This window comes from Hyperolius riggenbachi, chromosome 1 (assembly GCF_040937935.1).
Source record: "Hyperolius riggenbachi isolate aHypRig1 chromosome 1, aHypRig1.pri, whole genome shotgun sequence".
Lineage (NCBI taxonomy): Eukaryota > Metazoa > Chordata > Amphibia > Anura > Hyperoliidae > Hyperolius > Hyperolius riggenbachi.
The window spans coordinates 379,074,006-379,146,094 of record NC_090646.1 but is presented as its reverse complement, the minus strand read 5'-3'; the positions used below and the strand labels follow the sequence as shown (position 1 = coordinate 379,146,094).

The window sequence follows — 72,089 nt, the reverse complement described above, 5'->3', positions numbered from 1 at the left end:
CATGTAAGTCTGGGAGTTTTAACTCTTCTAGAAGGTAAGTGGATATCAATGCTGCATGGGTCAGTAGAAAGAGACGAGACAGAGCAAAATGGCGCACCATGTGCCACCATAGGCCATAATTTAAATTACGGCTTTAGCTGTGCTCAGACAGTAATTTGGGTGCCGTCAGAAGACGGCACCAAAATTGCTTTAAAAATAGCGTAATTCAGCCACCAGCAATAGCCGGCAGCCGAAATACATCTTTCCCCTGAGTCCAAGGTGGCCTGGAGGGGCAATTGCAATTAACACCGCCTGGACTTTTACAGGAGCAGGGTGAGCCATTTTTGTCTTCACCCTGCATCCAAATTTCCCAGTGTTGTTTTTGCATGTTTGCGGAAGAGATGCCATCTTCAGCAATATTTTATTTTAACCACAAAACCCACGAATCAAGAGATAGTGAGTGTAAAAGCCTTAATAGTGACGAAAAGGTAAGTTCACAGTTGTTTGGGGAGGATAAAATGGGAGACCCTTTCATTGCCCAATACATTTTTCCACATAAGGAAATCAATAACATATTAAAGAGAATCTGTATTGTTAAAATCACACAAAAGTAAACATACCAGTGCGTTAGGGGACATCTCCTATTACCCTCTGTCACAATTTCGCCACTCCTCGCCGCATTAAAAGTGGTTAAAAACAGTTTTTAAAAGTTTGTTTATAAACAAACAAAATGGCCACCAAAACAGGAAGTAGGTTGATGTACAGCATGTCCACACATAGAAAATACAACCATACACAAGCAGGCTGTATACAGCATTCCTTTTGTATCTCAAGAGATCATTGTGTGTTTCTTTCCCCCTGTTCTCATGCACTGAAGTTTCAGGCTGCTCTTTTCTTCCTGCAAACAGCTTTGCCCTTGTCTGAATTTCCTCAGTATGTGAAAGCCCAGCCAGCTCAGAGGACGATTTATCCAGCTTGTAAAAGAGAAGAGAGAAGCTGCCCTAATCTAAATAATACACAGGCAGTGTGCATAGAGGGGCCTGGAAGGGGGAGTTCATAGCAGAACCACAACACTGAAGAACTTGGCAGCCTTCCAGACACAGGCCGACAAGTCTGACAGGGAAAAGATACATTGATTTATTACAGAGACTGTGACAGTAGAAAGTGCTGCAGTAAGCCAGAACACATTAGAATAGCTTTTGGAAGTTGTAGGATGATAAAAAATAGGATGCAATTTTTGTTACGGAGTTAAAGATTGCCATAGGTGAAAAAATAAGCCATTGGTGAAAAATTCTATCGGGCAATGAAAGGAATGTGTTCTCCATGCAGATAAAAACACAGCAGTGAAGCACTGCATGCATGTTTTCACACATACATGGTGTGCAGAAAATACATACAGAAGGCCGACAGATGATGTGTCCTCCCAGCCTCAGCTTATTACACTCTCTCTGTCCATCTCTGATGGAGCAGAACTGGCTCTGCAAACTCCTCCAGCATCACTACAGTACACAGCACTCGGGAGGGGTAGAGAGGCTGGGGGCTGGGCGTTGTACAGAAGTGCCTGCTGCACACTGAATAGGGACTGTCTACAAATCCTTGTCTACAAAATGTTGTATGATTCGTTATCAGTGGCTGAGCAGACCCAGTCATTAGAACAATTGTGCAGAGAATGGAAAGCTTTTTCTCCCTGTGCCCAAACTCCTCAAGCATCATTACAGGACACAGCACTTGGGGAGGGGTAGAAAGGCTGGTGGTAGAACAGCGCTGTACACAAGACCCTGCTGAACACTGAACATGGACTATCTACAAATCTTTGCCTGAAAAACTTTGTATGATTCACTATCAGTGGCTGAGCAGATGCAGTCATTAGAACAATTGTGCAGAGAGCAGAACATTTTTTCTCTCCTTGCCCTTAGTTGTCAGTCCCTCAGGACAGGGCCCCCTGTGGCTTTAGGGCCCCCTGTGGCTGCATCCCTTACAGGGTTTATTGTTACACCCCTGTACTGTGAATTTTGGAATATGTATATACAGTGTTCCAATATAAATCTGAGCAGCTTGAGAACAAGAGAACTAATTCCATCTCTCCGAACCACTCCCCCGAAAATGCCATCCAAGAATGTAATTTCTGTTTCTGATATAAAATATATTGCAGTTATTTTATATCCGAAACAGAAATTACATTCTTGCATATCCATATACAACAAATAAAAGAAGGAGAATATGTAACTGATTCAAAATCCGAGTGACTGGAGGCAGCCATCCAAAAAAATGAATAACATATTTAATGAGGGCCCCACTGCCTGATATATCTGGGTGGTTTTGAGGATTTTCAATACGTTTGTAATGTGGGAAGGAGCAGCACTTACTAAGGACATAGTACAAGAAAATAAATATGACAGCTTCCATAGGTCTCTCACCTCGGCTTCCTTTTAAAGTACTTCTGTACTCAAAGTTTTAGACCAGTAAAAAAAATCACCACTGCACAACTCGCCTACTCCTGGATCCGATCACTGCCTTTTCCACCCTGTCAGCTCTCCTAAAGCAGAAAACCGAGAGCCCAATATAGTGCAGTATGTATTGGAACAGGGAGGTTTAATGAAACGTAAGTATTATACTTACAAACATAGGTTACCCCTTAGGCAACCACTGTATAGGCAGGTGGGGAGAACAGGCCTGTCCCCACTCAGGACTAAGATGTCGCTCTCTGTAGATAGAAGAAAAGAAGGTTTACCACCCTTCCACCAGGGGTGGAAAAACTTGATAACAAGATGTACAGAGGCGCCAAAAGGATAAAATACGCTAAAAAGTTTAAAACATTGAGGTGGCGGTGGTGGACCAGCCACACCAAAACAGACACGATGCTGTCACTTAAGATTGAGATAATCTATTCACATACTCCTAGATATGTCAGCTGTCAGCTCTCCTGTTCTTCAGCTGTGTCCCCTGTATCTACCGGCATCTTCACCACTATGGCACTGACTCAGAAGTAAACCGAAAGTACTTCTGGGTCAGCGTCATGGCAGTGAAGATGAAGGCAGATATGACAGGATACGGCAGCAGAATGGAAGAGCTGACAAGGCGCAAAAGGCAGCGATCGGATGCAGGAGTAGGTGAGTTGTGCGGTGGTCTTTTTTTCAGGTCTTAAAGAGAAACCGTGACCAAGAATTGAACTTCATCACAATCAGTAGCGGATATGGTAGCGTTTTTGCACATAAACACCTGTACTATACCACTCTTTTATTGTTTTTTTGGTTAGCTAGCTTGTGTAATTTAGTGATTTCAGTCAGGGACAGTCAGACTCTGTGCTGCAGCAGCTGCTAGTTAGGTCCTGTGTGTGTGCAGGAAAAGCCTGCTGCTGCCGGCCTGCTATTAGCCTTAGATACAGTATAGGTTAGGGAATAGGATTACTGCTGTGTTATTGTGACTAGTTAGTACTGCAGTGCTAGTTAGTTGTTAGAGTAGTACTGTGTTAGCTTACTACAGATTACTGCAGTGCTGCTGTGCTGAGTGTCCGTGTGACAGATAGACCAGTTAGTGTGTCTTCTACTCTGCTGTCTGTCACTCCATGCTGATTATCATTAAAGTCCAACCCCGATTTTAATAAAGTACAAGTACCCCACAACATCTGGTGACATCATCATCACATATAAGTTGTACTATGTCTGCTGGCACTGGCTGCCGGGGGAGAGGCAGCAAGGCCAAGAGGAGAGGGAGCAACATTGCTGCCACCGTCAGCAGTTCTGCTGTGTCAGTTTCCATTCCGCCACTAGCCACTGGCCGTCTAGTTGTTAATAGGTGTCAGGGCCGGCCCGCCCATGAAGCGGGGTGAAACTTTTGCCTCAGGCAGCACTTCTGGGGGGGCGGCACCCGCCCGTCCGTGGGTGTGGGAGGCCGCCCGAGCTGGAGGGGATAGCGGGCAGGAAGGAGGTATTGGGCCTAGAGGCGGGGAGGGTGGTCGGACCCCCCCTCCCTCGCCTGGGTCCCCCGCTCCCCTCCAGCTTTAAAAAGTTACGTTGCTGCAGCTATTGTAAGAGGCACGGGCGGGGATCACTCACCTCTTCCTCGTTCCAGCGTGCACTCCACTGACGTCACTTCCTGCTACGCCGCCCACTGTATTGTGAGTGGACGGCGTTACAGGAAGTGACGTCAGTGGAGCGCACGTTGGAACGCGGAAAAGGTGAGTGATCCCCGCCCGTGCCTCTTACAATAGCTGCAGCAACGTAACTTTTTAAAGCTGGAGGGGAGCAGAGGACAGGGGACCCAGGCGAGGGAGGGGGGGGGGGGGGTCCGACCCCCCTCCCCGCCGCTAGGCCCAATACCCCCTTCTTGCCCGCTATCCCCTCCAGCTCGGCGGCCCCTTACACCCAGTGGGGGGAGGGGGGGTCGCGATTTCTTTAAAGATTGCCTCAAGCGGCAAAAAGTCTAGGGCCGGGCCTGATAGGTGTAGTCACGCTGCAGAGGCGCTGCAGCGTGTAGCGGCCATTTTCCAGCTGATGGTGGATGAGCAGGCCACAACCAGCTCTACAACAGAGACCTCCACCCCCACCAGCACTCCTGTTCGCAGGAGCAGCAGCAGGCACCCAGCAGTTCCTGGGGACTCGGTCATCGCGTCGGCCCCAGCGCGCAGCCTACCCCCAGTGAGCACGCTTTTCACTCCAGGCACCACGATCACAATCAGCAGGGCTGTTACCAGCAAAGAGTTTGAGGGGGATATTCTGGGCGCATTGGGCTATGTGAAGGAGTCACAGATGCAGACAGTGGTTGTTGAAGGGGGGGGGGGGGCTTGCATGTGGTAGCAGAAGAGGAGTTTAGGGGGTCATTATCCCAGCAGCAGCTGTTTGAGGAGGGGGGGTATGATGTTGATGATGGGATGAAGGACCGTGACTACCATCCACAGGAGGGGGATGTCAGCTCTGACTCTTAGGAGGAGGATGCGTCGGTGGGTTTGGTACGGAGGATCAGCATTGCAGACAGTGGCAGGAGCAGCAGTGGGTGTGGAATGCGGGACCCACAGCCTGCTGCTTCATCTTCTGCCACTAGTACTACTAGCCACACCACTCAACCCCCAACCGCCACAGGGAGAAAAGCGGCAGCATCCCATTCAGGCCGCAGGGGAATCTTTAGGTCCCCAATCTGGCAGTTCTTCACTCTGCCCAGTGGACAGCAAGTTTGCCACATGCAATGTGTGCAAACCAAAGCTGAGCAGAGGTTGTGACCCATCCAAGTATGGCACCTCCAGCTTCATCACCCACCTGCCCAAAAAACATTTTGTTGAGCATGGGGAATTCAAGAGGCTGAAGCAAGCTGGCGCAGGCAGTGGTCAGACTCACAGCACCAGAACCCCCTCTGCCACTCCTGCTGACACTGAGGCCTGTTCAGACAGCCAGTCCTCAGTGGCCTCCTCTGCTCCCTCTTTTGCTTCCCGTGCAAGCAAGAAACGCCGCCAGACCCTGTTGGGCGAGTCTTTCCCTGTTGTTGGCAAGAGGGGGACATGAAGTGGCTGGGAATCACTATGCCAGCCTTACCACCCTTTACCACCACAACCTCCGTCCTGTCTCCTGACTGATTGTTAACTATTACTAACTAAGCCTGGTTCACAAATTTTTTTAAAGCAGTGGTACCAACGCTACGTGCCATGATGCAATCTCCGGCATGCGCCTGGCGCATTACACCTGCTGCTGCATTGCCCTGCTCCTGCTGCCTGTGCTGCTCCCACCATCAGGGTGCCACAGGCCACTGCTGCTGCTACCACCTATATTTAACCCAAAACACAATTGCTGTGTAATTTTTTTTTAGGTGTCTGAGCTGAAAACTGTCACGTCCCAGTTGTGCGTTGGACTTTGAACACAATGTGGGCTGCACGACCGCTGTCTGGAACCAGTCCTGAATGTTAATTTACAGCCTTTTTTTTTTTTCTATTATACCTCCCCACATAAACATTGCAAAGTTTTGTGCTCTGATTTCATGCTGGAAATGATAGCTATCCTTTAATGGATCTCGTATATCAGGTGAGAATGTATAATCATCTCATAGAAGGTGTGTGTGCTTCTAAAGTACTGTGTAGCTGATACAGGGGCTTATGGAACATCATTCAGAACACCTATGTCCTCTTTACCTTTTAGGTATCAGAATAGCCCAGGGTAAATATTCTCTCCATAAATTCTATAGATCACTCTGCACAGGAATTGTGTTGCTTTTGACTGAAGATGGCGTTGTATACCAAGTCTATCAAACAAGACCTAGTTCTAGCATAAAATGAAGCTGAAGTGTGAGATATGGCAAGCCTTAAACTTGTACATTGTGTATTACTATTTTTATAGGGGCGGTTTTTCAACTATGACACTGTGAATTTGTAACATGAATGAGTTTTGACAGATACTATAATTCTTACCTGCCTAAGGCCCAGTTCACATTAGCGTTCCAGGTCCAGCTTCCCCGGACCCGGAAAGCTCCGTACACAGCGGATGGTGAATGGATACATTGTTAATCAATGTATCCATTCACACTCGTGCGACCGTCCGGATGCGATCCGAGAACGCAGCTCCGGCACGATCCGGCTTTTTTCCAACATGCTCCATTTTTGCGTCCGTCCCGGTGCGGCTTCGGACCCGGGCCGGATCCTGACCTGAACATGTGGCCATGCTGTGCAATGAGAAATGGATGTTTCTCATCACACTGACAATAGGACCGGATGCTTCCAGCACCAGTCCTACGCCACTTGGAGGGCCCGGACTACACGCCGGTATCCCCCATGCTTGCGGTGCCTTTCTGGCACTGTAATGTATCTAGTTCCGGCTACTTTACTGTAGCCGGAACTGATACATTCTGGATCCGCAACTGGTGGCAACTTGTGGCCACCGCAGAGACCCGTACGGTCTCTTTGCGGCCCCCGGACCCCCGGACACTTGCGGACTCGGAGCACAAGTGTGAACGGGGCCTAATGGCTGTTTTTGCTCTTTGCATTGGCTTTCCAAGCGGTTCCAAGGAACTGTAACCAAAATCACACCATTTTTTTTTTTAAATATTCATGTATACATTATTTAGTCAGTGTTTGCCCATTGTAAAACATTTCATCCCCCTGATTTACTTTCTGAAATCTATCAGAGGTGAAAACATCTTTTGTACTTGCAAGTTATCTCTGTGAAATATTCATTATTGAGAGTTCTAAAGCCAGCACAGGTGATGCTGCTGGCCTGTTTCTGGGTACTGAGTGGCAGATAATGCTGCTGGCATGTGTTACTGGGTACTACAGTAGGTAGGAGGTGATACCACTGGCCTTTGTTTTTGGGCACTGGGTGGCAAATGCTGCTGCAGGCCTGTGTTTCTGGGTACTGGGTGTCAGGCGATACTGCTGGCCTGTTTCTGAATACTGGGTGGTATGAGTTGATGCTGGCCTATGATTTGGGTACTGGGTGTCAGAAGCCACTGCTAGCCTGTGTTAGTGGGTACTGCCCAATAGGTGAAGCTGCTGGCCCGTTTCTGGGTACAGGGTGGCGGGAGTATGATACCTTATGTAATCTTTGTGCAATGAATTTGTTAGGAAATGCAGTATGGTAACATCACTGACACTGCATAGTAGCGGACTAGGAGGGACAGTGACCCACCCATGCATAGGGGCTCCCAATGTTAGTAAGGTGTTGCTAACACAGGTGAGCAGTAGGAGGATCTGCTGTAAGGACAGTAGCACTTCATCAGCACACCCAAGTTGGGGATCCATCTTATTCAAACATTATTATTGTTGTCTATCTAATAATGGAGCGATCACTTGGTGCCTGACTGACAAAAGCCTGCACGGTGCTGATCGATGTGCCCAATTCATGGTGCAGCCACAACTATGTGCCAGCTAATGCTCAAGCCGACCGCCCACTCTCCCCTCATACAAGCAGTCAGCCAGCGAGAGCAGCTGGTGTGCACCGCTACACTCGCCTAAAACTTCTTGGCCTGGTAGATGTACAGAGCCCCTTGCTCCAGCATAGTAGGGAGCTGCAGTTAGAGCAATGGATAACACATCCACTGCAAAAAATGATAGTGCACTATCAGCAGATGAGCAACATTTTTTGAGCAGTCCCTTTAAAAGTTGCTATGCGTCTGTCCAGCATCTCTTTAGTTTGTCATATGCCAGTCATTAACCCGAGTGTTCACTGGTAGTTTTAAATGTTTTTTTTTTACAAGGTGCTAGAATATCACCTAGGAGAAAAAGTGAATTGCATATTGGCCCTGGTGTCTCTGTGAGAGAAGTAGATAGGGTAGACAGCTCTACCCCATCAGCAGCCACATTGACACAAACCAAGAAGTGCTTAGGACTGAACATTTCCATCTAGTGTGGCTGCAAAGACAGACAAGCGACAGTGTGTTAAATCATATCCACCTGACCTAGCCATCCTGACACTGGTATTCACCCTGGTGGTAAACTCTCCAGGAAAAAGGCAGACAGGAACAGTCATCACAAGCGTGGACCGAGAACAGCAGTAGTTGATATTGATCAGGAGGCTGTACAGCAACTCAAACCACCCATACAAACTTTGCAGCATAAGTTTAAAAAACACAGTTTGTTTAAACTGTGACAAAGCAGTTCTGGTCATAGGCTATCGGTGACAAGTACAGCCATGATAAGGAACCAACGTCCATTGCAGTTGGAGGAAAACTCCCTGAAGCGTCCATGGATTGGACATGAAATAGAAATAACTGTAATTGTAAACACATTTAAGAGTTTTGAATTAACCCTTTACAAATTATCAGTTGCACTCATGTCAGCTGGCCATCTTACCTGTTTGAGTAAAGGTGCAGCTGCATACATACGCAAAATTACGGTTGCCCATAGCGATCGAAACTTGATCCTTAGAACAATAGTCTAGGACTCAGTGTTGTACAGGGCATTGCTAAAATGTACCCCTTTATAAAAATGACGTCTACAAAGTACTCCCCTGCTGTGTCATTCAACATCATTAATACCCTAATGCCGGGCATACACTGTTCGTTTTATGCGCCAGATCGAGCCAGCGGCTCGATGCCGGTGCATCCCCGCTCGTCCGCGCGGATCGATTGCCGCTTGTCCCCGCCGGCGCTCCTGATCACCGCTCGATTCCCTGCCATTGTCCGCCAGCGGGAATCGAGCAGGCGCGGGTCGAGCGGCATGATCGGGCCAGCTGAATATTATCAGCTGGCCGGATCAGCTGGTCGATACATGGTACAGAAACGTACCGTGTATCCCCAGCATTAGACATACTTGTATCTAGAATTGTTAGAAGTGCCCCATAATTGCATACAAATGAACGCTTTCCAAATGTTCCTGTATGCTATAATAAAAACATGTACTATATTCAGGTTTGGTTATATAAGATTTATCATATTTAATCTAAAAACTTATAAAAATGAGCGGTATCTTCCAGTATCCATTAAACCCCCTGCATACCCTACAAGGTGCTTATGTTAAGCTCATAGGGTACCTGATCTTGCCAAAATCAATGTTACATTCCCTTGATATGAGATGTAAACATGATATATGAATGTGCCCAAAACCATATTTGGAAAGCATTCATACACAATTATGCAGTACTCAGGGCCAGAGCTACCATAGGAAAAAATGGCCAATTGCCCCAGAGCCTGTAGGGGCCCCCAAGGTGTCCCTCCCCCATCTTAACTGTTGCTCCCCAGGGACTCTGCATAGTCTGTTAAGTTGGGAGGTTATTGGGGGAAGGTCAGCAGCCAGCTCAGGGGCCCAGGAGGGAAATTTGGTTGCAACAAAGGGCCTCTGATGCTTTTTGGTTGAGGGGGTGTCTGTTGGGGGGCCCTCAGGCTAATTTTGCCCTAGGGTCCAATTGTTACTTGAACCGGCTAGGCAGTACTTCTTCCAAAAATATACAGCCATGGATAAAAATATTGTCACTCTTGAATTTAACTTACATCTGAACTGAGAGGGATATGGAAGACTGCGTAATATGTTGGCGCTTTATAAATACAATAAATAAATAAATAAATAAAATAAATATGGAGGTTATTTTTTTCTTTTAAACAATACCAGTTGCCTGGCTATCCTGCTAATCTCTTTGGCTGCAGTTGTGTCTAAATGACATACCTGGAACAAACATGGAGCTAATCCAGTTAGAAAAACATTATCTACATTCTTGTTCAGGGTATATGGCTAAGATAAGAATATTAGAAACAGAGGCTCAGGAGGACAGCCAGGCAATGTACATGGTCTAAAAGGAAGCAAATATGTCAGCCTCCATATCACTGTTTAGGTGTGTTTTAAAGGAAACATCAGGGAAAATAACATAAACCTGGGGCTTCCTTCAGCCCCTGGACGCTTATGTGCCTCTCATCGTAAGTCCGCTCTGCGCATGTTGCCCATGATCCCTTCCATAGCAGCCGCCCGACCCAGCGAAGTCGGCAGCTACTGCGCGAGGCCATGCCACTCACGCTCCAGTCACCAAAAACATTCTACGTCTGCGCAGAACGCTCCCATCGACAGTTGGCAGCTGCTAAAGAGGGGATGCCAGGCGCCCCACTGTGAGCAGATCTGTGGTGAGGGTCACATGAGCTTCCAGGGGCTTGTGGAAGCCCCAGGTAAGTAAATCTGGTTTACATTATTTTCCTGATGTTTCCTTTAAGAGAAATTAAACACAAACCAATAACAGTTGTCTGGGCAAAATGATTGGCACCCTCAATTTAATATTTTGTAACACAATCTTTGAAAGAACTAACTGTTAATTACTTTCTGTAACAGAGTCTTTTACAGCTCTCTACTGGAATTGTTGAATACTCTTCAGATTTGAATGGTTCCTTCTACCATCTGCCATTTTAAGACCTCTTCACAGGTGCTCTATGGAAATTAGTTCTGGACGCATCACTGGCCACTTCAGAACTCTCCAGCACTTTGTCTTAGGGCCGGTTTCCACTAACACGGCGTGCATCTTGTTTGCTGATGCGAGCATGCAGCTGAATCGGAATTCGGACATATGCTGCAGAAAACCGAAGTGCGATTCGAAGGCAAAACATCAGAGGAGTCGCCTGTGGGGAAACGCTGTAGATACAGGCAAAACAAGTTTCTGTACTGTGTTAGCCAAACAAATTATATAGGTAGAAAAAACAACGTTTTGTAAAAAATACCTTTTAATGGCTAACTGATAGAGTTAAATTATGCAAGCTTTCTGGGATCTAGAAGGGGACTAGATCCCAGAAAACGTGCATAATTTAACTCTATCAGTTAGCCATTAAAAGGTATTATTTTTTACAAAACGTTTTTTTCTACTTATATGCAGATACAGGCCAAATTCATCCCTAATTTAAACGGGTCCTAAAATCATTCATGTGCGAGTTTTGAAGTATGCTTGAGTTACTGTCCTGCCGTAAAGCTGGCCATACACTGGCCCGATTTGCCGCCGTTTCGACAGCAGATTCGATCACTGGGATCGAATCTGCTGCCAATCATTCGCGCTACACACCGAATTTTGATCCATTTTGTCCGATCCCGTCGATCGCTCCGTGCGGACAATTACCGTCGATCGCCTGCGGGTAGGGAGCGCGTCGCTAGCGGTGTTCGAGTGCCCGACGTCCGACGCAATAGAGCGGCAATACATTACCTGCTCCGCCGGCGCGACTACCCCCGGTCACCGCTGCTCCGTCTCCGGCATGCTTCAGTTCCTCCTGCCCGGCAGGAAGTTTAAACAGTAGAGGGCGCTCTACTGTTTAAACTTCCTGCCGGGCAGGAAGAAGTAAAGCATGCCGGGGCCGGAGACCAGAGCGGAGACGGAGCAGCGGTGACCTGGGGACTGGAGTCGCGCCGGCGGAGCAGGTAATGTATGCGGGCATAGGGAGCGGCGGCAGCACCATCACCACCACAACAGATTGTGAACGGTTTCAGGCTGAAATCGGTTCACAATCTGTTTGCAGTAAAGGTAGCCATACGATCCCTCTCTGATCAGATTCGATCAGAGAGGGATCTATCTGTTGGTCGAATCTGATGGCAAATCGACCAGTGTATGGCTACCTTAAGACCCATGACCTCTTAAGGTATGGCTACCTTAAAGAGAACCAGAGATGAAGCACCCTCATGTATTTTATTACATTTATCAGTGGGAACATGACAGTAAACACCTACCCTGCTTTTAGTTTCATTGTTATCTGCTTAATTAGTCTATTAGCAACTGTGATAAGAATCCATCGACTATTCAGTCGAGGTTTGACCTGGAATCATTATAGCTGAGTCACTCTTCTGTGGAGTCCTTTCAAGCCCAAGCCTTCCCCCTCCTGGCTTAGATCTTCTGCTTTGCATACTGAGAGCTGTGATGACTGGGAGGGGCTGCTGCTCCTGAGAGAGAAGCTCTGTGGCTGTAATATGATCCCTGTGTGCACTAGATTCTCATAGGAATGAAACTGCAGTTATTATCAGTGACACTTCCTACAGGCAGATCATACCAAAATGAAAGCACATAGATGAAAGGCTGCATTTAGCCTAGATAGCAGCATAGTCTCATATAGCCTAGACAGCACATCCAGAACAACTCATATAACCCGGAAGGAGAAGGGATATGAGCCGGCGGCCATATTTGATTTTTCCTGGAGCAATAATGGATAAAAAACACTAAAAAAGGCACACCAGAGCGGCGAAATTATCAGGTAGAGCATTTATTCTTTACAAGCTATCGACTGATATGTTTATTTTGTGTGAAACATTCATCTCTGGTTCCCTTTAAGACTCGAGACCTAGCCTTTTGGAACTGGGTCCTACATTGTGCCCCAGAATGCTTTGGTAGTCTTCAGATTTTATAATACCATGCAGAGTCAAGACAGCAATCCCTTAAAACATCTCCTCCTGTGTGATTGTAGGGACTGTGTGCTTTTCTTTAACTTCTGTACTTCCCGACCGCCCATATATGACGGGAAGTTTCTCTTCCTCATCTGTCAAAAGAACATTCTCCTGGAAGGACTGAGGCTTCAACAGGTAAGTTTTAGCAAACTTCAATCTGCCTTTTAATGTATCTGTGTCAACAGTGACGTCCTCCTGGGTGCCCTGCCATAGTGTCCCTTTACATTCAGATGGCAACAGATAGCATGAGCTGACATTGAGATTGTTTTTAACTGTAATCAATCTTTCTCTTTCCTCCATGTCCAGAGAACTATGTGTGGTAAACGTTTTTTTACAATGTGTACACACTGGACACAGAACTATTATGATCTCTGGAGATGGGATTGTCCATGCCTTTCTACAATTTTAGTTCTCAAATCCTCAGACAAGAGTCAACATTGCTCCATTTGAACTGATTGCAAATTGTAATTTTTATATTGCAGCACCTGTTAATTGCTACAGGCGAGTTGAATTACAGAGCACCACATGATTGACATTCAATTAATTTGTATGATTCTGATAAAGTGGCAATAATGTTGTATAGACCCCCCCCCCCCTTTTTTTTTTTAAATTGTGTGGACGGTTTTAGATTTTTTTTCTTTGCTTTTTTGTATTATTCCAGTGCCAACGAAATAAACAAACAGGACAATGCCAAAAGCATCTGTAATAGCAACAATTTTATGGGAAAAAGTGTTGTTTTCTGACATAATTGTTAGGGTACCAATAATTTTGGCCATGACCGTATGTGTCAAAAATGATGTTGAGGTCATTGTTAAAGATGCAAATGCTGTAATAATGGGAAAGCATACTATTTGTTGAGGACCTAGGCTTTAACCACCTCGGCGTTCTGATTCCCAAGGATTTCTGTGCAAAAAGCGGTACATTTAATTTTCAGCACCTTTTTTCCTGTAACTTACCAAAATGAGCCAAGCAAGAGTTTAGTATACATTCTGAGTATAATAAAAGTGTCAAACACTAATTCTTGTCAAAAATAAAATAAAATTTATGAATAACTAACTGAAATACCTTGCATTTTTCCTCAATGCAGAAATATAAAGAAAATGCAGAAATAAATAAATCAATGCAGAAATAAATAAATGAAGGCAGAAACAAAATTATACAGGCTACAAGTGTACCTTAGAACACTTCTTTAGTGTGGTAGATCTTGAAGCATGGTAATGCGCAAAGTGCCACGTCACAATCTGGGCAGTAAGTGCGGGTCTCCTTCCGCATCTTTTTGCCATCCTTGTCCTTCTTATTGCAGCAAACAACGCACCTTCTTGTAGGGTTTGCTTTCTGTGGGGTCGGTGGCAAGTACTCCACAAAGTGTCTCCCTGAAAGCCGTGCCGGATTCACGACATATGATGCCCTGCGCCCCGGTCTAGATGTTGACTCTGGTGGGGGGTACTTCGTGCAGATTGCTTCCGTCAGCTGCCAGACAAAGTCATGGTGGGGTACAGGCCTTACACACCTTTTCTTGTAGAGCACATAGCCATTCCACAAGCACTGCTCAAGTAAGTGGCGGAAATTTTTTTTATAATATTTCCGCTGCTGCTTGCGGACAGCCGGATAGAAAGTCATGGCTCCATCAGCCCTGTCCACACCCCCCATAGTGTTGTTATAATCCAGTATGGCTTTGGGTTTATCCACCTCCTGTTTACTCCTGTTGGTGGTGCGGACAGTCTCGGCATTATGAATAGTGCTGAGGACACAGACATCACGTTTGTCCTTCCACCTTTGAGCCATCATTTTGCCTTTCTGCCAGGCAACGACCTCCCCCTTTTTCAGCTTCCTGGCAGAAAAGGCCGGCGGCAGATTCCGACGGTTAGCCCTCAAGGTACCATAGGCATCGGTTTTATGCTGGACCAGGTAATCAAAAAGTTCAGGGGAGCTGTAGAAATTGTCTGTCGTCAGGCAGTACCCCTGATCCAGCAATGGCTCAATTAGGGTTAGGACAGAGGAGGTGGCACACCCAAACTGGCTGAACTGAGGGGCAAATTTGGTGCCTTTGCCCGTGTAAATTACAGAGTTCCAGATGTACCCGGAGTTGGCCTCACAGAGCATATACGACTTCACCCCAAAGCGTGCCCTTTTTGAGGCAATAAATTGCACCCAGCTCAGTCTCCCCTTATATGCCATGAGGCTTTCGTCAACCGTGATGTCGCGATCTGGAACATACACAGCCTTGAAGTTCGCAACAATCATCTGGTATATGTCCCAAATTTTTTTCAGCTTGGGTGCGGGATGGGTGGCCTCATCAAACTCCTCGTTGTTTCCGAAGTGCAAATACTTCATGATGAGGGTATACCGTGGCTCGGACATAACAGATCCAAAGAAGGGCGTACTGAGGATCTTATTAGTGGTCCAGTACCACTTCTGCAGCGGCTTACCAACAACTCCCTGGAGGATGACGAGCCCCAGGAACACCCAGATGTCGTTGCTGGTCACAGGTTCCCACTTCCTGCTCCGCGAGAACCTGGGTAGAGAAGATCCCTGCTGATGTTGCGCTGCATAGCGATTCGTCTCCTCAACAATCTTGCGGATGACGTCATCAGTCAGGAAGAGCTCCAGAAAGGACAGCGGACTCTCGTCGCACGCGATCTTCTGCCCGGGTGCCCCTGTGAAGGGGAACCTGGGTGGCGGAGCTTGAGTGGGGCTCCCCAGCTCACACCAGGTGCGTGCGACCGTCACTGGCTCCTCGGCTTCCTCATCACTGGTCTCCGTCTCCGAAGACAGGTTACCGGGAACATCGCTGTCTGTCGATTCCTCTAGGAGCTCGTCTTCGCTGTCGCTTGCCTCGAGGACATCCAACAACTCCTCGTCACGCACACGCCTCCGGGAGGACGAGGCCATGACCCCAAGCAGGGTACGGGGTCACGAGCAGCGACAAAAAAAAAAAACAAAAAAAACCAGCAAAAGCAAACGCACAGGGATCACAGCGTCTTGAAAAAGACGGAAAGCAATACGCAATCTGACAGTAATATGAACGAAGCTAAGGCTGGAAAAAAGCAGTAATCGCACAGAAATCGCACAGCAATCACAGATGATAGCTGTAAACAGACTAACACTGGACGCTGAGGACTCTGAAAGAGGGAGAGCCAGTAACTGTTCAGGGCTTTTATTGAGAGCTGACAGGTGTTTGTGCAAACAACTTTTTGAAATACAGTAGCATGATTGGATTACATAGAGTTTGTGTACCTATGTAATCCAATGATGCTGTCGCCGCGACGGACACTAGGGGGCGCAGGAGCCGGCGTCAGAGGAAGTGGCTGGGCTACGCCATCTTCCCTGACTGCCAGATCTCCGTAGGCTTGCGGAGAGGAGGGGAGCAGGGACCGGAGGATCGGGGGAGCCTGGGGAGCGGGGACCGGAGGATCGGAGGAGCCTGGCGCCGGCGATCAGAGCCAGCAGGAGGGAGAGGGAGCCCCGCAGCAGCACAGAGGAGGCGGCGGAGATCACGCTGTGCACGCTGGTGAGTGGGGACAGCGCTGGACGAGCTGAGCTCGTCCTAAACACTAACAGCAACTTTTTCTTGGACGAGCTCAGCTCGTCCAGAACGCTAGGGTGGTTAAAAGTGAACCCGACAGTGAAAAGGATATGGAGGCTGCCTTATTTGTTTCCTACTCTAAACAATACCAGTTGCCTGGCAGCCCTGCTGATCCATTTGGCTGCAGGAGTGTCTTAAGTACACCTGAAACAAGCATGCAGCTAATCTTGTCAGTTCTGACAATACTGTCAGAAACATCTGATTGTTCAGGGTCTATGGTTGAAAGCATTAGAAGCAGAGAATCAGGACAGCCAGGCAACTGGTATTGCTTAAAAGCAAATAAAATATGGCAGCCTCCATGTCTCACCTCAGTATTATGCAGGAGAACAGAGGCGCCAAAAGGATAAAAGGCGAACTAGAGAAGGGGAAAGAAGGCCATAACAGCACCACTCAGGACTAATATATAAACCAGTATGTAATAAATTCATCTTTATTAACAATCCAATGAATAAAAACACATAAAAACAACCACCACAAAGTGAGTCTGGGGTCCCAAATACAATAAATGGATAATACACCTGCACTAATAATAATTCATGTATATAACAATGGTGCAAAATGTAAACAAGAAGTATATATGTTTCTATTGGCCTCCTCAGAAGCGGGCGTTTTCCCGCGAGGTGCACTAAGGCTTCCCGGCGAGCCTGGGGTCCCCCTTCTTCCTGCCTCTATTGTCTTCATTGTGAGTATCCCCGTTTACTTGCTTCTTCACCCTCCCTTGGTGCATCCTAGGCACATTGTGTGCGCTTTTCTTGATTCACTTGTTCAGCCATTGTGCTGTCGGATTTATTTTTGGGTATACAGCACAACATTATTGTTTTGTTTTTGCACTTAGTCACTTTAATATTGTCTCATTCTATCGTTGTTAGCACCTTATTGCTCCTGGAGTGTTTATATATATTTTATATTTATATCTTATTATCCTAGCATTTATCTATGGACCTTAGGGTTTACTCTATTTATTTTTCTTGCTTGATACATTGTTGATCTCAGTAGAGGTAGTGGGTGTTTTTCACCCAATAGAAACATATATACTTCTTGTTTACATTTTGCACCATTGTTATATACATGAATTATTATTAGTGCAGGTGTATTATCCATTTATTGTATTTGGGACCCCAGACTCACTTTGTGGTTGTTGTTTTTATGTGTTTTTATTCATTGGATTGTTAATAAAGATGAATTTATTACATACTGGTTTATATATTAGTCCTGAGTGGTGCTGTTATGGCCTTCTTTCCCCTTCTCTAGTTTTCCAGTTTTGATTGGCCTCCAGCACGCCCAGGAATCATTTATTATCTATTATTGATTTAGTGGTGCTATGTTCCATTTCTTGTGTTCAAAAGGATAAAAGGCAGCTAAATGGAGTACATTTGAAATCGGCGCCGGTAGACTTGGGCGCAGGATACAGCAGTATATGGCTGATCCTGCTTCTGCACAAGTCCGGGCCGATTTAATTACTATTCCCCCTCCAGGCCGCCATGGATAGTGGGGGAATGAAATAATTTGGCTTCCAGCGATTGCTGGAGGCCGAATGATTATGTTTTTAAGCAATCTCGGCTCCGTCTTCTGAAGGAGCCGACGTTACTCACTGAGCGCTTCAATAGGAGCGATTCCAATTGTAGTCTATGGAGGCGCCGGCTGCGCCCAAATCTAGCAGCGCTGAAAAGCACTGCTCCGAGCTAAATGAGCTTAAAAAACCAAATTCTTGGTAAATAGAGGAGGTAGTGGTGGACTTACCTCCTCCAAGTAGACACACAATGACTGTAGTAAAGACAGTCAATATATTTTATTTATGAACTCCAAATATGCAACGCGTTTCGTAGGTTTGATCCAGCTTCATCAGGCAATAACAACGGAGCAATAGCATATGTGGTCAGTAGAAGAGAGATGCCTGGCTCTTCTACTGACCACATATGCTATTGCTCCGTTGTTATTGCCTGATGAAGCGGGATCAAACCTACGAAACGCGTTGCATATTTGGAGTTCATAAATAAAACATATTGACTGTCTTTACTACAGTCGTTGTGTGTCTACTTGGAGGAGGTAAGTCCACCACTACCTCCTCTATTTACCAAGAATTTGGTTTTTAAAGCTCATTTAGCTTCCTTTTATCCTTTTGGCGCCTCTGTTCTCCTGCAAAATATTGAGTCCACCCTGGGTGGAGGGTTGAACCCCCTTTTTCTCATCTACAGAGAGCGACTTCTTATTCCTGAGTGGGGTCAGGAAAATTTCCTCACCTGCCTTTACAGTGGTTGCCTAATGGTAACCCTGGTTTGTGAGTATTAATATTTACTCTATCTAGTAACCATTTACCAGTACATATTACACTATTGGGGCTCTTGGTGTTTCTTGTTTTTATGTCTCACCTCAGGTTCACTTTAAAACCATAGGACATTCCTCATGGGCATTGCACCATACAGTAATAAATGTATATGTAGTTTAGTCAAACAGCTATGACAACTATGCGTTTTTATCAAAAAATAAAAATGAAACAAGCCAAAATCACAAAAACTCAGTTTTCATTATTATAAGCTGTGTATTATGGAAATGTACTCATTTTGTTTGCCCAAAAAATAAATAAATACTGTGACTCACGATTTTCTTTCCCCAAAAATAAAAATCTCATTGACAGTTGACAATTTTTCAGAACATTATATTAAAAAGCTGTAACAGTTTTATATATGAAAATGTTATGAAAGAAAGAGGACTAATGTAAATCACGAACAGCAAGTAAGACTTTACTTCCAAGTCCATGCGTGGCTTTCAAAAAAAATAGACATAATATTAAATCAGTCAGGGAACTGTGCTTTCTTATCAAACTACAACTTACATTATGCTCTGGCAGAGGTTACTGGGAGTTGTAGTTCAAGAAGGACAGCTAACCATGTGGCTAGGAGCAAACTAGGCTGTACAGAAAACCATGAGTTTTCTGCATTGTGCAGTTTTAACATTTTCGGTGTGTTTTTGTATAAATTTGCATTAGCGTTTTTGGTGTTTGCACCCCCCCCCCTAATATTTTTCCTCTTTTCAATGGATTTAAATACTGTATCATATTTGTTTTATAGAAGTGCATGTAAAAACGCACGAAAAAGGCACATCCTCTGCATCTCCATTGAAATACATTATGTGCGTTTTACATGCGCATTATAGAAATGTGCAGAACGTTGTGAGCTTTGAAAAACACACATTGTAAAAACGTAGATACGCTTTTTTATGTGGCCTATAGACTTTCATTATGAAAAAACGCATGCGTTTTCCACAATGTTAGCAATTCTGCCTAGTGTGCTCCTAGCCTGTAGGATGTCAGGGAAATTTATATTTTTAGGAAATCTTTTCATAAACTCATGTTATTTTTTAAAATGTTAATATTAATAAAAGGTATCTCTGTGAATAGTAACTGGGAATCTCCAAAATGTAGACTGTTGATTTCTAATATGCAGAAATGAACCATGGTTGGGTTTTATAATTTCAGAGGACAGCAGGCTGTGGCGTATGATCGAAGAGGTCTGTCCAGTCTACAAAGATTCCATCAGCTTCTGGGGCATCTTATTTCAAACAAGCTACTTTTTTACGAAGCTCCGCTTCATCTGCACCGCATATTTCATCAATCTAGAGAAGAAAAAAAAGTACACGATTAACAAGACATGGCAGTGATTTTATACAAATTTTTTTTTGCCTATCTTAGCCCCCACCCACCACCCAAAAAAGATACAGAGCTCATATGGAAATAAAAAGGAATTTGTGTGAGCTAAAGAAAGGTGTTACTCTGCATTTATTTTACATATGTCTAAGTTACCAAAACCACTTTAAAGTGAACCTAAACCGTACGTGGTAAAGGGAAAAAAAAAAACAAAAAACAAAAAAAAACAGCCCCCTGCAGCCGTTGTGCGCATGCACAACTCAACGATACTCCGTTCCCCTGCAGCGGCCTGTGCAGGCACAGTATGAGATTTCCAAGTACTACGCAGGACACTTCTGGCGACGGGAGAGTGATAGAGGTCACGCACGGCCAGGGCTGCACTGGCGCAATGGCCATCAACTGGCAAGTCAGTGGAAAACGAAAGTAAGCCACTGCGGAGGACCGGAGGATCGTTGAGTGGCGGCGGGGCACAGGACGGCTGAAGAGGGCTGGTAGAATCCCCAGGCAAGTGAAACTCTTTTTTTTCCCTGTTCGGTTTAGGTTTCCTTTGAAGGACAACTGTAGCAAGAGGTATGTGGAGGCTGCCATATTCATTTCCTTTTAAGCAATACAAGTTGCCTGGCTGCCCTGCTGGTCCTCTGCCTCTATTAATTTAAGCCATAGACCCTGAACAAGCATCCAGCAGATCAGGGGATTCTGACATTATTGTCACATCTGACGAGATTAGCTGCATGCTTGTCTCTGGTGTTATGCAGATACTACTGCAGCCAAATAGATCAACAGGGCTGCCAGGAAACTAGTATTGTTTAAAATGAAATAAATATGGCAGCCTCCATATACCCCTTGCTACAGTTGTGCTTTAAAGCCCATCTCAGGGCAGAAAAACTACATCTGCTAAAAAAGACAAGCTAGTACTCTCCAAGAAGGTGCCCTTCAGCCCCCAGTCATCCTCGTCTTCTTCCAGGTCCATTCTCCCTGATCACCTTTTTACTGAGTGTCTCCATCTGCAATGTCCATGCACCTGTTACTACTAGACATCAACATTACTGACTGGGTGGTGGATCTGGTAATCAAAGCTGGAGCAGAAATCCGAATGCCTTATGGCGGGAATTTGGTGGTCTTTTCATATGTGCAGCTTTGATTTCACTGCTTGAACCTTAGCATTAAAGGACAACTGTAGGGAAAGGTCTATGGAGGCTGCCACATTTACTTACTTTTTACCACTAGCCTGGCAGCCCTGATGATCTATTTGGCTGCAGTAGTGTCTGAATCACAAACCTGAAACAAGCGTACAGCTAATTTTGTCAGATCTGACAATGTCAAAAACACCTGATATGCTGCATGCTTGTTCGGGGTCTATGGCTAAAAGTATTAGAGGCAGAGGATCAGCAGGACAGCCAGGCAACTGGTATTTAAAATAAATATGGCAGCCTCCATATCCCTCTCACTAGAGTTGTCCTTTTTTTAGAGTCTCACTAACAATCACTTTATCTCCATATAAAACATTACTTGTAGTATTGTTTTTCATGTTAAAGGCTAGTATAGATGCCACATATAAACAATTATCATTAGACTACTCCAGGCTGTCTGAAACTTGGTCATCAAAACGCCTCTGACAAATAGGACATCGGAATAGAGTGATGGAAAGTGGACTTGTAGCATGAAAGCTGGCCAGGAATGACTGCCACTCATACCAGGCAGATTAAGTCACTGGACACACAACAAATAGACACAAGCTAGACTAATCAACAATGCTTTGCAACCTACCTTACTTCCATTTTTGTAAAAATGAAATGTTGGCATGGCTCGGATACCACAAGATTCTGCTATGTCCTACAGAAATATAAACAAATAGGATTAAGAACCTCAGAAGGGATAAGAGGTACCCTAGCTTGTAATGTCATCACCACAAGATTTAAAGGTACCCATATATTAGGCGATGATGGGCGGATTCAACAAAGAGAAATCTCTCTCTGATCAAATCTGATCGAGGAGAGATCTGTCAGCTGCCCACACACCGCAGGCCGGTTCCCTAACTATTTTAGCATGAAACCTTTCAGGATTCGGTCCTGTGTCACGGTGCCTGTCCGTCTGCCAAATCTGCTGCTCCATACATGCTGTTGGTGTGGCGTGTGTCTGACGTCACACGCCGCGTGTTATACGCTGGTGCTGTGTATGGGGCTAATGGAAGAGCGGCGGATTTGAAAGGTCAGGCACCGCGACACAGGACAGGTAATGCATAAATGCACACATGCACTTTTATACACTGGGGAAACAGCGCCAGGAGTTTTGCCACATTTGTCACTCGTCTCGATATCACTCGCCGTAACCGCCGCACACCTGCTCGAGCTAGTTGCCACTATGCCTTGCAGCGTGTCCGATTAATACATGGGACCAATTTTGGTTGCATCGTCAATTGAGCATGCACTTGGAGGCACAGATTTTCATCCGATTCAATTATAACAATCCAATCAGATGGTGAATCAGCCGCCAAGTCGCCTAATATACCTTAACATTCCATATTCAGATCAAACTAAGGGCTCTTGCACACTGCAAGTGATTCCGATTCAGATTCCGCTTTTTAATCAGTTTTTACATCCGATTCAGATTCCGATTTGCAGTGTGCAGGGAACAAACTGCAAATCGGAATCTGAATCGGATGTAAAAACTGATTAAAAAGCGGAATCTGAATCGGAATCACTTGCGGTGTGCAAGAGGCCTGAGTAAGCGTTATTAGTCATTTAAAGAGAACCCGAGGTGTGTTTAAAGAATGTTGTCTGCATACAGAGGCTGGATCTGCCTATACAGCCCAGCCTCTGTTGCTATCCCAAACCCCACTAAGGTCCCCCTGCACTCTGCAATCCCTCATAAATCACAGCCGTGCTGTAAGGCTGTGTTTACATCTGTAGTGTCAGTCTCAGCTGCTCCCCCGCCTCCTGCATAGCTCCGGTCCCTGCCCCTGTCCCTTCCCTCCAATCAGCAGGGAAGGAAAGGATGCAGGCGGGGACTGGAGTTCTGCAGGAGGCGGGGAGAGCAGCAGACTGACACTATAGAGATAAACACAGCCAGCTCTGACAAGCTGTTTGTCAGCAGCGTGGCTGAGATTTATGAGGGATTGCAGAGTGCAGGGGGACCTTAGGGGGGTTTGGGATAGCAACAGAGGCTGGGCTGTATAGGCAGATCCAGCCTCTGTATGCAGATAATATTCTTCAAACCCACCTCGGGTTCTCTTTAACTCAGAATTACGGCTGCACAGCGCTTAGTGTGGACATCAGACAGCACCGTGAAGGCACTTTGTGTTGCTGCGGCTATCAGATAGTGCTGCTGAAACTGCTGAGGACTTCACATTAGTAACACAACTGTACACTAGCCTTCATTCTTACAGCAGAGAAGTACTTCATCATAAAAGTTCTTTGGTGAAAATGGGATATTAAAAAACTTGATGTAACTTTTCATTACAAAATTAATTTATTAGGAGTGGATACATTTTTTACGGACTCCGGGATCCAGACATGTCTGCGAATCAACAGCCCTGGAAAAAATGAACACTAGGCAAATGACCATATGCTTACCCTTGCATTATCCACGTCTACTTTATAGAAAAGCACATCGGGATACTCGTGGGAAAGAGCCTGGAAAACAAAAAATATAAAAATATTATGCATTTATGCAGCACTGACATTTTTTGCAGAGCTTTTAGAGACACTTAACCCCCCCCCCCCCCCTCCCTCCCCAAAGTTTTACTCACCTGGGGCTTTTACCAGCCCCCTGCAGCTGTCCAGTGCCCTCCCAGTCACGATCGGATTCTCCTGTCCCCTGCCGCCAGCTACTTTCACTTTGCCGACAGGCCATGCATAGCTTTCTACGCGCTCCCGTCCGCAATAGCATCCTGCGCAGAACGCTATTGGGAACACTTAGAAGGAGATGCGTGGCCAGACCTGTCGGCAAAGTGACCTGGTCCCCTGGTTTAAGTGCTAGCTCACGCTTTCTGCTGGTGTCTTCATTCCATAGACCTTGGGCAACGCATCTGGGAGAAAATGCTGGCACAAAAACACGAGGGACACCCACACAGAGACGACACAGAAAGCAAAAAGTTGCCTGCAGAATCCTTACCTCACAGAGTAATCTACAGTGTAGCGAGCAAGACAGGTGAGTGACAAAGATAAAGGGGAAAGGAATTTATTTAGCTTACCTATACTGTTATTTTTAGTGTTCACTGTGATATGAAAGAAGAAAAGAAATTTCTGCTGGTTTCCACCTTTGCTGTTTCTCTGTTATTCCAAAAGTGAAATCACTTCTGCCCCCCCTTTTTAACCCAGGTCAGTGTTAATATATTTAGACTTCCCACAATCCTGCTGAGCAAAGGCACGGAGTAAAAAATACAAAGGAGTGGACATATAGGGACCTACATATATATATTTTAACAGAATGTAATGATAACCTGTCAGGCCTCACACTGATTAAGCAGTATAGCAGTATAAGTGCACCATTCTGGACATTGGGTCCACAAGTCACAAACATTTATATTTGGTCCTTGACAAATATGTTGTCTACTATATATGGCCTGGCAGTGATGGGCTTCTGAACAGCCCCACCATTCGTAATCGTAATTTCAAAATGAATATGGCAGCCTCCATATCCCTCTCAGGTCACATGTCCTTTAATCATTTAATGCGCGCTCCCGGCCGCAGATCATTAGCCCAGGAATCAACGAATCGGGCCATGGTGCCCGATCATTGATTCCTCTCCCCCGCAACAAAATTGACTGCAACACGTCAATATTTATCTAAGGGTCTAAACTTTTTAACCACTTCAGGATTCTGCGTACGCATAAGTACGCCCCTGAATCCTGAAGCGGTTTTCATGGAAACGGCCGCTCGTATGAGCGGCCGTTCCATGTCAGTTCACAGAGGGTGTCTCTGAACACCCTGCGAGCCTCCGATCGCGGCTCGCAGGGTAAATGTAAACACGCGGGGAACATCTTCCCCGCTGTTTACATACATACGGCGCTGCGGCGATCAGACCCCCCCAGCAGGACATCCCCCTAGTGGGGAAAAAAGTGAGGAAGTCTGATCGCCCTGTCTGCTATCTGATCTGTGCTGCGGGCTGAAGAGCCCACCCAGCACAGATCCTCCAAACCACCCGAAACCCGGAAGTGGTTAAATATCCATGTAAAGATGATTTTTTTTTTTTTCTTTATAAGCTTGTAAATAGTGATGGATGCAAAACGGAAAAAATGCACTTTTATTTCCAAATAAAATATTGTCGCCATACATTGTGATAGGGACAGCGCTGCGTAATATGTTGGCGCTTTATAAATACAATAAATAATAATAACATAATTTAAACGGTGTAATAACCGGGACAAATGGGCAAATACAATACGTAGGTTTTAAATTATGGAGGCATGTATTATTTTAAAACTATAATGGCAGAAAACTGAGAAATAATGATTTTTTTCCGTTTTTTTTTTTCTTATTCTTCCTGTTAAAATGCATTTACAGTAAAGAGTTTCACTTACCTGGGGCATCTACAAGCCCCCTGCAGCCATGCTGTGCCCTCGCAGTCACTTATGGCTCCTTCGGTCCCCCGCTGCCTGCTAGTTTCGTTTTTGCCGACTCTGAGTTGGCCAGCCGCCATGCATATTTTTTTACGCATTCCCGTTGGTGCAGGAAGCTATCGCGGACATTAACACGTGCATTTTTACGTGTTACAGATGCAATGCGTAGAAATGTATGCATTGAAACTGTAACGCGTAAAAATGTACTTGTTGATGTCCGCGATAGCTTCCTGCACCAGCGGGAATGCGTAAAAAGGTACGCATGGCGACCTGCCAACTCTGAGTCGGCAAAAACGAAACTAGAAGGCAGCGGGGGACCGAAGGAGCCATAAGTGACTGCGAGGGCATTATTATATAGCTAAGGTTCCCTTTAAGCATTTTGGCTAAATAGTGGCTATAAATACATTTAAGACATTTGCAGAAATACAGCCGACGTTACAGGCAGTTAGCAAAGTCTGTTTTAAAAATGACCAAATAATACATGGGCAGATGACAGGGGGTCCCTGCTACGATGAACCCCAAAATTAGCCTCTTGCTATTTTTACCCCTATAAAACCAAATGCAACTGTATAATTATTTATTCATGAAATATTGTTAATAGCTAAATACTACATGAGATACTCCTCCCAAACTATCCTATGCAAGAAATAATGTACCATAAAGTACAAAATATATAGGACAGAGGAATTTTTTCCTTACCTCAAATACTGGAGAAATACGTTTGCAGGGTCCGCACCACACTGCAGTGAAATCAATCACTAACAGCTTATCACCAGCCGTCTCCATGATCACATTAAATTCCTCCTGTTGAATTAAGAATACCATAACTGAAATAGTCCATCTTAATTGCTGGCAGATGGTTTGAGTAACACAAATGTTTCAGCAGTATCATGTCAAGAGGTTTTATTTTGGTGGTGCCAGGCAGTCACTTCTAGAAACAGGCAGGATCTGTGCAGTCAATGCATTAAGCTTGCAGCACTGGAATGTGTATGAGAGCATATAAGAGATCTACAATTATAGCATGCCTTTAGGTGTAATACTATCTGAAATAGACATTTCTAAACTGTCTATGGCCTCAATTCACAAAGCACTTTAGACTAGTCTACTGATGGTTTTTAGTCTACTGATGGTTTGATCAGTTGCAACTTGCATCAAAGAGGAATTCACTATTATCAAATGTTTAAAGGCCCATAGAGCGACAGTTGCCCCGTGTGTATGACGCGCGCATTACAAACTGTCGCCGGATAGTGAAGTTGTCGTGCGTCTGCATTTCTGGCGAGACGTGTGGATAGCAGTCGCCGCCAGGGCTGCATGCAACAGGGGACAGTTGTGCCCTGTGTGTATGTAGCTTTAGACCTGGTCAAAACCATTTGTTAATTAGGTCGGTAAAGCAGGGGAAATGATCAAAAGATACAATTCACAAACGAGTAGCTATGACTGACATCCTTCTTCTTTGATGAGCTCTCCTCTGCATACAATTAAACTCCTGCATAAATAATTCAAAAAGGTTCTATCCTCACATCTAAAATACCTCACAGAAATACTTTACCTACAGAAATCAGCTGGTCTAATGTCTGTCAGAAAAAGTGGGTGTGGTTACTCCTTGTTTACCTTTGTGAATTGTGTTATTACTGAATGTTAGACCAGTTCTAAAAACAGGTCTGAGGGCTCGTTTCCACTAATGCGGTGCGGAATCGCCTGGATTCCACCGCTGATGAAATCGCATGCGGATGCGATTCCCCCTGCGTTTTTGCCGCAAATTCGCATAGGTGAGGGTATATGCGATTTTAACCATGTCACTGCCTGTGTGAATTTACATTGGTACCTATGCGAATTCGTGTCAAAAAAACGCATGGGGAAACCACATGCGATTTCCCTATTAAATACATTGCATGCGATTCGCATGCATTCCACTCGCAGGCGAATTCTGCGGCTCTTTTGTGCGTTTTTTCACCGCTGAAAAAAAAAACTGCACCTCAACAACGCTACAGTGGAAACAGGCCCATCCACTTGCATTACAGGTGCGAATCTGCATGTGTTGGACGCATGCGGATTCGCGATAGTGGAAACGAGCCCTAAAGCATGACACCAAACCATCAGTAGACGAAAAACCATCTGTAGACTAGTCTAAACTGCTTAGTGAATTGAGGCCTAAGGGGGGTAATTTGCAAATGTGCACAACTGTGCCACAGACAAATTTCATGTAAAAAAACGAGGTTTCTATTGACAGAGGACAGATGTAAATGCAAAAGTACACTGCTAGGATTTTCATGAAACATAATGTTATGGTATATAGGTTTGTGAAGGAGTGCAAAGTGAACCAAGGAAACTAATTCATAACAGCATTGCAATTTTGTCAGCAAACGCTACCTATTCATAGCCAGTAAGATAAAGGGGTCTACTCAGAGATTAACCACTTCACGACCGCCGCATGTACAAATGGCGGCCGGGAAGTGGATCCCGCAAGGACCGCCGCATGTACAATTGGCGGCGGTCCTTGTACGGGCATGGGCGGAGCGATCGCGTCATTCGTGACGCGATCCTCCGCCAGGGACTGACTCCGCCCCCCTCGCGCTGTAACCCGCCGGCCGTTCGGAAGCGCCGGCGGGTTACTAGCACCCGGATCGCCGCATACAAAGTGTATAATACTTTGTAATGTATACAAAGTATTTATACAGGCTGCCTCCTGCCCTGGTGGTCCCAGTGTCCGAGGGACCACCAGGGCAGGCTGCAGCCACCCTAGTCTGCACCCAAGCACACTGATTCCCCCCCCTGATTGCCCACAGCACCCCTCAGACCCCCCCCTGCCCACCCCCCAGACCACTGTTTGCACCCAATCACTCCCCTAATCACCCATCAATCACTCCCTGTTACTATCTGTAAACGCTATTTTTTTTTTATGCCCTAAACTGCCCCCTGCTCCCTCCTGATCACCCCCCTCCCTCAGATTCTCTCTAGACCCCCCCCCCCGTGTACTGTATGCATCTATCCCCCTGATCACCTGTCAATCACCCATCAATCACCCCCTAACCTGCCCCTTGCGGGCAATCTGATCACCCACCCACACCAATAGATCGCCCGCAGATCCGACGTCAGATCACCTCCCAAGTGCATTGTTTACATCTGTTCTCTACCCTAAACACCCACTAATTACCCATCAATTACCATCTGTCACTGCTACCCATCAGATTAGACCCCTATCTACCCCTAGGGCACTCAATCACCCGCCCACACCCTCAGAACGCCCTCAGACCCCAGCCCTGATCACCTCGCCAGTGCATTGCTTGCATCTATTGCCCCCTCTAATCACACCTTGAGACACCCATCAATCACCTCCTGTCACCCCCTAGCACACCTACCCATCAGATCAGGCCCTAATTTGCCCCGTGTGGGCTCCTGATCACTCGGCCAAACCCTCAAATCCCCCTCAGACCCCCTTCCGATCACCTCTCCAGTGCATTGATTACATCTATTTTCCCCTCTAACCACCCCCTGAGACACCCATCAATCACCTCCTGTCACCCCCCTAGCACTCCTATCCATCAGATCAGGCCCAATACAACCTGTCATCTAAAAGGCCATCCTGCTTATGACCGGTTCCACAAAATTCGCCCCCTCATAGACCACCTGTCATCAAAATTTGCAGATGCTTATACCCCTGAACAGTCATTTTGAGAAATTTGGTTTCCAGACTACTCACGGTTTTGGGCCCGTAAAATGCCAGGGCAGTATAGGAACCCGACAAGTGACCCTATTTTAGAAAAAAGACACCCCAAGGTATTCTGTTAGGTGTATGATGAGTTCATAGAAGATTTTATTTTTTGTCAGAAGTCAGCGGAAATTGAGTTTTATTGTGTTTTTTTTCACAAAGTGTCATTTTTCACTAACTTGTGACAAAAAATAAAATCTTCTATGAACTCGCCATACACCCAACGGAATACCTTGGGGTGTCTTCTTTCTAAAATGGGGTCACTTGTGGGGTTCCTATACTGCCCTGGCATTTTAGGGGCCCTAAACCGTGAGGAGTAGTCTAGAAAACAAATGCCTCAAAATGACCTGTGAATAGGACGTTTGCGCACCTAGGCTGCAAAAAAGTGTCAAACATGTGGTACCGCCGTACTCAGGAGAAGTAGTATAATGTGTTTTGGGGTGTGTTTTTACACATACCCATGCTGGGTGGGAGGAATCTCTCTGTAAATGGACAATTGTGTGTAAAAACAAAATCAAACAATTGTCCATTTACAGAGATATTTCTCCCACCCAGCATGGGTATGTGTAAAAATACACAACAAAACACATTATACTACTTCTCCTGAGTACGGCGGTACCACATGTGTGGCACTTTTTTACATCCTAAGTACGCTAAGGGGCCCAAAGTCCAATGAGTACCTTTAGGATTTCACAGGTCATTTTGCGACATTTGGTTTCAAGACTACTCCTCACGGTTTAGGGCCCCTAAAATGCCAGGGCAGTATAGGAACCCCACAAATGACTCCATTCTAGAAAGAAGACACCCAAAGGTATTCCGTTAGGAGTATGGTGAGTTCATAGAAGATTTTATTTTTTGTCACAAGTTAGCGGAAAATGACACTTTGTGAAAAAAAACAATTAAAATCAATTTCCGCTAACTTGTGACAAAAAATAAAATCTTCTATGAACTCACCATACTCCTAACGGAATACCTTGGGGTGTCTTCTTTCTAGAATGGGGTCATTTGTGGGGTTCCTATACTGCCCTGGCATTTTAGGGGCCCTAAACCGTGAGGAGTAGTCTTGAAACAAAAATGACCTGTGAAATCCTAAAGGTACTCATTGGACTTTGGGCCCCTTAGCGCAGTTAGGCTGCAAAAAAGTGCCACACATGTGGTATCGCCGTACTCAGGAGAAGTAGTATAATGTGTTTTGGGGTGTATTTTTACACATACCCATGCTGAGTGGGAGAAATATCTCTGTGAATAGACAATTGTGTGTAAAACAAAATCAAACAATTGTCCATTTACAGAGATATTTCTCCCACCCAGCATGGGTATGTGTAAAAATATACCCCAAAACACATTATACTACTTCTCCTGAGTACGGCAATACCACATGTGTGGCACTTTTTTGCAGCCTAACTGTGCTAAGGGGCCCAAAGTCCAATCTTCACCTTTAGGCTTTACAGGGGTGCTTACAATTAGGCACCCCCCAAAATGCCAGGACGGTAAACACACCCCGCAAATTACCCCATTTTGGAAAGTAGACACTTCAAGGTATTCAGAGGGGAGCATAGTGAGTCCGTGGCAGATTTCATTTTTTTTGTCACAAGTTAGCAGAAATGGAAACTTTTTATTTTTTTCTTTTTTGTCACAAAGACAAAGCATATTTTCATTTCCATTACGTCCAGGGCCACTTGTTTTACTGTGTGCAAACATTGGAGTGAAACTAATCGCACAACACAAATCAATGGGCTGTTTCCACTGTGCCTGCACAGTAAGAACGACCTCGAGGTCGTCCTCTGCACCATACAAGGACCCCGGGCTGGCAGCTACGACCGGAGCTGTCAGCATGGTACAGACAGCTAAGAGGGGCTGCAGAAAGCCCCAGGTAAGTAAATGGGCTTTACTATTCTTTGCCTGATGACTCCTTTAAGGAGGGTCAAATATAGGAGTCAACTTATACACAAAGTCGACTTACATTCAAGAATATACGGTAGCTGTAGAGGTGTTAATCAAAACTAGTCCTTGTTAAGCGTACTTGTAGAGGGTGCAGACCAGGGCTGTGGAGTCGGAGTTGGAGTCGAGGAGTCAGAGTATTTTTGGGCACCCGGAGTCGGAGTTGGAGTCGTGGTTTCAGAAACTGAGGAGTCGGAGTCGCATGATTTTTGTACAAAATCCACAGCCCTGGTTAAGTATTAGACTAAGGAGTCGGAGTCTGAGCAATTTTGGGTACCCGGAGTTGGAGTCGGAGTTTCAGAAACTGAGGAGTCGGAGTTGGAAGATTTTTGTACCGACTCCACAGCCCTGGTGCAGACAGGAACAAAGATCTGATCGGGCCCCAGGCAATCTGTGGGTACTAAAAGTGGCCACACGATACAATAAAATTATCTGATTAAAAATGGAAAGCTTTTTTTCATTCGACTGAAAAATCCGATCAGCTTTCCCGTTTTTTTTTTTTCTATTTTTATCGATCTGTGTGAATAGACAATATCTCTGTGAATAGACAATTGTGTGTAAAACAAAATCAAACAATTGTCCATTTACAGAGATATTTCTCCCACCCAGCATGGGTATGTGTAAAAATATACCCCAAAACACATTATACTACTTCTCCTGAGTACGGCAATACCACATGTGTGGCACTTTTTTGCAGCCTAACTGTGCTAAGGGGCCCAAAGTCCAATCTTCACCTTTAGGCTTTACAGGGGTGCTTACAATTAGGCACCCCCAAAATGCCAGGACGGTAAACACACCCCGCAAATTACCCCATTTTGGAAAGTAGACACTTCAAGGTATTCAGAGGGGAGCATAGTGAGTCCGTGGCAGATTTCATTTTTTTTGTCACAAGTTAGCAGAAATGGAAACTTTTTTTTTTTTTCTTTTTTGTCACAAAGTGTAATTTTCCACTAACTTGTGACAAAAAATAAAATCTTCTATGAACTCACCATGCCTCTCAGCGAATACTTTGGGATGTCTTCTTTCCAAAATGGGGTCATTTGGGGGGTATTTATACTATCCTGGAATTCTAGCCCCTCATGAAACGACAGGTGGTCAGAAAAGTCATAGATGCTTCAAAATGGGAAAATCACTTTTTGCACGATAGTTTGTAAACTACGGTCCTGATAATGCGCCACGCTACATAGGCGCGAAACGGCTGTTGACCTTCTCTCTGCCTGTACCTCTCTCCATTTGTGTATTGCCTGGAAACAGTTTTTATCAAGCTTGGAATAAATGCTACGTTTTAGCCGGATGTGCACTACCGCCGTTTTCTCTTCAAGCCATGTATATTGAGTATATTTGGGAAGCTGCACTCAGGCTGTAATAGCTGCGGTCCTGTGCACAAGCTCTTCTGCTACAGTTTGATAGTTTGTAAACGCTATAACTTTTACCCAAACCAATCAATATAGGCTGAATTTTTTTTTTTTTTTATTAAAAACATGTTTGTCCACATATTTCATGCTGCATGTATACAGAAATTTTACTATATTTGAAAATGTCAGCACAGAAAGTTAAAAAAATCATTTTTTTTGACAAAATTCATGTCTTTTTTGATGAATATAATAAAAAGTAAAAATCGCAGCAGCAATCAAATAGCACCAAAAGAAAGCTTTATTAGTGACAAGAAAAGGAGCCAAAATTCATTTAAGTGGTAGGTTGTATGAGCGAGCAATAAACCGTGAAAGCTGCAGTGGTCTGAATGGAAAAAAAGGATCTGGTCCTTAAGGGGGGGGGGGGGGGGGGGTAAAGCCCACGGTCCTCAAGTGGTTAAAGTGAAACTCAAATCAATACACTATGCTCAGGCTCTATTCCCACTTTAAGCGGAGAAACAGTCATTGCAGGCAGGCGGATCGTTGCCCCATATAGCATATTTTCATTTCCATTACGTCCAGGGCCACTTGTTTTACTGTGTGCAAACATTGGAGTGAAACTAATCGCACAACACAAATCAATGGGCTGTTTCCACTGTGCCTGCACAGTAAGAACGACCTCGAGGTCGTCCTCTGCACCATACAAGGACCCCGGGCTGGCAGCTACGACCGGAGCTGTCAGCATGGTACAGACAGCTAAGAGGGGCTGCAGAAAGCCCCAGGTAAGTAAATGGGCTTTACTATTCTTTGCCTGATGACTCCTTTAAGGAGGGTCAAATATAGGAGTCAACTTATACACAAAGTCGACTTACATTCAAGAATATACGGTAGCTGTAGAGGTGTTAAATATAAATCAAAACTAGTCCTTGTTAAGCGTACTTGTAGAGGGTGCAGACCAGGGCTGTGGAGTCGGAGTTGGAGTCGAGGAGTCAGAGTATTTTTGGGCACCCGGAGTCGGAGTTGGAGTCGTGGTTTCAGAAACTGAGGAGTCGGAGTCGCATGATTTTTGTACAAAATCCACAGCCCTGGTTAAGTATTAGACTAAGGAGTCGGAGTCTGAGCAATTTTGGGTACCCGGAGTTGGAGTCGGAGTTGTGGTTTCAGAAACTGAGGAGCCGGAGTTGGAAGATTTTTGTACCGACTCCACAGCCCTGGTGCAGACAGGAACAAAGATCTGATCGGGCCCCAGGCAATCTGTGGGTACTAAAAGTGGCCACACGATACAATAAAATTATCTGATTAAAAATGGAAAGCTTTTTTTCATTCGACTGAAAAATCCGATCAGCTTTCCCGTTTTTTTTTTCTATTTTTATCGATCTGGAATGCTGGAAATTTGTCTTCAATTTTTCTAAAGATTGTATGGTGTGTGTTAGATTGTCAATTTATTAATATACACATCCTAGCAATTTTCTTAAGAGTTTCCAATCATTTTTATCATAATTGGAGGAAAAATTTAACATATGTGTGTGGTACATTGTAACATTTCAAAAATGTGACCAATCAGTTAGAAAAATTGATTGCAATTCTTAAATTGAACAGATATTTAAAAAATTGTATGGTGTGTGGCCACCTTAAAGGGAATATCCAGGCAAAAAAAAAAAAAAAAAAGTTTCACTTACCTGGGGCTTCTACCAGCCCCATGCAGCCATCCTGTGCTCTCGTAGTCAATCACTGCTGCTCCAGTCCCCCTCTCTCAGCTTGCAGACCTCCGAGGTCGGCGGGCCGCTTGCATACATTTTTATGCATTCCCGCTGGTGCAGGAACAGTAACACATACATTTTTACGCGTTAGTGGTTCCATGCGTACATTTTTATGCATGGAACCACTAATGCGTAAAAATGTATGTGTTACTGTTCCTGCACTAGCGGGAATGCATAAAAATGTATGCAAGCGGCCCGCTGACCTCCGAGATCGGCAAGCTGACAGCGGGGGACTGGAGCTGCAGTGATTGACTACGAGAGCACAGGATGGCTGCATGGGGCTGGTAGAAGCCCCAGGTAAGTGAAAATCATTTTTCTTTATTTTTTTTTTGCCTGGATATTCCCTTTAAAGAGACTCAGTAACAAAATGTTCATCCTTATTTCTTCTATCCTATAAGTTCCTATACTTGTTCTAATGTGCTCTGTCTAACTGCAGCCTTTCCTAGTTGCACAGTGGCTGTATTATCTCTGTTATATGATCTAATCTCTCCTCTGTCGGGCTGAGGCAGTTAAGCTGGAATGTGCTGTGCTGCTTGTGATTGGATAGAAGCTATACACACCCTCTCCAGCCCCCCTGCACACTCTGTATGACCCGCACACTGAGCCCCTCTCTGCCTATCACTTGCTATGTCTGTGTAAACACTGCATAAACATGGCAATTACAAGACAGGATTGCAGCAGGGAGTGGCAGAAACAGCACAGAGGGGCCCATGAGAACATAATGAATAGAATGGTATGCTTTTTATTGTAAGAATTTTAGGGTACAGATTCTATTTAAGAGAGATGTGCAGGTACTCTGCGACCTGAATAAGTTTACGGGTGATAAACAAAACACCTCTTCAATGTGTACAACATTCTCAGTGGATTCATAACAGCTCTGCATGGAGTGCATATGTACAGTATTACTGTATAACTTAATTTGTAGTCAACAACCCCAAATGTAATAATATATGAAATTAATTGATTTCATGAGCCAAGGGAGTTTGATAATCATGTAGAATTGGTACAGGAGCTGACAATAATTAAATGTATTACTTTAATTATTGCTCAGGACCCACTTCATCTTTTGCCCATGCTCCCAGCTATGTACAAGCACATCTAGATTGAGCTGTGCATGCCCCGTAGAACAAAGTCCCTTGTGCGCGGCTTTTTTCCTCAATGCACAATTATGCTCAAGGGCTTCGTTCTTCTAGGCGTGCGCAGAACTTACTCATGCATGCTCAGTCCAGACGTACTCATGCATGGTATATATATATATATATATATATATATATATATATATATATATATATATATATATATATATATATATATATATATATATATATATATATATATATATATATATATATATATATATATATATATATATATATATATATATATATATATATATATATATACTTTTGTCGCATAGGTTTTGAAGGGCCCAGCACTGGAACGGTGGGCTGCAGGAGTATCTGGGAAGCCTCCCGACAACCAATGGGCTTCCCACTACCATGATAAGAGAATATATTTTTTGCTCCAGGTAGGCTTTGATGAATTCAGTAACAAAATAACTTGAATAATGAAGAAAAACATTATCAATATTTTTTTATTTTTTTTATTAAGTGATGTAAATCATTAAGGATGTGACACTTGAAGGACAACTGAAGCCATAGTGATATGGAGGCTGCAATATGTATCCCCTTATAAGCAATGCCATTTGCCTGGCTCTCCTACATCATTGTCAGATCTGACAAGATTAGCTGCATGCTTCTTTCTGTTATTCAGACACCAATGTACTTATTCAGTAAGGAGTTCAAGGCAAGACTCCCTAACACTGCAGGGTGGCCTCTTGAGCGCGTCCCAGTAGCTGCGGCTCTTGAGCGCTTTGAGTCCGACAGGAGAAAAGCGCTATACAAATGTTCGGATTATTATTATTATTATTATTATTATTACTGCAGCCAAATAGACCAGCAGTGCTGCCAGGCAACTGGTATTGTTTAAAAGCAAATAAATATGGTAGCCTCCATATTCTTCTCACTACAGTTGTCATTTAACTGAACATAGTACACCACGTGTACATGTAGTACACCAATGATACAATCACTTCAGACATCATGTAGAACAGTAGGGTCATGTAGCTCTGGTTACATGCGCTTATGAACCTATATAGTGTTCCAACCAGGACCTTTGTCCAGGCGCTACATCTGGCTGAATTCTCAAGCTGGCCAATTTGTCTACTTTACAGACAATACAGAAAACTGACCTTTGCCCTACTGTTTCCAAGTGTTGTTGGGATATTTGTTCTGTCCAAATGCCCCTGCTCAGCCCAGCTACTTATCTCAGTACTTTCTCAGTGCCTGAGCCTCTCCTCTCGCTCTTGGAGCAGCCAGTTCTCTATTACTCCACTCACTGAAGTAAGATGGAGGCTCCCATATTTATTTCCTTTTAAACACCACCAGTTGCCTGGCATCCAGATGATCTATTGCTGCAGTAGGGTCTGAATAACTCATATAAAACAAGCATGCGACTAATTCAGTCAGAGCACTTGATCTGCATGCTAGTTTAGGGTCTATGGCTAAAGAGTATTGAAAGCAGATGATCAGCAGGACAGCCAGGCCATCTGCATTGTTTAAAAGGAAATACATACGTTGGCCTCCATATGCCTGTCAGTGCAGGTGTGCTTTAAAGGGAAGGTTCAGGGACACCTTGCAAAAAATAAAAATCGATATCCACTTACCTGGGGCTTCCTCCAGCCCGTGGCAGGCAGGAGGTGCCCTCGCCGCCGCTCAAGAGGCTTCCGGTCGTCTTCGGTGGCCGACCCGACCTGGCCAGGCCAGCTGCCAGGTCGGGCTCTTCTGCGCTCCAAGGCCTGGCACTTCTGCGTCCCACGCCGGCGCGCTGTCGTCATCGGACGTCCGCCGGGCTGTACTGCGCAGGCGCAGTAGTTCTGCGCCTGCGCAGTACAGCCCGGCGGACGTCCGATGACGTCAGCGCGCCCGTGTGGGACGCAGAAGAGCCCGTCCTTGGAGCGCAGAAGAGCCCGACCTGGCAGCCGGCCTGGCCAGGTCGGGTCGGCCACCGAAGATGACCGGAAGCCTCTGGAGCGGCGGCGAGGGCACCTCCTGCCTGCCACGGGCTGGAGGAAGCCCCAGGTAAGTGGATATCGATTTTTATTTTTTGCAAGGTGTCCCTGAACCTTCCCTTTAAAAGAAATATCAGGGAAATAAACATTTACTTACCGGCAGCCGCACACTTGCGTATGTGCCGGGGCCCCCAGGCAACCTACTGAGAGCGGAGCTGCGGCGAGGGACACATAGGCTTCCAGGGGCTGGAGGAAGACCCAGGCAAGTAATTTTGTTTTTGTCTTTCCCCGGATGTGTCCTTTAAGCTACAATCTTATTTGCTATTTAATAAATGCTGCAAATGAGTTGAGACTTTTTTAAACTGAGCTGTGATAACTGTGATTGGCTTACAGTGATCACAGGATCAGGAGCCAATGCAATCTGCTGTCAGCAGAGCGATCGGGCTGCAGCGACGACAGGGTGGCGCCAACAGCGAGAGCAAGCAGACCGTGCAGTGAGAGTGATTGAAATCTATGCCCTGGCAGGAATAACTGCTCCCAAACTGCGTACTTTTTAATCACTGCCATCTGGAAGTGATTAAAGCCTGCAATGCAACAAGTTAGAATCCATAACAGCACAGAGATGTGAATAGGACCATAGCATAATCTGGGCAGCGAGTTGACAAGCAGAATTATTCTGCTATGCAACTGCTGCAATGTGAATGCACCCTTAGCTGAACGCACCCATTGATTTTCTTTCCAACAATGTTCCTGAACTCAGCACTTTTCTAAGTAATTGCTTTGTGATTCCAAGTAGAGCAAGTGTCAGCAAATCCAGCATTACCTTTACAAGGTTGCCTAGAAGGGGTTTTTGGCTCTTATAATAATTATTCTGTAATTCACTGGCATGCGCAAATTTTATTTTTTCCTCATTTCTGTTACATCACTTTTACCGTACCATCAATGTTCTTTATAAAAAAAAAAAAAAAAAAAAAAAAAAAAAAAAATCACCTCTTTCAGGCTATACTTTCAAGCTATGCTAGTCTGAAACTATGGCAATGGTGCTGGGTTTGGTATACTGGATCTCCCAGGATTATCATCACCTTATTAGGCGATCAAAACAGGAAGTGCATTTCACTGGCCCAGTTGCAAGCGTCATACAATTTGCATGCAAACTGGAATTATTAACATATCAAATGACCCCTAAACCTTCTGTTTGTGCCATTTATTCACAGCTTCCTGTACTGAGACATGTCCACAAATAAGGAAATCAAACTCTTGGTCCCTCAGTTCCACATTAGTTACACAAGGAGGCAGAGTGTACAATACACCTGTGCTTACTGTTTGTCTCTCCATGTTAGTCAACACCACTCGTTACTTCCAACCAGAGAGATACTGCAGTGCTTTCATCCATGATTAATTCCAGAACTCAGTGAGTCTCATTTACTAATGTTAGTCACACCCTAGCAGATTGACCAGGCAGGTTTATTATTTATTCTACATGCATCGATTATAGACCGATATGCGAGTACAAGTGATAGATAATTCCCACATCAAAATATTCATTCTGAAGTTGTGCGTTTTTATTCTAACACCTTGTTTACACATTTGAATTGTAAGAGCTTGTTCACTCTAGGGGCGATTGTGTAGCTCTTGCTGATTGTCAGTGATTGGCGAATTGCTGGTGCATGGTAGTGAGGGTATTTTTACAGCAGCATTTCAGTTTTTAGAAAATAGAAATCTTGCTTCAAGTACCAGAGTAATTCATTCAAGGAATGTGGAAAAGCACAAAAACAAAAAAACAACAACCTTGTAACTCTTACCATTAGCGGTTTTTCTTCAAGTCCCTCCGGATGGCCTTACAAGGTTGTGACTAAATTTTTTTTGTAAAAAACAAAAACAAATTGGGTCTGGAATCAGAGGCAGATGGGCTTTCTCTAGAGCACAGGTGTGGTACTCCAGGCCTGGAGGGCCAGATCCATGCCAGTGTTTAGGATGGACTGAGAAAGGGAGAAATGTGTTCTGTAGGCCTGAACGATTTTAGGAAAAAATTGAATTGAGCGATTTCTGTCCAAAATTACGATTTCGATTTGATTCACGATTTCCTTCAAATTAAGCTTTGTTCCCCCCCTTTGTGCCTCTCTGTTCCCCCTCTGTCCCCGTCTCTCATTGTGCCCCCTTTGCCTCTTCATGCCTCCTCTGGGTCTCTCTCTTGCCTCCTTTGTGTCTCTGTGCCCATGCTGTCTCTCTCTGTGCCTCCTCTGTCCCCCAAGTTGCATCAGTTCTGGACATAGCTTCAAGCACTAGTCCAGCGATGCCCGTCTATCCACTTTGCCTCCTGTAGGCTCTAATTAGAGGTGGGCGAACAGTTTGGCTGTGTTAGCCGAACTGTTCGGGCTGCCTAATCTGTCATTTATCTATGCCTCTTACTACTTCCGGGTCGCAATGACCCGGAGTAGTACGTCTGCGCTGCCCGGCGGAGCGCGTCCTAGCGACGCGCTCCCGTTGCCGGGCACTTTCTGCGCATGTGCGTGACGTCACTCATATGCGCAGAAAGTGCCCGGCAACGTGAGCGCGTCGCTAGGACGCGCTCCGCCGCGCAGCGCAGACGTACTACTCCGGGTCATTGCGACCCGGAAGTAGTAAGAGGCATAGATAAATGACAGATTGGGCAGCCCGAACAGTTCGGCTAACACAGCCAAACTGTTCGCCCATCTCTAGCTCTAATGCACGGCATACTTCCTGTATATCATGTGACATACAGGAACCCGAAATTTTGCCAAGCACAAGAGGCGGCAGAGGGCGATAGAAGATCGAAGGTATGTCCAACACTGCGGGCACTGGGACTTTGGGAAAGTTTGAAGTCGCTTCTTCAAACTTCCTCATGTGGAAATGACGTGATCGCGATATTCGCCGCTTTGACGATTCTGAAATTGTGATCTTGGTGATCGCGATTTCGATTTAAATTCGATTTATCTTTCAGGCCTAGTGTTCTGCATAATGGACCCCACCTTTCCTGATTTAGACTCATCAATTAATTTGAGCTGTGTCAAAAATGTGTAAGGACCTCGGCCCTCATAGGACCAGCTTGACATCCCTGCTCTAGAGGCAGAATTTCCTCAGGAACTAGTAAACCTGGGAACTCCAAGCCTCTTGAAATTTTTTTGTAATATGACTCCAATTTGGAAAAAAAAAAAAAAACGTTGAAGCCTCCCCCCTACTGCCTCTTTATAGTCACTTTTCTTCAAGAGGCTTGGAGTTCCCAGGTCTACTAGTTTATTTATTTATTGTATTTATAAAGCAAGAAAGCCCATCAGACTCTGATTCCAGAGTTTTAGTCACAACCTTGTAAGGGCATCCTGAGGGACGCAGGAAAGAAAAATAGCAGTAATGATAATAATATATATATATATATATATATATATATATATATATATATATATATATATATATATATATATATATATATATATATATATATATATATATATATATATATATAAAATTGCATTGCAAAATCGCAATCAATTACAATTGCTAAGCGTTTAGGGTTTGCATTTGAAGTGTGAACTAAGCCTAACAATCGATCCCTCATAGCTTAACAAAGATTATGCAACAAAGCCATTTAAACTTTTGATTACAGTAGAATCCCTTTATAGTAAACTTTGAGGGACCTGGCCACGTAGTTTACTATATCCGAATTAATCATACATTGTATCTTTATAAAGGTGCATGGTCAGGACCTGGGGACTAAAGCCTAGTACACACTAGCAATTTTGATAGGCCAATTATTGGTAAATTTTACCACCTCCATGTAGTATGACCATTTACCTATATAATCTGCATAGAATTGAAAATCTGTTTGGCCCTCATGCTACATGGAGGTGGTAAAATTGACCAATCATTGGCCAATCAAAATTGCTTGTGTGTACTAGCCTTAAGGTTTACTAGATATAATCAGATTCTACTGTACAGGTAGTTCCGACTTACGAAGGGCATGGATTCTCTGTTTCCATGTGAACAAGTCAAAAAAAACAAAAAAATTCAAACTGGACTTGTAGTTTTTGAGAAAATCTATTTTGAAAAAAAAAACAAAGAAAAAATGGCTTTTAAACTTGTATAAACAGGTACAAAGGGCAGAGGTGACACTGGAGGCACAGAGGAGGTACAGGGGACAGAGATGGCACAAAGTTCCGACTCCAGGTTAAGAACAAACCTACAGTCCCTATCTCGTTCTTTAACCGGGGAATACCTTTACTACTTTCTTGTCTCCACTATACTACCAGTGATTTGCTGTGTTTTCACACGTGAATTTGGATGGGAAAAAGCAGCTTGGGCATGATGCACAAAGCTTTTTCACCTGTTTTCCCCTTATTTACGTTACATTTATTTACCAAAGAGTAAAAATATAATATAATCAAGGTAAGAAAAGTAATATTGAAATGAAGTTAATCAGGAACAACTTACTTTGGGTAATTATTTTGCTTGTAAATGTGCTGAAAGATTGTTTTTATTAATTAGGTGATAAATAAGTCATTTATGAGAAGTTTTGTGAATTGAGCCCAGTGTTCTCTCCAGGCTCTTTTAGCCGGGTGGTCCACCCGGCTAGTTTTGTTGAGCACCCGGCTTTCATCGGTTCACCTCCTCTTATGCTATAAGCAGAGTTGCGCACAGAAGCACCAGCCCTGCATTCTCTCATCTCGCCCCACCCGGCTACTTTTTCATGCCACCCGGCTACTATTTCATGCCACCCGGCTGGAAAAAAATTCTGGGGAGAACACTGGAGCCCAATAAATACTTTTTCAGTACAGTAATGCGTGATGTTTTTTAGGGCTGGTTCAGACGGACGTTTGGAGGCGTCGCTTCGTTGGCGTGGCGGTGGCAATGCGTTCGGGCTTTCAGCAGCGTTCGGATGCGGTCGCGTTTTTTCTTCCCCTAGGGGGACATTACCCGTCGCAGTTAACCGCCCCTGGAAGCAACATGTAGCTTCCAGGGGCTCCTTGAACGCCAGTGAAAATCGGGACCCAAACGCCGCGTTCGTGCAAACGCGCGTAAAAGCTTGGTACAAACGCTCCCATTCACTTGAATGGGAGCGTTTAACGCCAAGCTCCGAATGCTGGCAGTAAACGCTCTGCAAGCGTCCGTCTGAACCAGCCCTAAATAACGAGTAAGGCCCGGTTCACACTTGAAAATAAGTGGCAAACGAATCCATGAAAACGGATCTGATTACAGGTCGGTCGGATCTGTTTTCACTCCGTTTCGCAACATCCCCCCATCACCAAAGTGGATTTTTCTGCTTAAAACAGTCCGTTTCTTCACTAGTGTGAAGAAACGTTCTGTTTTCTCATTGCCCCAATGCAGTGTTTCAGCTTCCATTTCTGTTTCACTGGGCTTAGGAAAAATTGCTGCAGAATGAAAGTTGCGGTCAGCAGATTGTGCGGAACGGATCCGTTCGGCCAGATATGAACGCATCCATAGGTTAACACTGGATCCATTTGATCAGTTAGGATGCGTTCCATGAACAGACCGTTTTTTTTACGCCAGTGTGAACCAGGCCTAATACTTAGCTTAGCTTATGTACATGTTTTAGCATCTTTTTATCCTGAAAACCTACCTGCCTGCTCATATGTACATGCAATATATATGGCTTTATATAATGCAACAGCAATAATCCATTAGCGGTGGTACTAGACCAATGAGTGGTTGCTCTTCACTGTACAGCAAAATCCTAGTGGTATACAGGGATGATCTCCGAGCTTAATCACGAGTTCTTACTCATGATTCAAATGAGGATTAATTACAGAAGCTGAGCGGTGGGGTTTGGAATGGTTACTTACCCATAAATCCGCGCCCTCCCCGTGCTGCATATAGGTCCATGCGTCCTAATAGTATCATTCCAAGCCTCGCTGACGTCACTTCCTCCTTCCGCGAGGAGGATATGGATTTATGGTTAAATAATCCTTCCAATCCCCGCCGCTCAGCTGCTGTAATTAATCCTCATTTGAATCACGAGTAATCACTGGTGGTATACATGCCAGGGATGGGAGCCACCTATCATTCATACTGGATGCTTGCAGGTATCTGACAGGTAGTGGACCAGAAGTCTGCCAAGCGGCAGTCACACATGGGGGCATATGCAATTCACTTTTTCACCTAAGTGATCATTCATTGATCTAAGTCTCACACGGAGACTTAGATCAATCAATGGGAACTGTGTTCCCATTCATTGATCTAGTGGCTAACGAATGGCGGCAGTAACGAGCACGGGGCTGGGTGAGAGGGAAGGAACGGCGGGAAGGGACGTAGTAGCTACTCCCCTGTAAACAGTTATGGCATCTTGCAGGGAAGTAGTTACTTGTGGGAAGTAGTTACTTGCGGAGGGGAAGTTGTTAACCAGCCAGGTGAATTTGAATTTGCACAAGCATCAGAAGCATTTCATTTGCATTTTAATTAGCGGTAACTTTTACGTGATGCTGGGTGATAAAGGCTTCACATATTGCAAGTCTTATCTTTTGTAATTGAGTCAGGTGCCTAATGGTAAGGGTTTGAGTTATCCTTTAAAAAAAAAAAAAAAAAAAAAAAAAAAAAAAAAAAGGTACCTAAAGTAACATTATAAGATAAACATGTGAACACATACAACTGACCCTACTTAGAACTTGCATGTGTTCACTCAGGTGACACATGTTGCTTAAAGGACAACTGTAGAGAGAGGTATATGGAGGCTGCCATATTTATTTCCTTTTAAACAATACTAGTTGCCTGGCAGACCCGCTGGTCTATTTGGCTGCAGTAGTCTCTGAATAAAACTAGAAACAAGCATGTCGCTTATCTTGTCAGATCTGACAATGTCAGAAACACCTGATATGCTGCATGCTTGTTCAGGGTCTATAGCTAAAAGTATTAGAGGCAGAGGACTGCCAGGCAACTGGTATTGCTTAAATGCAAATAAATATGGCACTTTGCTTGCTGCGTGTTTACCTCGATCGCCGCCGCCGATGAGCCACTACCCACCACGCCCCCCCCCCCATCCCCCGAGCGCAGCCTGGCCATCACGATCGTCGCCATGGCGACGGGGGAAGCCCTAAAGGAAATCCCGTTCAGAACGGGATTTCCTTATGGGACGACGCGCCGGCGATCGGTGGGGTGGGAGGGACGCTGCAGGGGGGGGGGGGGGGGGGGGGGGGGATCATGAAGCTGCCGCTAGGCTAGCACACACACACACACACATTATATATATATATATATATATATATATATATATATATATATATATATATATATATATATATATATATATATATATATATATATATATATATATATATATATAGTGCATTCTTGCTGATTCCTTTGGCTGCAGTAGTGGCTGCATCACACACCTGAAACAAGCATGCAGCTAATCCAGTCTGAATTCAGTCAGAGCACCTGATCTGCATGCTTGTTCAGGGGGTATGGCTGAAAGTATTAGAGGCACAGGATCAGCAGGCAACTGGTATTATTTTAAAAGGAAAAATCCATATTCTTCTCAGTTTAGGCTCCAGCAAGCCAGATCTATAGAAGTTTAATCTAGTACAGTATGTGTATATAGCTTAAAGTGTACCCAAGGCGGAATGTCTGCTATGATTTGGACACAGAGGCATGTTAGTGATATCATCACATGCATCTGTGTCCTTTCCTTACTTTTGTTTGCATCCCTCCCCACCCCCCAAATTGTTGACAAGGAGATTGACGTTATTAAAATAACATAAGGGTCATCTTTTTCCTCAGCGTGTCTCCTACAGAACGCCCTCTCAGGCATCAGGAACACCCCTTCACTGCCACACGAGAGGAGCTACTGGAGCATGCTCAGAACTCTCATGCACTGTTCTCGGGCATGTGCCATGACCTCAGAAGTACTTCCGGGGTGGCAGCCATCTACAATTGTTTTCTGATCCCAGCAGACGAACGGGGCAGGAGAGAACAACGTGAAGTGGCGCGATGGGATCCGACAAGCTGCGTCAGGTAGTATGGTCTTTCTCTGCTTTTTCAAACACCACCTCGGGTTTGCTTTAAAGCAAGCCTGACCTGAAAATAGAAAAAAGTCTAAATAAACATACACAGGTCATACTTACCTCCGCGTAGTCTACTAATCAATCTCTTTTTCTTCTCTTGCATCCTGTTTGTCCACTGTGATCAATGTAATTCTATGTCCTCCATTTTGAAAATGCCCTCTACCCCATAACAGCCTCCTGGTCAGCACACTGTTAAACTGTAATATCCCCCATTTGAGCCATAGGGAAACATGGACATTACCTTTTATTATTATTATTATTTAGTATTTATATAGCGCCGACATATTACGCAGCGCTGTACAGTGTATATATATATATATATATATATATATATATCTTGTCACTAACTGTCCCTCAAAGGAGCTCACAATCTAATCCCTACCATTGCCATATGTCTATATTATGTAGTGTAAGTACTGTGGTCTAGGGCCAATTTTAGGGGGAGCCAATTAACTTATCCGTATGTTTTTGGAATCTTGCACATTAGTTGTCCTTTCAGTTTTAACTGACATCAACTGATATATTTCCGTTCTGACAAAATCTTGTTAGCACTGGAAGGAATTGTAAGATGAAAGTGGTGAGCTTCTGAGAGGAACTGATGGCGAGGTAAATATGTAATAATAATTTGAAGATAATTCATGTGTTTATTTTAAACAATTTTACTCGGATCAGGTTCACTTTCAGTGCAGTGTTAAAGTGGAACTGAAAGGTCTTTAAAAACCAAGAGTTTCACTTACCTGGGGCTTCTGCCAACTCCCTTCAGCCAACCTGTGCCCACGCTGTGACACACCGATCCTCCGTTCCCCTGCTGCGGCTCACTTTTCTTCACGCAGTGGAAGCCGACGTGAGCGAGGATGCGCATGGCCAGGGCCGTGCAGTGGACACCGACTGCGCAAAGTAAAAAAGAGCTGCGCGTGGGAACGGAAGATCAGTATGTCATGTTGCGGGCACAGGTTGGCTGCAGGAGGCTGGCAGAGGTCCCAGGTAAATGAACAGGGCTGTGGAGTGGGAGTCGGAGAGTCGGGCAATTTTGGGTGCCTGGAGTCGGAGTCGGGAAAAAATGCACCGACTCCGACTCCTAATGAATTTGTAACTGTAATTAAAATAGAAAATATGATAAAATGTTCTATTTCTCAGATAATAGTCATTAAAAATAATGTATATATACAGTATATATACAGTAATAGATGTGCTTAGTCCACAAAAATGAAATAAACCAATCAAAATTAGTTACTTGTGCTGCTTCAATAAAGCAGTCCCCATATTTTTAAGGTCAGATATACAAATCTGATTGTGACTGTATATATGATGTGTACACAGGAATCTCTTATATATACTAAATAACATCTATGCTGTAAGAATAAAGCCTGATGTGTAGCTGTGTGTAATAGAGATGGTCAACGAGATGGAAATAATTCTGCATTGATGCTGATTTATGCAAATGTATGCACTCCCTTTGCCGATGAAATCAAATAATTTGATAGGTTGTTAAAATTTGGTTTGGTGACTACATTACTACTGCTAATCATTCCTTTGCTGTCTTCCACCACCCGGATCTTCTGCTATGAGTCCTGGTAATTCAGCCAGTCAGCGCTGTCCGGCCGCATGCCGCTCCCACAGCCAGGAACATTCTGCACCTGCGCAATAGTGCTGCACAGGTGTAGTATGCTCCTGGCGGCAGAGTGTGTGCATGCGCACTACGCCCGACTGGCTCAAGTACCTGGACTCATAGCAGAAGATCCAGGTGGTGGAGGAGGACAACGAGGGACTGATTATCCTGAAGGCGGCTGGAGGAAGCCCCAGGTATGTATAAAACTTTAATTTGATCTGTCTCAGGTTTACTTTGTTACACAGTAGTACTATACTCTACATATGCACTCCCCACAGAGCAGCAGGGAATTCACTGAGAATGCTGTGCACATTGAACACAGAGGTGTTGTCTGTTTACAATCTCCTCATTCCCCTGCAGAGTACCTGCACATCATTCTTACATGTACCCACACTTACATTGCCTAGGCCCTAGGGCCTGATAGATGTTCTTTGTTCCGGTTTGTACCTTTTACAAGTACTCTTACCAAGGACTAGTTTTAGTCTAAAGGGAATAAATATAGTAGTCTACATATCCTTCTCACTTCAGTTGTCTTGTAAAATTCCTAAGCGTTGGCAGTTAAGAGACGAATTTCAGGTTACATACTTTTAATCAACAAAATTGTTATATGCAAATCAGAGGAGTCGAGGAGTCGGTGGAATCCTAAACTGAGGAGTCGGTGGATTTTTGGACCGACTCCACAGCCCTGTAAATGAAACTTATTTTTTGTAAGACCTTTCAGTTCCGCTTTAAACATAATGCAGACTTCAAACTGAGATTTTCAGCTTTTAAACTGAAAAAAGGACTTCAGTAAAATTCTGTTTAGGATCTAGTCTACAGATCAAAAGAATTATTTTTATATATACACAATTTCTTTATTTTCACTTTACTTTTACTTTAGCATATACCTGAAGGGGCCGGTAGAAAATACCTATGTAGAGAGAAGGCTCTGGATCCCGCAGATAGAGACTTCCCAGTCCTCTCTTCATGCCCTCATCCTACCACTGTCCCATTTATGTTATTCGAGCACCAGGCCAAATGCATCTTCGGCCCTCCTCGGGCGCTAGTTCACTTTAGGGGAGCCAGCAGGGATCAGTTCTCCAATCACAGTACCCTCTTAAAGCACAATGCTTTGTTATTAACTAAATAGTGGGGGCGTAGTTTACTACAACCTATTGGAAACCTAGCTGTACGAGGAGGTGCATCCATCCAATTACGTTGGATGAATTTCCTTATAAAGTTTTCTGCTGGGTCCCCTAAAGTGAACTAGCGCCCTCCTTGGGAAGCCTTTAGAAACACTTGTGTCTGCAAGTACTTGTGAAGACGTGTGGATCCATACTGTGCACGTCCCAAGTTGAGGATCACAAATGTGCAGATGCACCTGTCTTCAGAAGCTTCAGGACCCAAATGTTTGTGTTGCGTTCCAAGGAGTCCCGAAGGCATGTCATTTGAATGAAGGACAGCAGTGAAATGAGGGAACTGAGAAAGGACTAAGTACGCTCTATGGGATCCAGCCTTCCCTCTTCATAGGTGAATACCTAACTTGAAGTAAGTTTTAACATAGTACATTTTAAATGTCACAGTACCGCCATGATTAACAAAAAATGTAGTCAAACCTCATGACATCCCCACCCCCATATACACCCACACAGACCAGCTATGCAGGTAGGAATGACTGAGAATTTTGGCCTAGGGCTGCTGCTATCTTGGCTAGATAGGAGAGATGCAGAGGACAGACAGGTGTGCTCTATAAGCACCCAAATGTTTCTTGTAAAAAGTGATCGATCAGCTGTATAGAAAAGAAAGAGGCTCAAACTATTGTATATCCAAGTACATATTAGCATTAGTGTGATGATGACAACAGGGAGATCTAGTTGACACAGCTTGCAATGTATTCCAACTCTCACACAGAACAACTGTAGTTACACTTGAAACCGAATTCTATGACTATAAATGGAGTACGAAAGCCTGCACTGTACATTTAGGTAAAGTCACTAATTATTAGAATCTGTCATAGAAAACCCGGATGCAACATCACTCCACATCCACGCCCCAGATGCTGGGGAGCTCTATGCTAGCTGGATGACATAAGGCCACGCTCAGATTACTAGGAAACCATCCATCCATCCATCATGGTATGAAGGCCACTGCAGAATGGGGTGCATGCCAAGCTACTTGCCTATGCCTGATATTATTAGCAGCAGGCACTGTTGGCATGCGCTTCGTACATGTACAGTGTGCAGCATGTCCCGATCAGCCCCAGCACAGAGCGGCACTTACCACATCTTCCAGTTCCTTCACCATGGCTGCCTGGTGCAGAGAGTATCACCAATCACCGGATAGGGGGAAATGCCCAATTCTTCTCTATGGACACACTCTGCTAGGAAGCACATGTGACACTGCTGACGTCAGCGTGGAGAGGTCGGACAGGGCTCCCGCCAGTAGCAGCGGCGCACGATACGTAGGGGCGTGGCTAGCGGGGACAGTGTGCGCTGCTAGAGGCGGAGGGCATGCGCGCTGTAATGCTGATAGAGGGCGTGGTGCTGTGTTTGGCTGCTTTCCTGTTCTGCGCTAGACGAGACAGAACATCGGAATGTAGGCAGGGTCAGGGAGTTTAGGATGAAGTTCTATTAACGCTGAGGATTTATGCTAATATTGCAAATGCATGCAGATTATTATCACTTTAAATACCTAGCTGCTCGCAACATGTTATTAATAAGGACTTAGATCTGTGGACATGAGATGAACAATTCCAGATGTGTGATGCAGAGAGAGAATCTTGCTTCACCTAGCAGCGAGCATAGCCCCTAGGTTCTGTGAGCCTCATGGGCAGCTTCTGTTGGGCAATAGGATCACTTCTAGCTACAAAGGAGCAATGTGCACAATCAATATGGGCACCACCTGACACCGCTGTAAGTGGTGTTTGGGACACCTTTGATTCTGACAAATTACCCCCAGCTCCTGATATGACTGCGTCTGCACAGCTTCCTGGTCCTTGTTTGCAGGCATTTAGGGTGATTACACACATCTTATTTTGATAGTCCAATTTTACCACTTCAGTGTGTAGACTGGAGGTTCACAAATTTTTAATACTATTAAAGCGGACTTGAACTCGGAACTTCCCATCTGCTCTAAACTATACGCAATAGCATAATAACCTTTCAGGAAAAACATTTCTTTGTTACAGCTGACACAAATCCAACAATGAATCTGTAGTTTGTCTGCTTCCTGCTTTCATGGAAGCAGATATATTGTTAACATTCTGTGTTTACCAATTAGCTCTCTGCTGTGGCAGTAGCTGACACAGCTGAAGAGATCAAATTACAATTTGTGCTTAGTCACAGATGTGGGGGGAATTAGACAGGCTAAACTCTCTAAATAAATACAGGGTGCGTTTTTCTGTTTTCCTTCTGTCCTGTGCAAGAGTTCAGGACCACATTAAGGCCTTGACTAGAAAGTGCTATCGCAATCGCTAGCGATTTGTGTTAGCGTTTTGCAAGAGATTTTGGTAGCGATTTCCCTGCTCCCATACAATTCATTAGAATGGAAACGCTCATAAAATGCTGCATGTCCTGCAATTGCGATTTTCTCAATCACAATAGGTCTAGTGTTATCTGTTCCATCCATTTACATTGGCAGAGCATTTAGGGAATAGAGATGGGAAGTCCGGATCTTTTCAATGATTCGGATGATTCGAATCGGATCATTGAAAAGATCCGGATCTTCGATCCGAATCTCGAATCATTTTACTAGGGAAGCATTCGGGGGTGAAATGACTATCAGGACAGGACTTTCCCTGCAGTGGACAGAGAAGGGGAGGGGGTGGACGGACACAGAAGGGGGGATGGTGGACAGAGAAGGGCAGGGAGCGGACGAAGAGGGGTGAGCAGAGAGCAGAAATGTTTTTTTTGCACACATTACCCACATGTTGCAATCATATGCTTTAAATATATTTCACCTATATGTTCATCTGTATACTCTGAATGCAAACGTCTCACAGTGAAAGAAAGCATCCCCCTTTTCTCACCTCGAACACATACATTTAGGGAGAACATAAGTGCAGCTGTTTAGAGCCGAGTGCAGGAGGATCATATTGCACTGCAATCACAGTGCCTGCCCTGCCATTCTAGCCCAGCACTGTCTGCAGAGTTACTGAGCTGTGCTTCTGAGCCAAAAGTTTCCCACTTGTTCACAACTACGGAACAGACAGCCTAAAATCAGCAGCACATTACAGCCAGTATGTGTGCTCTACACATATCTGGCAGTGGCACCCATATCCCCTCTTTCATCTACCTGTCCCTGTGCAAGGCTGGCTCCCCTCCAACTGAGCGATCCATCTCTGCTTTGCTTCCAGGACCCCGCTGCCCGCTGAGAGAGGGGGGCGTGCTGCTCCTGGCTCCACCCCCTTTTTGATCCAAATCGTTCATTTTGATGATCCGGATGATTCGACTCACAAAAGAGATTCGGATCAAAGATCCAAATCGTTCATGATCCGGACAACACTATTAGGGAAATTGCTAGTGATTGAAAGCCTTCCCTGAACGCTCCAAAATAAAACGCTCTAGTGGGTTCCAGGCCTAACAGATTATTTAAGCCCTCTATGAACCTGAACACACAAATGCACTTCAGTTCACTCTGTAGCAACACATCAGTGTTACAGATTGAAAAAAGCAGACAGAAGCGCTTTAATGTGCTCAGGCCTTATGTTGCCCAGCAGGGATCAGGTCTCAATCCTTCAGGTGATATTGCAGGGCTGAGATCGTACACTCTGTTGCTATTGCTGGGGGCGAGTGAGAGGTGTGCAAGTTGCTGTCTGAAGCAAGGGTCCGCTGTACACACGCCAGATTCACATCAGAGGCACTCGTTATCACCAACCTTCGGCTGAGTTTCATTGTGGCATGTGAACACAGCTATAGAAGTCTGTCTGTGGCCTGTGGTTCTTGGCTAAGGTAATTGGTGTGAGCACTTCCAGGGTGTGGAGTCTAAGTGGCCATGGGTCTTCGCCAGAGCGCCCCAAAAGGGATGATGTTCCATCACTTCTAGGTGGTAATGGATTACTTTGCTGCCTAGTGGCCACCAGGTTGTGTCCCCCAGGATTGCTCCACCGGTGAAAAAAAAGAGCAGGAGGGTGAACCCTGCAGTGTGGAAAGGAGAGGCAGGTGGAACTGGTAGGAATAACTATCAGGTAGGGCTGGAAAGCAGGCATTGACAGGATAGACACGAGGATAGGACTGACAGGACAGACCAGAGGGTAGAATTGGCAGGACGGACTGAAGGGTAGGAGTGGCAGGATGACCTGGAGTGTAGGACTGGAGGGTAGGATCATGATTCAGGTGGCTTTATGGTATGGCCAGCACTGGCTGCGGGGGCTGTGTAGCTATTTTTTTAGCGTATGTTCTGGTTATGTTCAGTACTACAAAAATTCTGGGAGGTGGAAGGTGATTTCTTAGTCAGAATTCTTCTAAAGCTGGCCACTAATGGTCCAATTTCTAGCGAAAAATCGTTCGAGCGATCAGAAATTCTGATCGGATTGGTTGTAAATAATCTCCATTGGTGGACACAATCGATTATGAATGAGTTAAAAAGATGTCGCCCAAATGAATTTTCGTCGAACGAAAATTTGGATTTTCTTGGTGGTCGTGATAGATAGGAAGCAAAGATTGGTTAGTTGATGGTGTACTGAACGATTTTTCATCCGATCAGAATTTCTGATCGCTCAAACGATTTTTCACTAGAAATTGGACAGTTAGTGGCCATCTTAAGAGAAACCCTATTTCTAGCTAGGAAAACAATCAATTTGCACTGGATGGGTCAGACTTCCCCCACTATGCAGAGCTCAATAATGTTGGTGAACTCAATGATTACCCTATCCAAGATTGTATATATAAAAAATAGAGGCTGTCCTACTGAGATAAGTCTCCCTGGTTGTATTCCAATGACACCCTTGATTCTAGTGTGTACTCTTGATTTTTGTTTTCTGTACTTAGTGGTTTAGTGTTGGAGGGTAGGAACAAGGTTGGAATGATAGCATAAACAATGTTGGGACATACTTTGTTGATCCAAACTATATCTAAAAAAAATAAAATAAAAAAAAAAAGTATCAGTTTAGGTGAAGATTATGGCACTATTGATGTCCGTATCACATCTTTATAAATACTTTTTTTTTAACCACTTGCCGACCGCACACTCATAACGTGCGTCGGCAAAGTGGCAGCTGCAGGACCAGCGACGCAGTACTGCGTCGCCAGCTGCAGCCTAATTAATCAGGAAGCAGCCGCTCGTACGAGCGGCTGCTTCCTGTCAAATCACGGCGGGGGGCTCCGTGAATAGCCTGCGGGCCGCCGATGGCGGCTCGCAGGCTAGATGTAAACACAAGCGGAAATAATCCGCTTTGTTTACATTTGTACGGCGCTGCTGCGCAGCAGCGCCGTAAGGCAGATCGGCGATCCCCGGCCAATCAGCGGCCGGGGATCGCCGCCATGTGACAGACCACATCCTGTCACTGGCTGCACAGGACGGATAGCGTCCTGTGCAGCCCGGAACACCAGGGGGAGGCAGCAGGTAGGAGAGGGAGGGGGAATTTCGCCGCGGAGGGGGGCTTTGAGGTGCCCCCCCCGCCACCCACAGCAGGCAGGAGAGATCAGACCCCCCCAGCACATCATCCCCATAGGGGGGAAAAAAGGGGGGCAATCTGATCTCCCTGCCTGCACCCTGATCTGTGCTGGGGGCTGCAGAGCCCACCCAGCACAGATCAATCAAACCAGCGCTGGTCCTTAAGGGGGGGTAAAGGGTGGGTCATCAAGTGGTTAATATACATATATATGAATGCTTATTGACTGTGACTGATCATGTGTTTCCTATAAGCTTCTTGAAAGTCAAAACATGTCAAAATGGCATCTTACCATAGTCTATATCTGTAGGCACCTTTGTGCTAAGATTGATTATTTAAAGAGACTCCGTAACAAAAATTGCATCGTGTTTTTTATCATCCTACAAGTTCCAAAAGATATTCTAATGTGTTCTGGCTTACTGCAACACTTTCTGCTATCACAGTCTCTGTAATAAATCAATGTATCTTTCCCCTGTCAGACTTGTCGGCCAGTGTCTGGAAGGCTGCCAAGTTCTTCAGTGTTGTGGTTCTGCTATGAATTCCCCCCTTTCAGGCCCCTCTCTGCACACTGCCTGTGTGATATTTAGATTAGTGCAGCTTCTCTCTGCTCTCCTATCTTTTACAAGCTGGATAAAGTGTCCTCTGAGCTGGCTGGGCTTTTACATACTGAGGAAATTCAGACAAGGGCAAAGCTGTTTGCAGGAAGAAAAGAGCAGCCTGAAACTTCAGTGCATGAGAGCAGAAGAGGGAAAGAAACACACAAATGATCTCTTGAGATTCAAAAGGAAGGCTGTATACAGCCTGCTTGTGTATGGATGTATTTTGTATGTGTGGACATACTGTACATCAATCTACTTCCTGTTTTGGTCGCCATTTTGTTTGTTTATAAACAAACTTTTTAAAACTGTTTTTAACCACTTTTAATGCGGCGAGGAGCGGCGAAATTGTGACAGAGGGTAATAGGAGATGTCCCCTAATGCACTGGTATGTTTACTTTTGTGCGATTTTAACAATACAGATTCTCTTTAAATGTAAACCTGTTTTGTAGATTCACATTTGAAATTGAGTCACAATCATGCTAAGCATGACTATGCAAATATAAAGCTATTTTGTGTATTCAGTTTGAAATTGGGCAAATCTTAATATAGTCTAACTGGAAAATGTCCTTACTCATTGTGAGTAAACAAAAGCTTACTACTAAATCATTTATACTGCTGACACTAGTTATGCTTAGAACCTGCAAAACAAGAATAAACAAGCTAGTGTATAATTGGAAGTTAAGTATACTTTAGGATGAAGCATTAGTAGTGATGAATGACAGAACAGTGCCAAACAAAAACTGCTTTGTAATGGTGAGTATGTTCATTGTGAATTTACATATCAGTCCTCAATGTGCCTAGGTGAGATAAGAAGGATCTCACTAAGGTTTGATTGTAATTACTTGAGATGACAAATACTGTTGTGAAATTCCTTGCAGAATTTATTATGATATGAGTTTATTTTTGACCTACTTGAGTAGTTTTGTTTAGTTACCATTATGATATTCCACCGTATAACCTACATTATTATTATTATTTAGTATTCATATAGCGCTGACATCTTCCGCAACTTATAAAACCCTCTTAAAGGGACACTTAAGTCAAACAAAAAAAATGAGTTTTACTCACCTAGGGCTTCCAATAGCCCCCTGCAGCTGTCCGGTGCCCTCGCCCCAGGTGAGTAAAACTCATTTTTTTTGTTTGACTTAAGTGTCCCTTTAAGGACCAACCATTTTAGCTATAGATTTGTATTATTATTTAGTATGATATATTCTGCAGTGCTTTTACAGAGTCAGTAGTCTTGTCACTAACTGTCCTTCAGAGACAGATCTAATTTCTACCATAGTCATATGTCCATCATAGTCCAATGGTGCCCATACTTGGTACAATACAAATGCTCGATTGTCCTGTTTATTTAACCAAGATAATCGAATCGAATGAAAGACGAAAATAATCTTTATTTCGATCAAGAAAAATGAACAATTATCCTGTCTTTTCGATAAAAATCCGATTGGACATGTTGGAAAAATCTTTATATTCGATAATTTTTTTCTGGGTTGAACATTCGTGTATGGTACCTCGAAAACAACTATTCAATTTTTTCGATCTAACATTATAATCAAACAAAATTATCTAATCAAAAAAATAAAAGAATTGTACCATGTATGGGCACCATTTTAGGGGGAAGCCAATTAACTTATCTGTATGTTTTTGGGATTTAGGAGAAAACCGAAGAGCAGGGAGGAAACTCATGCAGAGACGTGAAGATCATCAAAACTCTGTGCAGACCCAGGGCTTCAATGCCAGAGTGCTATGCACTATGTCCTGTCCCTGTTTAACCCTCCTGGCGGTTTAAAAAAATCCGCCACGGGGCAGCAAAGTAGTGTTTTTTTAAAAAAAAAATGTTCTCGCTACATGATAGCCGCTGCTCAGCGGCATCCCCCCAGCCCCTCCGATCGCCGTCGGGATGACGTCATCGACGTCGTGACGTCAAAGGGGACTCCCATCCACCTCACAGCGCTGCCTGGCACTGATTGGCCAGGCAGCGCACGGGGTCTGGGGGGGGGGGGCGGCCGCGGCGCGACAAATAGCGGCGGATCGGCGGGTAGCGGCCGCGATCGGATGCTACACGCAGCTAGCAAAGTGCTAGCTGCGTGTAGCAACAAAAAATTATGCAAATCGGCCCAACGGGGCCTGAGCGGTGCCTCCCGGCGGCATAGCCCGTGCTCAGCACGAGCTTACCGCCAGGGAGGTTAATCAGCAATTACTTTATCACTACTTTAAGACTCCTAAAGGGGCCCATACACTTATTCTATTTCCCGCCGATAGACAGCAGATTCGATCACTGTGATCAAATCTGATGTGTAATCGTTCCGCAAACGCTGACCGAATGATCGATTTCCCGCCCGAAATCGATCGTTTCCGTTGATCTGTCCGTGCGGAAGATTTCGCTCGATCGCCAGTGGGTCGGGAGTGCGTTGATAGCGGCGTTCAAATGTCTGACGACCGACGCTAGCTGCAATACATTATCTGATCCGGCCAGCGTGTATCCCCGCTGTTCCTTCTCCGCTGGGTTCCGGCAGGCTTCACTTCTTCTTGTCCCGACAGGAAGTTTAAACAGTAGAGCGCCCTCTACTGTTTAAATTTCCCCAGACAGGAAGTAAAATGAAGCTGGAGCCCCGAGCGGAGAAGAAGACAGCAGAGACCGGGGGACTCGTGCCGGCCGGACCAGGTAATGTATGCAGGGGGGGGGGGGGGTGGCGGCAGCGGCAGCTCCACAGATTGTGAATCGGTTTCATAGTGAAATCGATTCAAAATCTGTTTGCAGTGTAGGCAGCCAATAGATCCCTCTTTGATCAGATTCGATCACAGAGGGCTCTATCTGCTGGTCGATCTGGTGGCAATCGACCAGTGTATGGCAGCCTTAAGTGATACATATAACCTTTTTTTCAGGTCAAACTAGTCTTTCTTTGGAAAGTATTTTCTCCCAAGCATAATGTTATTTTCTATGATTCCCAAAGCACAAAAGTAAAAAACATTATTTCTTAGTTTTTTCCCCATTATACTTTTACAATAAAAATTGCTACTGTAGATAAAAAACACATTTTTATGGTTTTCCTGTTATATTTCCTATTTGGCGTGTGGTCCCTCTCCCTTATACAGATCTCCCTGGTAGTCTAGTGGTCCCCCCTACCTTTCCCTGGTGGTCTAATGGTCCACCATAAGTACTATCCCCACTCAGCCTTTGGTCTAGACAGTGCTCGCAGCTCCAAAATGGAACAATGGTAGGAGGCGTCCAGTAGAGATGACAATTAAGCACAAGACGTGTTTCGCCGCTTCAAGAAGCTTCATTAGGTCAGTAAAAGTGCCTTAAAATAATTAACAACAATGCTCAAAATTTGCTGCAGCTCTTTGCCACACATTACCACACATCAGGATTGCATAACTTCCTGCAGGTAATAATATTTATCATGCTTAAAGTACACCAGAGACTATAAAATAGTAAGAAACGATACTTACCTGGGGCTTCCTCCAGCCCCATAAACACATGGGAGTCCCACGCCGTCCTCCCGCGGTCTGTCGTTCAGCCGCAATCAGCCCTGGTAATGGGCTTAGTCACATTAGTCCGGGTCTACTGCGCATGCGCAGGAGGTCCGCGCAGAAGACCCAAACTGGACTCGAGCGAGCCTATTACCGCGCCTGATCGCAGCTGAACGACAGACCGCTGGGGACGGCGTGGGATTCACATGTGTTAATAGGACTGGAGGAAGCCCTGGGTCGTTATCGTTTGTTATTATTTCATATTCTCTAGTACACTATAAGCAACCTCCTGGATTTATATCCATCTTATTCATATGTTTTTTTTAAATACTTATGAGGCCATTCATTTATGTTTTATTAATTCGTATGTATTATTGTCAGTATTGCTCTTTTCAGAATTATTGTATTATATTATGTAATTTTCTGTTTTATATACATTATATGGTGTGATGTGCACAAGTTTAAACACATTTTGAGCGTTGTTATTGATCTATTGACCTGATGTAGCTGCTTGTAGCGCAAAATGTGTGGTTGTGTGCTAAATAAAGTTTTTTGGGGGATTATTAGTGAGTCCTTGTTTTAAAGTTGGACAATACTTACCTTATTTTCCCATACGAATTATACTACATGTATTTTGTCATCCAAACTGGGCACCTCATACCATTGTTCCCATGGGTTCAATACCCATTGAGTTACACTAATCATCTGTATGAGAACCATAAGTTTGGGTACTCTATGAACTTTCAGGTTATGTGCTGTGAGAAAATGTGACTGAAGTGAATATTAAAAATTGTGACAGAATTTCCGGCTTTATGCCACAGTGCCTATTTATTGCGGAACCTTGCCCTGGATGACCTTATCTTATCTTTTTTTTTTTTAAATCAATTTTTATTAAAACATATATCAAAATGACAATACAGTTAACATGCAGCAGTGTGTTTGTTAGACAGAATATTACAACAAAGCAATAAAACAAATGCCAGGAGTGAATTATTACACAAAATAATAAAATCACCCATTACCTATTAATCCACACATAGCAAACTCTAATGTTTACACAGGGCCCTCAAGCCTGACTGACTTTCATCAGCAATACAGATGGGCATACCTAACCTTGCAATCGGGTTAACTTCTACCAAACAGTCTATCTTTTACTAGATCCAAATCTGCCAACCCCAGGATTTCTAACCATTGTGCCCATATCGTTTCAGATTTGTGCAGTGCTCTTCTAAGGACCTAAATCAGTTTTTCAGCTTCAGGTAGGCATTGTTAGAAACTTAGAAAAGCGCTTTACAGCTATATATGAAAACTTGCAGTCACCCTGTTGATCAAATTCTTCACCCCACCACAACACAGGGGCTCTGTGGTTTCCTTTTCTGTTGTCAATTACCTCAAGCATGAACAAGAGAGAATAGATAATAGTGAAGACCTGCTACCAAATCATTCAGATATGTCCTATACATCCACCAACTTCACACCCACGTGCTTGCAGGTTAATAACACATTTGCTCACCAAATTGAATGGCTGACTGAATCACAGACCAGCAGATACAGCTTGATAGGGTATCCCCCTCTATCTCCTTCCATTTTTTAGAATCCTTAAAAACTGAATATCACATAGCATAACGCTGTTTAGGGCTAGGTATCATCAAAAGTGCATTTGTGCTCTTGCTATTTCTTTATCACCGGTTTAGTTGCCACCTCCGTGCACCACACCTACAATAATATCAAGAAGCTGCTCCCCAGTACTATGGCTGACCCTTTTCAGAAGTATCCACATAAACACACCTGGGCTGCTCCTCGCTTCTTGCAATACCTTAAAAGACTCAAAAGGAGCTTGCATGGGGTGATAACATTTAATTCATAACAATTTAATTAAGAACAAAATAATTACACTTACAAAGTTACTTTAAAATTGTACATATAGAACTCTCTCCACGTGTTGTGTCTCACACTCTGTCCCAAGCTCCCCTCTACCCGTTTCATGGATATATGATAGGCATTGATCTGTGTCAACCACATATCAATCGTAGGTGATGTTGGGTCTGTCCATTGTATCAGTATAAGTTTACAAGCTTGAAATAATAAAGACTGAATCATGATCTGTACAGGCTCTGACACATCTACCCCTCTCAGCAGACCGAGTATACAGGCCTGCAGAGGCCTTATCAACCGTATCCAGTATAGAGTCCCAGTACCAATGCAACGTGGGACAGTGCCACAGCATATAGATCAAATACCCATGATCCCTTTGACAGTGGAAACAATAGGGGTCTTCTTTATTCAACCATTTAGGTTTGCTCAAACAGGACATACAGGTGCATCCTGTCAATCAGCATACTTGTGGATGATTGGTGAACAGGAACATGTGTTCCCTGAGCCGATCAAAGTGCCTGTGTATTAATAAGCATGGTTTCAATCAGAAGCCATGTTTAGTCATAAAAATGAAAGAGAAAAAATTATAGTAAAAAATACACAGTTCCTGTGAACACGGGATGAAGCGTGCAGCACCATCTAGTCACCAAAAATGTAAGATAAAGTACATTAAAAAATTCCTTTGACTATAAGCTTATTAGCCACTCCTACCCCCACCCCTCCCACTGGTAGTTCCTAAAAGAAAATGCCTGTAACAAAATCATCAAAGAAAAAAAACAACTAAATGACAGTATTTAAAAAAAACCACAAAACTAAAATAGTTACCTTTTTAATAAGTATGTCATGAGGGTACAAGAAGAAAAGGGTACGGGATATCTTAAACCTTAAATGCAGCCTGTCTCACCCATAAAGAAGCTATGCATATAAAGAAAGGGTACGGGGAGCACTGGGCTAGTTACATAGAAAAATACAAATTTATTAAATTCAAAAAAGCACATCACAGGTAATTCCACATATGCACCCCCTTTAAAAACAAGTAAACCTGGCCATGTACATATATAAGGAGCCCTACAGTCCTATTAGGAGTGCACTCCAATTAAAAAACTTAGACTGACATGTCAGTAAATCTTCGGGCCCAATATAGCATAACCAGGTAATAGGTACTCTCCCAGGACCAGCATGACATTTCTTCTGCACCAATTGGTTCACAGTCTCACCCGTGTGTTATGATAAGTAAACACACCTCTGTGTAAAATACACTAACGCCCTTATTACAGGCACAATATATAGAGTGCCAAACCTCAACCCCTATTGCACAACAGTTCCGCAGTAATCGGAGCAGCAGGACTCATGTGTACCAGGGTGGTCTGCAGCACAAGGGTCGCCAGCTAGAAGGAGCCATCTGCTCTGTTTGCATAGCGTCCCAATCTCCTTATGCTTGCCGATGGCGGCCACTCCAGCGTGTAGTACGCGTACAATGCGCTGCTAAGGGGGAGGAAGAGTGGCTGAGGCACGGGGAATGTTGGTGCGGCTAGGCTTCCGGGAGAAGGCGCCCCACATGACGCATTTCGTCAGCAACACGTGACTTCCTCAGATATGACGTCAGCAGCGCGGCTGCGTCCTTATATATCCATGGCAACCGCGCTGCAAGCTTGAAAGAGGAGTTTGATTCAATATTAAAAACAAAATCACCATTGTGCTTTTTCACTGTACGTGAGCTCAGGGTCACAGCAATGCAATGGGGGTCAAGAATGTTATAAAAACGCTTTAAAGTTCAAATCTTTATTTAAGCCCTGCGGGGACAAGCTGCCACATTCATATATAATTAAGACTCTTTCCTTAGGAGCTGTTTATCATAATTGCCCCATGGGGGGCTAATGTTTAATTTGTAGATCCCCATAAAGCGTAGCCCAGATATATTGCCATTATGTACAGGCATAAAGTGCTGAGCAAGTGGATTCAGTCTTTTCTTATCAATGGTGGTACTTCTTATATTGGCAATATGTTCCCCAATTTGCATATTTAAGGGTCTATATGTTTTCCCAATGTATATTAAATCACATGGGCATCTAATCTGGTAGATTACCCGTGTGGATGTACATGATATATAGTCGTTAATAAAAAAAAGCTTTTGATCGATCATAATTGAAAAATTGATGACCAGTTTGTACATGCCTGCACACATCACAATTCAAGCATTTATGCATGCCTCTATTTGTTTTCTTTTTGGGGGGTCTTGTCTCAACCAAACTCACTGGAGACCAGAAAGTCACCTAAATTAGGGCATCTCTTGGCGGCCATGTGTTAGTAGTCCCCCACAATTTCGGCCATGAGAGTATCTCTCTGTAGGAGATGCCAATATTTTTGTAAAATTTTTTGACTTCATTGAAGTGGGCCCCGTACGTTGTAACGATACAAGAAACATCCTGTGAGCTTGGTTTTTCATGGGCAAGGACCCCCCGTGTAAATCTGGAGTAAACACGCCTCTGTGTAAAATAATCTTACGCCCTCATTACAGGTACAATGTATAGCGTGCCAAACCTCAACCCCTATTACACAACAGTTCCGCAGTAATCGGAGCAGCAGGACTCATGTGTACCAGGGTGGTCTGCAGCACAAGGGTCGCCAGCTAGAAGGAGCCATCCGATCCAGCTTATATATGTACATATATGCCAGGTTTATATGTTTTTAAAGGGGGTGCGTATGTGGAATTACCTGTGATGTGCTTTTTTGAATTTAATAAATTTGTATTTTTCTATGTAACCAGCCCAGTGCTCCCCGTACCCTTTCTTTATATGCATAGCTTCTTTATGGGTGAGACAGGCTGTATTTAAGGTTTAAGATATCCCGTACCCTTTTCTTCTTGTACAGCATTATTTGTTATGGTTTGATATCCGTGGTTACTTTGGTCATAATAATATATATTTTTTTTTCAATATGGCATATATTCCAGTATTCGAGGTTGATCAGGAGATGCAGGATGCTTTTGAGGGGATTGAGGATGAAATTGCTGGGGAAGATAAGCTGTTATTGGTTAGCTTGTTCCGCCACCACAAACGTATATCAATTAAATTTGTTAAAAAGAAGTTGGAAATAATGAGCATGGAAAGCTATATAGATAAAAACCTCATTGTACATCCACACGGGTAATCTACCAGATTAGATACCTGTGTGATTTAATATACATTGGGAAAACATATAGACCCTTAAATATGCAAATTGGGGAACATATTGCCAATATAAGAAGTACCATCATTGATAAGAAAAGACTGAATTCACTTGCTCAGCACTTTATGACTGTACATAATGGCAATATCATGTATCATATTGCCCAACTAACTCCTCGGATATGTATGATTTATTCACAGATTTAAACACATACATCCGTAAGTTGACACTCAAACGCCACTTTGCCATAAAAAGAAACAATAAATCACTACTAACCCAGCCAAATTCATCCATTATCACCACGTTGAATGATGACCTTCCTCCTGTCCTAATACAACCAGATATCATCGCCGCAGAGAAATACATTACTACCAATCTCAAGGGTAGATCACGGTTTTAACCGACAGCTTCTAAAGGAAATTTCATAGAGAATTTTTATTCACTGGTGTTGGAGGATCTACAGAAAATACAATACTCAGACCAATTCTCCAAACCAAATCTAACAAAACAAGAGAGAACAGCTCTAAATACCCTTAGAAAGAATTCAGACCTTGTAATTAAATCAGCAGATAAGGGAGGGGGGATAGTTTTACTTGACAAAAAGGACTATCTGGATGAGGCTCACAGACTCCTAGAAGACCCAAAACATTATAGAAAACTAGAACAAGACCCCACTATTGAACACAATTCCACGCTCAAATCATTCATTAACACAGCTTTCCTAGATAATATATTGACAAAAACCGAAAGAAACTTTATTATAAATCATCATCCCAGAACCCCTTTCTTCTATTATCTTCCAAAAATCCACAAAAACCTCACCAAACCACCAGGCAGACCAATCATTTCAGGAATAGAATCCATCACCAGCAATCTGTCCCGTTTTGTTGATGCTCATCTACAACCCTTGGTCCACAACCTTCCATCATATCTCAAGGATTCCCAACACCTCATACAACTACTGAAGGATATTATATGGCAAGACGATTATTGTTGGCTTACATGTGACATAACTTCCCTATACACCAATATTCCACACTCTTTTGGTCTCACAGCTCTAGAACATTTCCTCTCCCTAGACACCAACATGCCAATAGCTCAACAACAATTTATTAACCAATGTACTGAATTTATTCTCAATCATAACATTTTCACATTCAATGGCACATTATACCAGCAGACGAGTGGTACTGCAATGGGCAGCTCATTTGCCCCGTCCTATGCAAATTTGGCAATGGGCTATATCGAACAACAAAAACTAGGCCCCTCTAACCATTTCAGTAATAACATAATCCTATACAAACGTTATATTGACGATTTATTCTTTATATGGAAAGGTGATAAACAATTAATCCCCAACTTCAATCAATTCCAACTCAATTCCAACCCAGCAGGCCTCCACTTCACTTTCAACCAACATCCAACTACCATAGATTATCTCGACCTTACCATATTCATAGAACACAATAACATCAAAACTAAGACTTTCTTCAAGCCAGTGGATGCCAATAACTATATTCATTTTGACAGCTTTCATCATAAACCATGGATACGCAATACACCATACAGCCAATACAAAAGGATATACAATAACTGCACAGAGCCCAATGACTATAAGACTCAAGCCCAGATACTAACCAACAAATTCATAACACGCAAATATCCCGGTAAACTAATTAAGAATGCAAGACACAAAGCCACTCATTCATCCACCTCACATACAATCAATAGGACTACACCCCCAGAGAATACCCCCAGATTCATCACCCAATATAGTGCCCAGCATAAAGAAATTAGACAGATTCTTAATAAGAGGTGGGAAATTTTATTACAAGATCCCTTCCTTCAACCACTCTTATCCACAACCCCGGCATTAACGTTCCAACGAGCAACAAATTTGAAAAATATACTAGCCCCCAGCCGTTTACGCACCAAACCTACAAAAGAACCAACATCTAACCAATCCAAATCACCAGGATCCCACCCTTGCAAAGGAAAAAAGTGCCAAGCCTGCCATTTCATTAATAATACAGATAGATGTGCGGCACTCGTGTGGCATATACTTCAGATAAAAAAATTTTCTTATTGTACAATTATATATGTGTGTATATAAAGATGACTGGCCTATGTACAATGCCAGCCCATATGATCAGATAATATACATATTGGTTGATACTTTTATCTACACTATTATTTTTATAAATTTTTATGAATTTTTGTATTTTATTATATGGATGTTTACATAAGTATTTTTATATGGTGATACGTCTTATGTGTTTTTTTAGGCTATGATGTATAATAATATGTATAAGTAATATCTCAACTGATATCATTTTATTTAAACCATTTTTATATGTATGATTATTTTGTATATGCAGATTAACACAAATGTGTAGAGATGCACATCACTATGGCAACCGATGAACGTGTACCCTGGATCGCCATATGTATTTACACTTCTCCTCTGCAATTATCTACACACTTGCATGTATATACATGTCTACTCTTCCCTTGCATATATTTAACTAATTTCGCCTGTTTCTTACTATTAAATAAACTAAATTATGCCATAAGCGCACAGCGCTGGGTGAAATGGGCACACTGGCCCTGGGTTAAGATGGCCGAAAGACCGCTTCCGGCGGACGCAGATGCAGCTAAGATTGAAAGGACATGCTGTCCTGAACTAAAATGGCCTCCGTAACACCTGTTGAGACGCGCATGCGTGTAAATCGGCGCGCCCACCCATACGTATGCGTTCCAACGGACGCATCCCCCCAACTATTCCGCCCCCTCCTGGTTGTATGGTGACCAATGGAAACACAGAACAGGGCGACGTCATTAAACGCGCTCCACGTGCCCGGCACCCCATGATAACATCAGACGGAGCAGTAGCTCCGATAGGACAATTGAAACTAATAATTCAATTACTGAGACTATAATAGCGACAGGAGATGTCTGCTTTGCTCAGAGGCGCTAAGCTGACGAATCCTACATACAAGGTAAGAACTGGAGCCAAATTAATTACTTTAAAGCTTCTTACCCCTTCCAAACACGTATATACCCTTTCTAAACATGGCATAAAAAGCGATGTGTGTATAATATATCTATATCAATTTTTAAATAAGTGCAACTGCATGCATCTTACATTCTCCATACCCCACAATACTTGTATGTTTGAACTACAACCCAGGTTCATATGTGTTGTTGTAGTGAGCCAAAATTCTGTTTTTATATCCTTTTGAGCTGGTGTTCTTTCAACAGAACAATTATTTTGTGAAACTCTGTCTTTTAATGAGCCTTTGACTATTATAATAATTTTTATCATGATCATACTGTATTGAGATGTTTAGTGGCTATATATATATATATATATATATATATATATATATATATATATATATATATAATTTTTTTTTTCTCTTTTGTTTTTATCATAGTGTTATACTCCGTTCCATAGCCTGATGAAGTGGGTTGAACCCGCGAAACGCGTTGCAAACTATTGGAGTGTATGATTAAAATTCCTTTTGTATTTTCTCTGGGAGAGGTGAATCCACCTATCACCTCCCCGTTTTTAAGACTTTTATCTGTTTTTTATACTACTGGCGCCTCTGTATCCTTGCTACATAATGGCAATATATCTGGGCTACACTTTATGGGGATCTACTAATTAAACATTAGGCCCCCATGGGGCGATTATGATAAACAGCTCCTAAGGAAAGAGTCTAAGTTTATATATGAATGTGGCAGCTTGTCCCCGCAGGGCTTGAATAAAGATTTGAACTTTAAAGCGTTTTTATAACATTCTTAATCCCCATTGCATTGCTGTGACCCTGAGCTCACATACAGTGAAAAAGCACAATGGTGATTTTGTTTTTAATATTGAATCAAACTCCTCTTTCAAGCTTGCAGCGCGGTTGCCATGGATATATAAGGACGCAGCCGCGCTGCTGACGTCACGTCTGAGGAAGTCACGTGTTGCTGACGAAATGCTTCACGTGGGGCGCCTCCTCCCGGAAGCCTAGCCGCACCAACGTTCCCCCATGCCTCCGCCACTCTTCCTCCCCCTTAGCAGCGCGTTGTATGCGTACTACACGCTGGAGTGGCCGCCATCGGCAAGCATAAGGAGATTGGGACGCTGTGCTCCTTCTAGCTGGCGACCCTTGTGCTGCAGACCACCCTGGTACACATGAGTCCTGCTGCTCCGATTACTGCGGAACTGCAATAGGGGTTGAGGTTTGGCACTCTATACATTGTGCCTGTAATGAGGGCGTTAGTGTATTTTACACAGAGGCGTGTTTACTTATCATAACACATGAGTGAGTGTAACAATTGGGGAATTATTTTGGTGGTCAGCGCACAGGATGCGCGCCGACACTGCGGAAATCCTCCACAAGCGTGTAATTTGTCAGAACCTAGCTTGGGTGCGATGCACCTGTAGAGGGCAACTCCCACCGGCAGATGGAGCGGTGGAGTGCAGATGAACACAGCCTCTGCACGGCCACAGATGTCAGATGGGAATTGTACGAGTTGAATCAATGCAGGGCAAGATAGCCCTTAAAGAGAGAGAGCACAGAGACAGAATGTATGTGTGTCCACAAATCTAGTCGCCACCCAGCGACGGTGAACACACAACAACAGAAGCGAAGTGGGAATGCAATCGCAAGAGTGGAGATTGCAAAAAGTAACAAAAGACTGAATCAAAGAGCACAGAGACAGAATGAATGTGTGTCCACCAATCTAGTCGCCACCCAGTGACGGTGAACACACAACAACGGAAACGAAGTGGGAACGCAATCGCAAGTGTAGCGATTGCCAATAGAGACACAAGACTGAGCAGGACAGAGCACGAGAGTAGCAAGAAAGGCACAGCAAGCAACAACAATCAAAACATCAAAGAAAATAACAAACTAAACGCGAACACCGCACTCATTCGCAACAGCGAACGCGTTAAAGACGCGATCACCGCGCGTTAGGCGCTTAGTGATAAGCGTGCCACCCTAACTAACCAATGAAACACAAACATGAAATAGAGAACGCGAACGCTTGCTAAACAGTTACTGTAACGATTGGTGTCAGCAAAACAGATTTTCTGATTATTGGTGATCTGCAGTATCACCAATAATACAGACGTTATACCTGATTATGCGGTGATCTGCAGAATCACCAATAAATGCTAGTATAGCCAGACACAGGACAACCAACGTGAGATAGTGTTTGGTGCAACAGTAATGAGTAAGAGGAGATCTCCCGAGGGCGGGTGACTCAGACAGTACTGCAGCCAATGATCTTCTGAAGAGCAGGTGATTCAGACTGTACTGCAGCCAGTGGACACCTGAGGAGCAGGGACCACTGACTGTGCTGCAAGAATGATCACCTGAGGAGCAGGAACCACTAACTGTGCTGCAAGGATGATCACCTGAGGAGCAGGAACCACTGACTGTGCTGCTAAGGCTGATCACCTGAGGAGCAGATGATTAAGACTATACTGCAGCTAGTGGACCCCTGAGGAGCAGGTGTTACAGACAGTGCTGCAAAGGCTGATCACCTGAGGAGCAGGTGATTAAGACTATACTGCAGCTAGCGGACACCTGAGGAGCAGGTGTTACAGACAGTGCTGCAGCTGAGCTTCACCTGAGGAATAGGTGAAAGCTACTAGAGATCCCTCACCAGTGGCTAGGCCCACCGGTGAGGACAGGAAGGTCAGACAAGCAGAGTAGGCAACGTACGGACAGACAAAGTACAAAGACAGAAGGCTGATTCAGTGTCACGTTCAGGCAGAGTCGGCAACTGGAATCAGATGGGCAGAGGTACAGAATCAACAAGCAGGAAAATAGTCAAAGGAAGCAGAAGGTCATAACATATAATACAATGCAATTAGTACTTTAAGCTATCAACAGAATCTGGCTAAGTGTGGATCCCCAGCTCCAGCTGGTTCTAGCACACTTTGGGATCTGACTGGGGTCTGAGCGCTAACACGTTAGCATTTGCAACAGCAGACACGGGGCAACTGACAGACTATACTATATATACAGAGATGCCCCGCAGCGCCGCCCCATCACTTAGCCAATCCAAAGTACCGTTGGAGTCAGCTGACTTGGCAGATCAGCTGACTCCCCTTCTATTTGCATAAAGGTCCTGGCGCGAGCGCGCGTAGCCCTCAATCTATGTGCAATAGAAGGACCAGGTAGAGCAGCAGCATGTAACTGCGCGGCAGAGGCCGCCGGCTGATACGCGGAGATAACCGCCATGCCGCTTGCCTCTGTGGCGGTATCTCCGCTATCTATTACAGTTATCTCACCGAGCCTACAGCAAGCGTTCGTACCAGACAAGACAGAGAGATGGGGCTACCAGTAGCAACCGCTGCTCTGGTTTGCACCCCTAAGGCAGAATACAGAAGGAAGCACTGCCACTACCACTAGGGCTAATGCAATCCAGACAGATGGAGCAGCCACTAGCAACCGCAGCTCTGACCTACACTCCCAGACAGACAGAACGATTTCCTGTCGACCGCCGCTGGCAACAAGACAATCGAGACAGAGAGACAGAACAAGGCAATACAGATAATACAACCTGACTGCACTAGAAGGGATGCCTAGTGCAGTCCCAATGAATTACCCTAAAATAATCTAGCAAACAATAGCAAGGCTGATACTCCAGGAGAGTTTAGCAGGAACAAACCATCATGACCAGCAAGGAATTCTGGGAGAGAATGATTTTTATACTGCAAGCCATCAGAGGAAACCTCTAAGCAATTTGCATGACGAGTGTATGCAAATTCCTCAGCAGCAGAGCAACTCTGAAACTTGCAAAGAGAAGACAGGTCTCTTTTCCAGAGACCTGTAGCCTTCAAACCTAAAGAAAGGTCAAACAGTTGTCTGCCCGTGCAGACAGCTGAGCAGATCATTTCAGTACCCCCCCTCTAGAGACGGCTTCCAGAGGTCTCTCAAAACTGACGTTTCCAAAAAAATCTGACTGAACACTCATGAAGGTCGGGTCAGCCCGACAAGGCCCAATTCCAGAGTCAATCCTCCCGAAACCGACCTCGTCGGAAGCAGAAGCCACCGAAACATGCCCATCAGCACTACAAGTCTCAGCGTAACACCCATCAGAACGGTGAATGCCAGAGAAGAACCCATCGACACCCTCCAAGCAATACCCACCACCTTCCAGGGACCGTCCAAAAATACCAAACCTGCCACAATACCTATTCGAAGTGTCCCTTTCAACACAAAAGCCACTGTTGATCCCATCCAGGGTACCAAGCAAAATTTCTCCCGGAATCTCCCAGAACACTTTGAAGCTCCGCAGAGATCCCAAGAGGCCAGAATGCTCACCAGGCTCACATGGAGAACTATCAAGAACCCCTATGGAACCTATGACCATTCCGGATTCAGGATTACCAGGACAACCATCAAGATCAGGGCTTTCAGGGACCACTTCTGGGCATGCAGGCAATATCAGAACATGTCTTCAGCGAGGGAGCATCTGGGCATGCTGGTAACTGAGGCACACTTGGGCTTTCTGGGTCACAGAGCACATCGGGGTACACTAGCACAAGAGATACCTCAGGACATGTCGGGGAACTGCCAACCTCAGAGTCTGACACGACAAGACCAAAGCCAGGACCGGGCAGAAAATTATCACGAGTAGTGGTCATAGGTACTGGTCTTTCAAAAGGAGACTTGGACTCAGACTTAGAAGTTTCTGTGACTGTAATTGTATCTAACCAAAACTCATTGTTGACTACGCATGACTGAAGCTCCACAAGAGCTGCAAAGGTAGTCAGTATAATAGCAATGCCTACTGAAGTGGGCAGTACCTCAGACGGACCTGGGGGGCAGGAGGCATCTCCTAAAAGTTCTGCACCCTTTGGGAGGAACTCGGAAACCTCCAAAACATCAAACAAGACCTCTGAAGTATCATTTCTCAAGTTTTCTGACAAGGATTACAGGGCCGAACATCAAATACCTTCTGCACACAGGGCAGATGTCCCAGGAATGGTTCAACCATATGCTGAGACTGAATTTCATCATCAAGAACAGGATGCACAGGAATATCTAGTGAAACTAACTCTGACTCCCTGAGTCTCGTTTCACTGCAGGCAGAATCCTTCATAGCAGTCAAATCAGACTGCAATTCTGAAATGGCAGAACAACCGATGAAATTAGCTGCAATACCTAGAGGAGCCTCTGGGCTCCCTGCAGGAGGTTCATTGCAAGGTAATATTGACTCATCCACAGTCCAGGGTGGAAAGTCATCACTTTCCTCAGTATCAGATTTGCAAAACCAAAGCGCTGTCTCACCCCTAGACTCGGCCAACAATGTCGAATCCGAGGAGACAGAACGCAAAATCCGCGAATCCAAGATCGCTTTAGGTTGTGAAACTGAGGCTTCCATAGCACACGCCTCCGCAATCTGTAGAGCAGACTGCAAAGTGTTCAAAACAGAAACACTGGCACAACTGTTATCTGGCAACGTGCCTTTACAGGTGTGAACAGAGCGAGACATAGATGTATTCTCAGAATAGGTTGTGACAACAACATGAGGAACCTTATCAGTCATATTAACATTACTCTTGAGGCTGCATGGTTTAGGAATTTTCCCCATAGCAGGATCATCTGAGAAACAGGCATCAGATCGCACAGACTCAAACTTCACACAAGCAGAAGAGAATCTACCAGAATTCACACAGGTGTCCACAATCGAGATACACCCATTCATTTCAGGTCGCACAGTGTCTAAACTCACTTGCTTTACCCCAGAAAGGCAGGAACAATCATCTGATAACGGTGTCTCTTTATTGGAATCAATTGGTTGGTGTGTGTGCAATTCATCCAAAATCGTCTGCCACACATAAATCACCGGAGCCACAAAACACTCGTCACACTCATCGGATTCAAGTGTACATAGAATCAATACAAGCATTAAGAATCACTTCGCTTTTTGCGATGTAAAAATCGCAAAACGCCTTCCAATCAAATTCAAACTCCTCAATCAAAGCCCCAATCTCCCAAGGGGCGAATGGAGGTTCAAACAACCCTGTATCAAAGAAACACTCATACGGGTTGGGATCAGAAACAAGCATGGACTTTTTTATAGCTTTAATGGAATAATGTATAATTCTGCCTATAATAGGATCCACATAGGCTTTTGCTTGAGGGAATAAAACCTGAGACTGAGAAATCTCTCTGGATTTATCACATTCAAGCGTGTTCCACTTTTCAGACTTGACAGAAATAATTTCTTTATTTGTAGTTGCTGTAAGTGGCTGCTGTCTGGATACAAGGGAGGTGTTACTGCATTTATTATCACACTGAATCATTTTGCATGG

At 44.2% G+C, this 72,089-nt stretch overlaps 1 protein-coding gene across 1 annotated transcript; it reads right to left on the bottom strand.

Annotated features, from left to right (window-relative positions):
* Positions 1-19,093: 19,093 nt before the first annotated feature.
* LOC137551712 (thioredoxin-like) lies at positions 19,094-49,449 on the bottom strand. Its single transcript, XM_068271357.1, has 5 exons — positions 49,307-49,449; positions 26,276-26,380; positions 23,589-23,648; positions 21,784-21,849; positions 19,094-19,985 (listed from the first exon to the last, which is right to left on the bottom strand). The coding sequence occupies exons 1-5, from the start codon at positions 49,328-49,330 to the stop codon at positions 19,923-19,925; spliced, it is 318 nt and encodes a 105-aa protein (XP_068127458.1). The 5' UTR covers positions 49,331-49,449; the 3' UTR covers positions 19,094-19,922.
* Between the last annotated feature and the right edge of the window lie 22,640 nt (positions 49,450-72,089).

Excerpts from the sequence above, each read along its gene's own strand:
- LOC137551712 (XM_068271357.1), bottom strand. The coding sequence starts at position 49,330 with ATGGTGAAGGAACTGGAAGATGTG. Across the intron at positions 26,381-49,306 it reads TGAAGGAACTGGAAGATGTG|GAGGAATTTAATGTGATCAT; the intron begins GTAAGTGCCGCT and ends TTAATTCAACAG. Across the intron at positions 19,986-21,783 it reads TTTACAAAAATGGAAGTAAG|ATTGATGAAATATGCGGTGC; the intron begins GTAGGTTGCAAA and ends TTTCTTCTCTAG.